This window comes from Lepus europaeus, chromosome 19, assembly GCF_033115175.1.
Source record: "Lepus europaeus isolate LE1 chromosome 19, mLepTim1.pri, whole genome shotgun sequence".
Lineage (NCBI taxonomy): Eukaryota > Metazoa > Chordata > Mammalia > Lagomorpha > Leporidae > Lepus > Lepus europaeus.
In genome coordinates, this window is record NC_084845.1 from 36647016 (window position 1) to 36718237 (window position 71222).

Genomic DNA, 71222 nt, shown 5'->3' on the forward strand with positions numbered 1-71222 from the left:
GCACTTTTCCCTATTGTGTGCTCTGGTCTGGGCCGGACTTGTTAGCACATGGGTCCTGCCCCAAAGCCAAGGGTCAGCTTCCATAAGGCTTTCCCACATCCCTTCTGGCTCTGGAATTCTCAAAATTATCACCCACGGCTCTAACCCCGACGGCCTCCCCGTGCCCAGGGCAGAAGACGCCCTGAAACCGACTTGCAGAAGCCGGCCTCCTCCAGCCTCGCTCCCAGCAGCCTTTGCGGCTGAGCACACGGGGTGCACTCTGAGCCTCCCGCCTCCCACCTCCCAGTTGCTAATTTAGCTTCGCTGGCAACTTCGCAGAGACGAAAGGGAGGCATCAAGGAAGGGGGGGAAGCTGCTGGAGACCTTCCCGGGACTCGCGGCTAATAAAGCTGGATGAGACTGACAAGTCGCTCCGGCTTCCTTACTGACAGCTGCGGCCTCATTGTGATTTATCACCACCACACCTACCTGAGTCAGGCATGGTGATTAGCCCAAATTAAAGCTCGGGTGACTCAGGAGAGCGGAGACGTGACAGCAGGACGGGGGGCGGGGCTGAGGCAGCTGCTGTCCCCTGATTGGGGCGGGGGGAGAAGAGACCAGGCCAGGCACAGCATGGGCTCCCTTCTCTCCGCCGAGGGAGGAGTGAGGGGCTCACGGTTGGCCTTCAGGCCAGGGAAGCATGTCCCTCAATTCGGCTTGTGGGTGTCGCGTGTGGCTCTGCCAGTCTCAGGGGTAATAAATCGTAACCCAGCTCCAGCTCCACAGACTCATGGGAACATGAGCAAAATTCGCTCCTGGTTGAGATTCTCCTGCCTTTGCTACCGCCCTCTTTCAGACACAGATGGGGCTATTACCCAACAGGTGCGGGCTGGCCGGAAGCGGCTGTGGCTACTACTACATGCAAAGCCCCCAAGGGCAGTCTGGGTACTGTTCACAGACCCTCATAGCACTCAAAGGCTTGTGGCCGAGGACAGTCCTAAGAGTGATCACTTAGCTGCACATTTTGTCAATTCGACCCTCTGCCTCCTGTTTCCCCCTGAGAGTCCCACTTCTGGAGACCCTGAGGTATTTTCCAGACTTCAGAGTGAGAGGCGCATCACCAGAGGTATGTAAGTAGGGTCAGGGCAAACCCTCGGAGGAAGTTCCAGGGACAACTCTTTATAGTCCGTTCCCAATGGAGCTTCTGAACACCCAGCCTCAAAGTGAGAAGCCCCTGGAGTAAGTGTGTGGAGCACTGATGTCCTCTGGAGTGGCCATTCCCAGGTAAAGCAAGCTGTGCACGGTCCTGTTAGGTGCCAAGGGGCCAAGGTCAAGTGTCCTCTCCTCAATGACGAGTCCCACCTTGAGCCTTAAACACTTCACGTCAGCCCAGTCGTCACAGCACTGCGGCCACTCAACGGATGCTTGCTCGTAGAGATGAGCTGACCTCCGGAGTGGACTTCAGAGTGAGGGGTTAGGTGCTGGGCCAGAGGACAGAGGGTTTGGTTCCCTGCAACTGAGCTCTTGACTTCCATATCTAAAGGCGTCCCTGACGTCTCTACTTGGGTGCCAATTGAAGATCTCAAACATTGGGCAGCCATGAAAGGACTCTTGATTGCTCCCCTCTCTTCCTTATCTTGGGAGTGGGCAAGATATCCAATCAGCAGGTAGCTCAAGTGAAACTTAAGAGCCTTCTTTGACCCTTTCTGTTTCTCCGCTAGCCGGCTGGTCAGCTACCTCCATTGACTGCACCTGCCAGCTGGATCCCCGACCCTCCCACCTCTCCGTCTTTGTGCTACCACCCTGTTCCGAGTGTTCGTCTTCCCCGGCCTTGACCTTGCAGCAGTTTCTGTGGTAATTGTTCTCTCTGTGTTCATCCTTCCCTGCCCCCCACCCCACAACAAACGCATCAACCAATCAGATCTTTCCAGAACACAAACCACAGCCCTTGTGCTTTCTATCACAATGTCTTAGTATAAAAGTCTGCAAGTTCCTCCAGGGTGCTGGTCCTGACTGGTGTGTGGACTACGCCGTGCCGCTCTCCACTCACTCGTTACACTCCGGCCATCCACACCTTCTTCTTGAATCTTCCGGCCGGCCTCGCTTCCCCCTGCAGGCCTGTGTACGTGCTGTTTCCTCTGCCTGGCAGGATTTCTCCACAGATCTTCGCATGCTGGCTTCTTTTCATTTCAATCTCAGCTCAAACATGATTTTCTCCTCCACGTTCTTGTTCCCCCCAGAAATGCTATTCCAATTTCTAGCAGCCCTTTACAATTTCCCCTGTATATGAGAATTTCACTGTCTCATGTTGTCATATTTACTTGTCTGCTTGTTGGCCTCCTGCTCCCTCCTACCAAAACATGAGCTCTCCAGGGGCCAGCGTTGTGGCACAGCCAGTTAAGTTGCTACTTGTGACACCAGTATCTCATATCAATGCACCAGTTTAAGTCCTGGATGGCTGCTCCACTGCCACTCCAGCTTCCTGCTAATGTGTCTGGGAAGGCAGCAGAAGATGCCCCAAGTCCTTGATCCCCTGTCACCCATGTGGGAGACCCGGATGGAGTTCCTGGCTCTTGGCTTCTACCTGGCTCAGCCCTGGCTGTTGTAGCCTTTTGGGGGATGAGCCAGCAGATGGCAAGCTCTCTCTCTTTCTCTATCTCTCTCACTCTCTGTCTCTCTCGCCCTCTTTCTCTGTCACTTTGCCTTTCAAATAAATAAGTATTTTTTGAGACGAATGTAAATTCCTGACATGAACAGTCTGTATTTATATGCGGGGCCTAGAACAATGCCTGGTGCAGCGTAAGTGAATGTCCCCTGAGTGTGTACAGCCTGGAAGGTCGTTGCTCCGAGCGAAACACAGATATGGAGGCTTCATGGCACACTCTTGTTCCTCGATGAATGGAACCCGACCTGGGCCAGGGGAAGAGCTGGCTCTGCAGAAGCACGCCCCTCCCTGCTGCCCCCACCTCTCTGGGCATTCCCAAGCCAGCCAGCCTTCTCTGGTTTGTGGATTCTGCTTGATCCATGGGGCCCAGCCACCCCCTGGAACAGACTTCCGTTTGAGTCTCGAAACCCCACGCCTCTATTTGGAAGCTGCTTTGCCTGCCTGCGCAGCCAGACCAGGCTCGCAGGAGCCGAAATTGCAAAACCAGCTGGAACGTTGAGTTTTTGTCAGAGAAGATAAAACTTGTTGTAGTGATTGGGGCAAGGGTAGGAGGGGCCAGAGGCTCCCACTTGACGTGATTATAATCAACTCAGGTTTGGCTTCTGTTTCCTTACACCTGGGAAAAAAGCCAGATCTGACTTCACCCCACCCCCACCAGCCAACATCTAACATCTGCAGGTGCTATCTCTAGCTTCCTCCAATTTTAAATTTTTTTTTACTATTTCCTTATTAAATTTACACTGGGTGAATCTCCATTGGCCTATTGATTTGGGTATTAGACTGTGCATGAAAGATATAAAAATACAAATTGCTGTTTCAGAGAGAAACGACTGTCTTTATGTTGCTTCTGTCCTCGGGGTTCTGAAGCATGCGCGGGCCTCCCAGGCTGAGCATCCTCAGCATGAAGCCACCTTCTGGGTGCACGTGAAGGGACAGACTCGGAGCAACCTCCAGGTGCTGCTGCTCAGGGACCACGGCAGGTCAAAGACTTGGGTACGTAGTTGCTTTTTTTTTTTCTTTAACCCATATTCTTATTAGAGGGAGAAGTCCACATCAAAGCAGTGCCTGGATATGTCGACTCAGCATTTAAATCTCGCCAGGGGCCTCTATGTGGAACCCCCACCCTCGTGGTTAACGCACGACTGCAGGTCAGAGGACAGGTGTATGAAGTTGCCTTTAGTGGCTGTGAACCTAACACGTGGGCGATGGAAGAGCAAGGGGCAGAAAGAAACAGTGTGACGGAGGAGGAGGGGAGGAGGGGACGGAGGGGACAGTTAGCTGGTAGGGTTTCTGCTCCTTCCTGGACGCAGGTGGAAGTGTTCTCGGGCAGCGCTGGAGCCATGTTCAGTCCATGGGGCTTTCCGGAAGCCCTAGCCATGGTGCTTTATGCTGTTCCTTCTCTCCTTCACCCACACTCACTCTGACTGGGCTGGGTATGGTTGTCCAGACTACGGCCTGACGGGCCTGTGGGACTGCATGCAGCTGTGGCTCTGCTGACAGCTCCACCTTCCATGGCCAAACAGGTCACTTTCTCTGCACCTTTGTAAAGTACCCTACGCTAGGACGCGTCCTGTCTCTCTGATTCCTGCCAACTTTAATCCTTTCTGTCTGTGGGTTTTCCTCTCTGTAAGTTCAGTTTGAGTCTCTTACTCCTTTTTTTTAAAAGGAAAATTTTGACAGGCAGAGTGGACAGTGAGAGAGAGAGAGAGAGAGACAGAGAGAAAGGTCTTCCTTTGCCGTTGGTTCACCCTCCAATGGCCGCTGCAGCCGGCGCATCGCGCTGATCCGAAGCCAGGAGCCAGGTGCTTCTCCTGGTCTCCCATGTGGGTGCAGGGCCCAAGCACTTGGGCCATCCTCCACTGCACTCCCGGGCCACAGCAGAGAGCTGGACTGGAAAAGGGGCAACCGGGACAGGATCGGTGCCCCGACCGGGACTAGAACCCAGGGTGCCGGCACAGCAGGGGGAGGATTAGCTACGGCGCCAGCATAGTCCTGTCTGTGTTTTTTTTTTTTTTTTTAAATGTACTCCTGCTTCCTTCTATTTTCTTGACTATTTTGAGTATACTTATAACAGCTGTTCTTGGGGCTGGTGCTGTGGCATAGTAGGCTAAACCTCTGCCTGCAGCACCAGCATGTGCCTTGGTGCTTGTTTGTGTCCCAGCAGCTCCATTTCCCATCCAGCTTCCTGTTAATGGCCTGGGATAGCAGTAGGAGATGGCCCAAGTGCTTGGGCCCCTGCACCCATGTGCGGGACCTGGAAGAAGCTCTTGGTTCCTAGCTTTAGATCAGCCCAGATCCAGCCATTGCTGTGATTTGGGGAGTGAGCTAGTGGATGGAAGACCTCTCTGTCTATGACTCTGACTCTCAAATAAAACATAAATCTTTTTTTTTTTTTTTTAAAAAAAGCTGTTCTAATGACCCTATCTCTCATCTACGTCATCAGTGTTATTTCTGGATCTGTTTCTATTGGTTGATTTTTCTTTTTGTTATAGGCTGCATTTTCCTGATTCTTTGTATGTCTAGTATATTTTCAGTGAATGTCAGACATCGTGAATTTTATCATGTTATCAGGTGGATTTTTTTTTATTCCTTCAAATGCTTTTTTTTTTTGACAGGCAGAGTGGATAGTGAGAGAGAGAGAGAGACAGAGAGAAAGCTCTTCCTTTTTGCCGTTGGTTCACCCTCCAATGGCCGCTGCAGCCGGTGCATTGTGCTGATCCAAAGCCAGGAGCCAGGTGCTTCTCCTGGTCTCCCATGCTGGTGCAGGGCCCAAGGACTTGGGCCATCCTCTACTGCCTTCCTAGGCCACAGCAGAGAGCTAGCCCGGAAGAGGGGCAACCGGGATAGAATCCGGTGCCCCAACCGGGACTAGAACCCCGTGTGCCAGCGCTGCAAGGCGGAGGATTAGCCTGTTAAGCCACGGCGCCAGCCCCTTCAAATGCTTTTAAGCTTTGTGTTGAGACTTAGTTAATTGAAAAGAGTTCAGTCTTTCAAGACTTTATTTAAACTTTATTAGGCTGAAAAAGATCAAGTTTTGGGCTAACGCTATGGTGTAATGGGTTAAGCCACCACCTGCAGTGCCAGCATCCCATATGCGTGCCAGTTCAAGTCCTGGTTGCTTCACTTCCTATCCAGTTCTCTGCTATGGCCTGGGAAAGCAGTAGATATGGCACAAGCCCCTGGGCCCCTGCACCTGTGTGGGAGACCTGGAGGAAGCTCCTGGCTCCTGGCTTCAGATTGGCACAGCTCCATCCATTGCAGCCAACTGGGGAGTGAACCAGCAGATGGAAGATCTCTCTCTCTCTCTCTCCCTCCCTCCCTCTCTCTCTCTCTCTCTGCCTCTCCTCTCTCTGTGTAACTCTGACTTTCAAATAAGTCAATAATAAAAAAGAGAAAAAGATCAATTTTAGGATAGAGCTAATTTGGCCCAATTACTGATGCAGTATCTTGCGGAGTCCTCTACCTGATGGCTAGGTATTAGGAGGTTTCTCATCCTGACTGATGGCAGAGGGAACTATTGCAAGTGCTACCGGAACTCCAGGAATGCTCTGTCTGCTCATTTCCCCAGGTTCTTTCCCCAGCCTTGGAGAGTCTCTGTTCATTATTATTCTGCCAGATACAAAAGGGGACTCTCCAGAGCTTGCTTGCTCTCGCTCGCTCGCTCTCTCTCTGTCTCTCTCCATGTGTGTGTGTGAAGATCTTTCTCTCACTCCTCTGAAATTTTGCCATCTTAACCATTTTTTTTTAATTTATGTATTCTGAAAGTCACAGTTGGAGATGGGGAGAGAGAGAGAGAGAGAGAGAGAGAGAGATCTTCCATCCGCTGGTTCACTCTCCAGATGGCTGCAACAGCCAGCACTGGGCCAGCCAAAGGCAGGAGCTTCATCTGGGTTTCTCACATGTGTGGCAGAGGCTCAAACACTTGGGCCATCTTCTGCTGCTTTCCTAGGCCGTTAGCAGGGAGCTGGATTGGAAGTGACATAGCCAGGACGTGAACCAGTGCCCATATAGGATGCTGGCGTCACAGATAACCCGCTGCAGCACAGCATCAGCCCCTACCTTACCCATTTTTAAGTGTGCAGTTCAGTGGTGTTAAACAGACCCATGGTCTTGAGCCAGCACCATCGTCCTCCATCTCCATAGTGCTTTTCATCTTGTTAGCTGTGCACTCTGGGCCCCCCAGCTAACATCTCCCCACTTCCTCCTTGTACCTTCTGTCTGTGAATTCCACCACCCTACAACCTGTATGTGGAATCCTGCAGTAATTGTCTTTTTGTGACTGCCTTACTTCACGTAGCCCAGTGTTCTCAGGGTTCTCTATGCTGTCGCATGTGTCAGAATTTCCTTCCTTTCCAGGGCTCACTGATATCCCAGTGCAAGGATATTCCATGTTTTGCTTATCCGTCCTCCATTGATGGAGTTTTGGTTGCTTCTATGTCTCAGCTATTGTAAATAATGCTTTTATGAACAGGGGTGTCTAAGTTGTGCCTTCTTTTTTCTGATTTTCTCATTTAAGGTGTAGGAATAAATCTGGTATCTGCTCCTCTGTCTCACTCAGAAGTTGATGCCTGATGTCAATTTATATAATGATTCTTCTCTTGTCCAAATATATATTGCTTTTAATAATCCAAAGCACTTATGGTTGTTTTGACACAATGAGGCAGTGTTAGCAGATATTAACATCCCCACTTTAAAGGCAGAAGATCTGAGGCCAGAGAGTTCAAGGTGCCTAGCAAAGAGCACCCTACAGCTTGTGAGTGGCAGAAGCCAGAGCCCATGCCTGGGGATGCGTCCTTGCCTTGTTGGACCCCTGCTCATGCTCAGGTCTCACCATGCACCTTGCTGGAGACCCGTCCCCAACCAACCTGGTAACCATTGCATCCATCACCTTGTCGATTTGGAGAATTCTTTCCAGGGCTCAATAAATGTTGGCTGGGTAAGCAGAAAAGCTGGCAGGTTCCCAGACACAAAGCCTCTTTAATCACCTGGGGTTCCTGACAGGGTTTTCTTGGACACAAGAGCTGGTCTTCCTGCTGCCCCATTTGTGTCTAGAGTGACAGCAAACCCAAATTAAATGAGTTTAAACAGAAGAGAAGGTGGTGGCTTCTCAGGGCCGGCTGGCCTCAGGCACGGCTGGCTTCAGCCACTCAGATGCTTGCTCCCTGTGTCTCGGCTCCAAGCTGAAACTCGCCCTGTGTGGTCCCAACTTGGCTATGGGATCCATGGGCTGTATCTGCGGAGAAAGTTTCTAGACCCAATTGTTCCATCAAAATTTCAGGTGTCACCTCTCCTTGTTCAACCCATCGACACTAGCTCGTCACCTCGGGACAGATGACTGTGGCCAGGGGGCTGGCACGCGGAGTTGGGCTAGACCTGTGTTGAACAAGCACTTTGCAATGCGTGGACACGGATGTCTGTCACACTTTGGCTACAGTGGTGAGGACTGGGAAATACGTCCTTCTGAGGACACTTAAGTGGTCATTGCCGGAACACAGGGAACTGAGTTTGGGCAGGTGAGACCCACAGGTACCTTTTGAGCCATCTGTATTCTCAAACGTGCTTGAGTGAGGGGGCGCCGATAGCCATTCCTAAGACTTCCTTTGATAAAAATTGCCTTCCACATGCTTCTAGAACCAGGTGAACAAGTGGAACCTCTTTGTGGGCTCTCCTGAGGTCCAAGAAAGGGAAACCAGCTAGAAGGGTAAGCTCGAGATCCACAAGGTTTTTGTGTGCATTCCTGGGCTCCTCTCTGCCTCCCATGGCCCACAGACCAGCCTTTGTGGATCCCATCCCTAGTCAGGGGGGCTGTAACCCGGTGGTAAGTGAGACAAGAGTAGGCTTAGGCAATTTATTTATTTATCACTACCATAGGCCAAGCCCCGTGCGTGGGGAGCATAGTCATGTGCCATCATTATTGTAATTATTTTGTTGTAGTTCATAGCTCTCTGTCCTTGTCCATCTCCTTTTTATCCTTTCTTGTTACCTACAATAGGACAGGAAGAGAAAGTCCTCACTCCCAAAGGTGCCCATCCACTCTTCTTTCACCCCAACATGCTCAAATTGCCTGAACAACTCTTAACAGGCATACACAATCAAAGTATTAGAAGAGCACAGACTAATTCGTCAACTATGATCAGAGATGGAAATAGGAGGCTGCCTGCCTCAGGAGGCTGCAAAGACGTGGCTTCTTCCAGCCCGCAGGACCGAGCTGTAGCTCTAGCAGCAAGGCCAAGTTCTCGTGCAGGAATGTGGCTCATGGAGAAGGCCCTGAGATGCTCAGGCACCTCCCTTGCTCCTGCAAGATGGTCCACACTGAAGCCTGGGCAGATGGAACAGCAGACATGAGTCTGCTTCTGGTTCTCAATGCCTTTTGACCTTGGCGCTCTGAGAACGTTGTTCCCCTTACCCCTGTCTCTACTTCAAGGGCCAGCCCAAATGTCACCTCCTCCAGAAAGCCTCTTGGGAGCCCCTAATTAAGCTCTTTCCTTTTTATTCCAACATAACTCTGATTCCCCTCAGGATTTATTTCGACGTCCTTGCTGTAGTGTTGATAATAATGGCAGTAATTGACAACAGTGATAGTGATGACAATGCTGCTGCTGATGATAAAAATGCCAACACCGTTGACCAAGCACGTACCATCTGCCAGTGCTGATTCAACCCTCACGATGCCCCTGAGGGAGGTACTGGTGCTGTCTTCACTTCACTGGGGAAGACAACCAAGGCACAAATCACAGACACTGAAAGTTGCTTCATGAAGAAATGCAGCCAACGTCTACTTCTGGCTCCTGAACGCTCTTGGGTTGGGCCAAGCTGTGGTTTTGAACCCAAACATTCTGATTCCAGAGCCCTACTCTTACCCTCGCTGCACCACCCCCCGTACTGGTCCTCATTTTTCCTAACAGCACAAGTTCCTAGAGCCCAGACCCCATCTTGCGCATCTCTCCCTCATTCCCACGGTGCAAAGGATGTTCCTCGGCACCTACTAGGGACTTCACAGACTCTCCCCGACCTGAGTGTGCAGAGCAGTCACTTGTGCCCTGAGATAGAGATGGACTTGTTTACATCACATCTTCTCTGCCAGCCTCCTCTCTTCCTACGTGGAGACTAATAGCTCGTGTAAGCAGTATTAATCTTATGGAAGAACCCAGCTGGCTCAGCAGAGGGGCTGCAAGAATCTCAGCTCAGGATTGACACATAAGGGGGAGGTGGCTGTTGCATCCTGGCCCGGCGTGGCCCTTCTGCCACCACATTCCATTCGTCATCCACCAGACAGATGCCTTATCGCTGTTAGAGGCTCAGCCCTGTTTGCAGCACCAGGCTCTTGAGGAAGGAATTGGGGGGCTTTCCTCTGGGTCCAGCCGGCCAGGGCTGTGGGCAGAGGACAACACTCCAAGTTCACAGGTGCACTTCATGGAGACTTCAGCTGTGACAGAAAAAACCATCTGAAGCGGGCTCAGACCCAGGGATGTGTGGTGTCATGCCAAGATAGTGTTGTCTCCAGGGGCCCCGGGGAAGCTGCTGTCTCCTTCTGTCTCTCTACCTCTTTCTCTGGCTCTCTCATATCTTGGATTCTCTCCATATTGGCCTCAACATCCTCTCCTACCACTGGGAGACACTCACTTTGTAGTGCAGGGAGAGGGAGCTCGCCTCATCCAGCTCTAGACTTAGCATCTTCTAACTCAGCGATGTGGAAAGAAAGAGCACTTCTTCCCAAGTTCTAGGGAACAGCAGATCCACCCTGGGCTTTGAATGGCCTGGCTGTGGTCACGAGGCCGGTTCTGGGGCAGTGGTTATCGCCTGTGGGGATCAACACTGTGGTTAGCCAGAGCTGATGTGTATGTCTACTCCTTGGCCTGCCAAGTAAGGCGGGGGGCCTGGCGGCAGCTGTAGCAGAGTGTAGCATGGGGATGGAGGTAGTTCACAGAAGCGGCAGCTTGCTGTGGCGGGCTGGAAGGGGTTTGGGGCAGGCAGAAACACCTGGATCCTTGCAGCCCGGAGGGGCCAGGGAGGTCTCCCCTGGAGGAGCCAGAGTGGCTGAGGCGGAGGCTGGGTTTCTGAAGCCTGCATGGCAGGATGCTCGTTAAGTGCCAGAGGCTTCCTTCTGTCCACACTCCCACCGGCCTGCTGCCCGTTCACACAGGACCCTGCCGACCTCCAGGCAGCCCCCAGTCTGAGATGGGCTTCTGAATGTGAGTTTTGTTTTGCTTTTTAGTAAAACCATTCTTTTTTTTTTCTTTCTTTTTTTTTTAACTTTTATTTAATGAATATAAATTTCCAAAGTATAGCCCATGGGTTACAATGGCTTCCCCCCTCCCATAACTTCCCTCCCGCCCGCAACCCTCCCCCTTCCCACTCCCTTTCCCCTTCCATTCATGTAAAGATTCATTTTCAATTCTCTTTGTATACAGAAGATCAGTTTAGTATATATTAGGTAAAGATTTCAACATTTTGCCCATATAGCAACACAAAGTGAAAAAACTACCATTGGATTACTAATTATAGCATTAAATAGCAATGTACAGCACATTAAAGACAGAGATCCTACATAATTTTTTTTTCAAATTAATTAATTTTCTATGCCATTTCCATTTTAACACCAGGTTGTTTTTTTTTTTTCATTTCCAATTCTCTTTATATACAGAAGATCAATTCAGTATATAATTAGTAAAGACCTCATCAGTTTGTGCCCACACAGAAACGCAAAGTATAAAAATACTGTTTCAGTACTAGTTATAGCATCACTTCGCTTTAGACGACACATTAGGGACAGATCCCACATGGGGTGTAAGTACACAGTGATACTTGCAGCTCCACACGCATGTGTCAGAAATGATTCCTGGGCATCACTTACGCATTTTTGCCTGGGTTCCTCCGATGGTAACCATTTGCAACCCCACAGTACAATCTCACAGGCAGGACGTGTGCACGGATGTAAAAAGGCAAATTAAAGCTCTCGAAGTCTGGCCTTTTCCAAATGTCTTTTTTTTTTTTTTTTTTAAATCTCTCCATCTGGAAAGCAAGAACGCACAGGTGAGGTGACTTCACCAAGACATAAACATGTCCAAGACACTCGGCTCCAAGTGAAAGCCAGCTGAATTCTGATGCAGGCAGCTGGCGTGTGACCAGCTGAGAACAGAGTTCAAGGCCGCACTGAGAACTGGATTGGGGAGGCCCAGGGCTTGGCTCCTTCCTTTGAGTGGGCCAAGGCTTCCCGGCTTCCTTAGACTTTGTTCCAGGCTTCCTGGTGGTGGCTGGGCCACCACTTCTTTAGAGTGACTCTCTAGAGGCGGAGTTTCTCCATCATCCCCCTCCTGTAGTTCGGGCAGAGGGTCCATTCAGCAAAGGGGGCCAGTCCCACCCTTGCTAAACCCACCCTTATGTCCCAGCTCTGCAAAGGTGATCTAATGAGCTGAGTGGTGGGAGCATCATGGGACCAGAAGGAATGTTGGGGGCGGTGGTGCAGCACCAGGATACCACGCTGCTGGGTATTAACTCTTCAGTTCTGGGCTTTGTGAGGATTGGAGACTCTCAGAAGATGGCCCAAGGCAGCTGAGACTGCAGAGACTGTGGGTCCCCATATGGCAGCTATTTAAAAATGAGTATGGAGGTGCTTGTGTGGCCTGCTGTATGCCTACATCCCACATCCCACCCCCAGGTGCCTGGGTTTGAGTCCCAGCTCTGCTCCTGCTTCCTGCTTCCTGTTAACGCACACCCTGGGAGGCAGCAGGTGGTGGCTCCAGTACTGGGTCCATGCCACCCACACGGGAGACCCAGACTGTGCTCTCATCTTCTGGCTTCGGCCAAGCCCAGCCCCGGCTGTTGCAGGTATTTGAGGAGTGGTCCAGAGAATGGAAACTCTCTCTGTCTCTCTCTGCCTCTCGAATAAAGAAATAAAAAGGAGTATGGACTTAACTGATTCTCCTAATCAATGCAACTCTACCAGTGCACACTGGCTGCATGTCCACTCTGCTTCTCCCCTTGTCCCAACACTCTGGGTCACTGGCAGGGACCAGGTGTGTGGCCCCAGTTATCACTGAACATGGTGCCAGCACTGTGAAGCCATGTGCAGTAACTATTCGTTGAACTGGTGTATGCACAGGAAGTCTCCTTCTGCCTCTTCATAGCAATTTTCTTCCCTGTGCTGACTTCTTGTTTGATGTAGATAAGACAAATGCATAAACAAAGAGAATCAAAGGCTAAGATACAACAAGGTCTCAGTGCTGGGAAAATGGCCTTCCCTCCTGCCTCACTTCCTGCCTCCTTCCCTCCCATCCTCCTCCCTCCATTGCTTCCTTCCATCCTTCCTCTATTACTTCTCTTCCCTTGGCTCAACAACAAAATACCCATTGTTGTAAGCAGTGGTATGGAGCAGTAAATCAGACAGAGAAGAGAACTGTCTACAGGGAGCTCACATTCTAGAAAAACCAGAAAGTACAGGAGCTATCGTGGAAGGCTGCCTGGAGGATGGAGTATATAAAATGAGTGGGATTTGGGCACCAGGAACAAGTAATAGGAGCCAGAGAATGGGGTTAGCAATGAATGCATGCGAGGAAGATGCAGGATGCAGCTGCCTTGGCTGGAAGGGGTTTGCCTGGGAAGCAGAGAGGCACTGGAAAGAGACTGACACAGGACACAGGACACAGGACACAGGGCACAGGACACAGGACATGGGGCAGCCATGGTGCTGGATCGCCAGGGGCGCAGGCCAGGGCATGTGGGCAATCATGAGGTCATTCCACCTACACTCTTGCAGGACTAAGCATGGGAGAGGTCAAGGGCGTGGTGGGGCAGAGAAGGAGGGCCATGACCCCAGATCAAGAAGGAAGCAGCAAAGAAGTTGTTGATGCACATGAGTGACCAGATCAGTGTGGAGGACTGGAGTGTGTGTGTGTGTGTGTGATGGGGGGGCAGTCAGAGCTACTGGACAAGCTGGGAGGCTGTTAGGTGGTTTGGGTGAGAGATGGGAACATCCAGACCAGGTGCTGACTGTGGGGTGAGGAGGCAGGCAGGTTCCAGGGCCATCCCTAAGCTACAAAGGGGTGATTCCCTGTGTGTAGGAGAGGGGGAAGACAGAGGAGTTTGGGATAACAGCAGTTTCCCACTAGGTGGATGGAGTTCATCCTGATGACAGGGTTGGGGACATTGGATGCTCCAGCAGCAGCATGTAGGGGAATGGCGGAAGGATGAGGAGGGCTGCATGTCAGAGGCGGAGGCTTGGATGTGCCCTTCAGACCTCCTGGTGGGGACGTCGCCTGGACAGCTGCTCCTGGGTGCAGCACACAGCCAGGCCAGGATACTCCCCAGCCACAGCTCCAGCCCTCAAGGCACCCACGTGGAGATGTGGGCGGGGCCGTGGTGCCATCTAAGCCAGACTGGCCACCAGTGTGCCACTTTGATGAGTGACGCCATGACCTCTGCTCGGGGGGCTTTGAGCCCTTGCTCTCCGAGAACAGCTCCAGAAACACAGGCTTTTTCCCTGTTCCTTCCTGATGTCCCACCTTCTGTGCACAAAGCAATGCCTCCCTGGGCCTGGGGACTTTCCACCCAAAACGTCCCCGCTGCTGGGAACATCTGGCAGCATTTTTAATTTTATTTGGTTTCTTCTGGTTCTTTTTTTTTTTCCCCCAGAGCAACATCCTGAAGGGAGCAGATGGCAATAAGAAAGGGCAGACCAATGCCGAGGAAAGTGGCCTGGTTTGCCCTTGCGTGCTCGGGCACGTGTTCTCCGTTCTGGAGAGCGGTCGTGAGATGCCGGCTCCTCGGGAAGATTATTTGTGTGTCTCAACATCTCCAGGGACTCAGAGCTGATTGGCCTGGCTTCTTCGTGGCCATAATTTCAGACTTCCACGCAGGACCCGGCCTTGGCAGGTGCTCCAGAAATGTATGCATTTGGCTAAGAAATATATATTTGAGTGTCACCAGCATGCTAGGCGCTTTGCCTGGCCCTGGGGCTTCAGCAGTGAACAAAACAAACACAATTGTGTGCCTTCCCATAGCCCAGAGTCTAGTCATCCTATGGACTGGCTGGTTGACAGGTTGAGCGTCTGATCACGGCTCAGCTCCGGGCAGCGACCTAGGAGCTGGGGATACAGAACAGTGGTCAGCGCTTCGAGAGGCGACAGACTCCCAGCACTTCCTTGCAGTAGACCCTGTTGGATGCCTGTTGCCTAAACCATGTGTTCCCAACCCTCACCAACCTTGCTGCCGCCACACTTCAAGCTTCTCATCACAGGAGGGAAGCACAATTTGCCATCACTGGAGACTGACTGGGAAGGAGCGGGGTGGGGGGGAGGCTGAGGAACAGGCAGCAGCCGTGAGCCAATGCTCACGACCACGGGGCAGGATGGACGAAGCACAGCATTCTGGGGCCTGCATTAATTACCCTTCTCCCCAGAACATGGGAAACGAGAAAGCGAGGTATTTGCCATTAGGAATACACTCTCCATTAAAGAAAGAAGTTGGTCCTGGGGGAGAAATGGAAGAGCTGTGCCCTGTACTCTGGAAAGCAGAGTCGTGGTGGGCCAGCAGGTGCCCTTAGCCTTTGCAACCAATATCACGTGGCAGGAAGACAACTGGACCAAGGGGCTTAGGCCCCAGAAAATTTACATACGCTAAAACAGACACCAGTGTGGGTGGCTTCTATGGGTTTTAACACAATCAAGACACAGGAGAGTCCCTGACATCCCCAGAAATTCCCTCGTCTTGCATCTTTGCAGGGGAACCTTGGCTCTACCCTTATCCCTGGAAAGGGAGCTCTGGTATTTTCATAGGAATGGAATAACACAGCACAGAGTCTGCAGTTGACTGGGAGGGGCCAGTAGGGTGACTGGGGGCTCTGTGTTCCTTTCCCCTGGTGAGTGGGGCACCATCTATGGATGTTGCTTTACTCATTCACCCCCTGGAGAAAACTTAGGTGGTTTCCAGGAGAGGAAATAGAGAGGCTGAGAGGCTATGAATGTTCCCCCCAGGATATTGGTTGAAGACTTATCTTTCAGCCGTTCTAAACGGAGTATTCAGTAGCACTTGGTGGTTTTAACTTGCATGTCCCTAATCACTAATGAGCTGGACCCTCTGGTCACGTTTGCAACGGCTTTCCTGGGTGTGAGGAGGGTGCAAATAGTTTGCCTACTTCCTAATAATGGTTTTGTTTTCTTCTTGTTGGGTTTTGAGACTCCTTTATAGATTCTGGACACACGTAGTTATGTAATGTTAAGTATTTTCTCCCATTTTATTCTTTGTCTTACTTGCTTCATAGTATCTTTTACAGAGCAAAAGCTTTTAAATTTTAATGAAGTCCAAATTGTCAATTTTTTTTTTTAATCTTAGAGAGCGTCCTTTTAGTATAAAGTATGATAACTCTCTTCCTAACTCAAGGTCACAAAAGTTTTCTCCTAGGTGTACTTCTAAATGTTTTATAGTTTGTGTTCTGACTTGTGGTCCATTTTGAGCTACTTTTTTTTGTATAATGTATATATCATTGTTCTTTCTTTCTTTATCTTTTTCCCTCCCTCCTTCTCTTCTTTCTTTTCTTATTTTTTTTTTATTTATTTATTATTTTTCTTCCTTCCTTTCTTTGGCAAAAGGAACTGCTTTCTCCATTGAGTTGCCTTTGCATCTTTGTCAAAAATCAGTTTGTGGGGGGGTGTTGGTGCTGTGGCACAGCAGGTTAAAGCCCCCGTCTACAGTGCTGGCATCCCATTTGGGCACTGGTTCGAGTCCCTGCTGCTCCACTTCTGATTCAACTCTCTGCCTGTGCACCTGGGAAAGCAGTGGAAGATGGCCCAAGTCCTTGGGCCCCTGCACCCATGTTGGAGAACCGGAAGAAACTCCTGGCTCCTGGCTTTGGATTGGCTTAGCTCTGGCCGTTGTGGCTGTTTGGGATATAACCAGTGGATGGAAGACCTCTCTCTCTCTCTCTCTCTGCCTCTACCTCTCTCTGTAACTCTATATTCCAAATACATCAGTGGGCTGCATTTGCTGGATTTATCACTGCCCTCCTCGTCCTGATCCTTAGGCTGACACCATGACTTCTGGATTACTGCTGCTTTACGGGAAGTCTTGCAATCATAGAGTGGCAGGGACCCAATCACCTGAGGCATCACTGTGGCCTCGCCGTGTCTGTGTTAACAGGAAGCTGGCGTCAGGATCCAGGGTTGGGTATTGAACCCAGGCCCCTGCTTTGGAATGTGGGCATCCCAACTGACATCTCCACCACTAGGCCAAACCCTCACCCCTCTGCTGAGATGTTAACCGGGACTGGGTTAACTGTGTCAACTGGGGAGAGAGTTAGTGTCCTAGCTATGCTGAATCTCCAATCCATATGTGCAATGTCTCTCTTTAATTATCTAGGTTTTTAAATTTCTTTCATCATTGGTAGTTTTCTGTATACAGATCCTGCACATGTCTGTTAGATTTGTATCTATGTAGCTGCCTTCTTTTTTTGGAGCTGTTGTATATGATATGTCAATGGTTCAGTTTTCAATGGCTCATCTCCGGACAGACATTTGGCATAGAACAAAGACAGCACTTGGAACGCTGGCATCCCATGTCAAAGTGCTTGGTTAGAATTCCCTGCTGCTCCACTTCCGATCCAGATTCCTGCTATTGTGCACCCTGGGAGGCAGTAGATGATGGCTCAGGTCTCTGTCACCCATGTGGGAGACTCCAACTGAGTTCCAGGCTTCTGGCTTTGGCAGAACCCAACCCTGGCTGTTGCGAGCATATAGGGGAGTGAACCAGCTGATGGAAAATATCTCTGCCTGCCTTTCAAGTAAAATGAAAGTAAATAAATATGTATTTTGACAGAAACATTATTTGATATATTAACCTTAAATCTCCTACCCTTATTAAACTCAGTTAATAGTTCCAATTTTTTTAACAGATTCCTTTGGGACTTTCTATGTATACATGTTATCTGTGCATGGAGATGGTTTTACTCCTTCCTTTCCCAACTCTGTGCTTGCCCTGATCTTGGCCTTTTTACCTGGGCTAGGACCCCAGGGAGAGCTTGCATTGGAGTGATGTGGATGAGCATCGTCTCCTTGCCCCCAGTCGTAGATGAGAACAAACATGTTTCGCGGTTGCATCTGAAGTCAGCCGTGTTTGTGGGTGCCCTCTCAGGCTTAGAAATTTCCTTTGCAGTCTCGGTTGGCTGAGAGTTTTTACCGTGGCCAAAGATGAACTGTCTCTGAATGGTGGTGTTTTTTTCTGTATCAGTTGATAGAACCATGTGGTTTTTCTTCCTTACTCTGCTAACAGGAAAGATTACAGCGATGGCTATCCAAGTGTTCAACCGGCTTTGCATTCCTGGGATAAGCTGCATTTGGCTGTGATTCGCTGACCTTTCTGGATTCCCTTTGCTAATATCTAGATGGAGAGGACTCTTGTGTCTACACTCATCAGAGGTACTAGTCTGTAGTTTTCTTGTTTTTATCTGCTTTTGTGGGTATCTGGACAATGCTGCTGGCCTAGTGAAGTGATGTGGAAGTGTTTATTCCTCCTCTGTTTTCTAGTACGATTTGTGTAAAGGATCTTAAATGCTGAGAAGACTTCACAGAAAAATCATCTGCGCCTAGAGTTTCCTTATTCGGAAGGTTTTACACTGTAAATTCAATTTCTTATGTACTTATTTGAAAGGCAGAGTTACAGAGAGAGAAGGAGACACACACAGCCACTGGCTCACTCCCCAAACGGCTACAACAGCCAGGACTGTGCCAGACAGAAGCCAGAAGCCAGGAGATTCTTCCAGATCTTCCATGCGGGTTCAGGGGCCCAAGGACTTGGGCCATCTTCTACTGCTTTCCCAAGCCATAGCAGAGAGCTGGATCTGAAGTGGAGCAGCCAGGACTTGAACCAGTGCCCATATGGGATGCTGGCACTGGAGGTGATGGCTTTACCTGTTAGGCCACAATGTTGGCCCCATTATAATTTCAGTTTCTTTTTTGACATTTTATCTAGAATGGTCTTAAGCTTACAAAACAAAAATTGTGACGTAGTTAAGAGTTCCTGTGCAACCTTCACCCCATCCCCCCATTGGCGCCCACTTCACCTTCTCTGTCACCCTGAATGAACTGCACCCAGCTCCCCTACTTTTTAATTCCAGTCTCTTTGGAATAGACTACTTGGTCTATCGATTTGTTCTTGGGTGAGTTTAGGTATTTGTGGCTTTCACAGAACTGACGGCTTTTAACTTGGCTGTCTGATGTATGTGTACAGAGGAGCTTCGGCTAGAGTTTTATTAATTTCATTGATCTTTTAAAGAACCACCCTTTATGTTCATTTATTTCTCTATTTTTCTGCTTTTAATTTCACTGATTTCCACCCTTATTATCTCCTTTTCCTTCTACTTGTTTTAGGTTTACTTTGCCCTTTTTTATTCTGTAAGGGAACAACGTTAAGTTGTTCATATGAAACCTTTATTGTTTAAATACAAATGCTTAATGCTGGGAGGGGTTGTGGCACAGTGGTTAAGGCAGGGCTTGGGATGCCTGCATCCCCTGTGGGAGTGCCTGGGCTGGAGTCTCTGCTCTGACCTGAATGCACCTTCCTGCTGATGCACATGCTGGGAGGCAGCCCAAGCCCTTGGCTCCCTCTGCCACTCATGTGGGAGACTCAGGGGCAGTCTGGGCTCCTGGCTTTGGCCCAGCCCAGCCCTGCCTGTTGCAGACATTTGAGGAGTTAAGTCATGGATAGAAGCATAGAAGCACTTTTAACTCTCTCTCTCTCTCTCTCTCTCTCTCTCTCTCTGCCTTTCAAATCAAAATAAACAAATATAAAATAAAGAGATTCTGGAAATTGAATTAAAAGATCCATTCATAAAAATTTAATGTTATCCGTCTCTCTTTAAGCAGCACTTTTGCTCTGTCCCATAAATTTGATGTGTTCCACTCTATATTTGTTCCTATTTTCTAATTTTCCGGCAGATTTCCTTTTGATCCACAATCATTGAAAAGTGTGGTAATTTTCAAGTATTTGAGGAATTTTTTCCAGCTATCTCTCTCTCTCTCTCTCTCTCTCTTTTGCTAAGGTAATCTCTTTTTAAAGAAATCTTTTATTTAATGAATACAAATTTCATAGGTACAGCTTTAGGAATATAGCAATTCTTCCCCCCATACCCACCCTCCCACCCCCACTCCCATTTCACCTCTTACTCCCTCTCCCATCCCATTCTTCATCAAGATTTATTTTTAATTATCTTTATATACAGAAGATCAACTTTATACTAAGTAAAGATTTCAACAGTTTGCACTCACATAGGCACACAAAGTATAAAGTACTGTTTGAAGACTAGTTTTACTATTAATTCTCATAGTACAACGTATTAAGAACAGAGGTCCTACATGGGGAGCAAGTGCACAGTGACTCCTGTTGTTGATTTAACAATTGACACTCTTATTTATGACGTCAGTGATCACCTGGCCCAGCTATCTTTGTTATTCCTAGTTTAATTCCAAGTCGCTTGGGCTTTGAATCTCAGACCCTGAAGCTGGAAGTAGAACTTGGAGCTAGGTTTGGGAATATTTATAGGAAAAGTCTTGGAAGTGTTCAAACTTTGCAGCCTAACATCTATACTTGCTTCTTATATACCGAGGACATATTTATGAAAGCCCACGTAAATGTGCACAGTTCCCCCAAACCTGAAAAAAGTCTAAATAACACCAGGAAGTGGATGGTATTCCACAGCAGTGGACTGGCAGGCAGGCAGTAAAACTTGTCTGAGAAGCACCTGCCCCGAGGAAGACCACGGACGGCTGCGGGAAGGGGTTGATGATGCAGATTTAAGTCCTAGCTGGAATGGAGCTGCCGTGCGGTAGCAAACTCTGCCTCTCTTGTTTGTGGCCTTTTCCTCAGTACCTGGGACTTGGGCACGCCACCGCAGGTCTGGGAGGCTCACCTGCCTGCCTGCCTGCACCGTGGGGACTCATGGCATTCCTGGAGAAATTGTGCACAGGAGTAGGAGTGGCCCTCAGGAGGGGGCGTGCTCTGTAACCATCCAGGCAGCCAGTGCAGCCTCTTCCCAGCCTCCCGTGGTGGGGGAGGTGGGGAGGCACCGCCTTGGCATCAGTATGGGCTCCACCCGTTGCTGATGGGCTGGGACTGTTGGGCTGGCTTTCCCCCAATTTTTTCTTAAAAAATTTTTATTTATGTGAAAAGGAGAGAGAGAGATTCCAACAGTGGTTTACTCCCCAAAAGGCCACACCTGAAGGGGCTGGACCAGGCCAAAGCCAGGAGCCTGGACCTCCATCCAGGTCTCCCACATGGATGGCAGGACTCAAGCACTTGGCCGTCTTCTGCTGCTTCCCCAGGTGCAGGAGCCGGGAGCGTGGTCAGAAGCAGCACAGCTCTGATACAGGCTGACAGCATTCCACGTGTGCCCTAACCCGCTGTGCCACAATGCCAGCCCCAGACTGGCTTCCGTCTCGTCTTTCCCTCCTCCTCCAGTGTCTGGCGCGCATCTTAGCCAGGGTCCCTGCTGATGGGTGACCTTGCTGTTTCCACAGCCTCGCACCTGGGAGAGGGGACTCAAGTGGGACAGTTGTTGGAAGACCCTCCGCACCCCTACCTCCCCACACCAGATGGAAATCACCTGGATTTGATTACTGCACAATCCACTCCAGGATGCTTCCCAGAGTTCATGGGAAAATGGTCTGGAAAGGGAAGCTTATTTGAGTGCAGAAAAAAATTGATAACCCAGCATCATTTTTTCCCAATGTGAACATTTATGAAGTGCCCCCATGCCTGTGTCATAACATCTCACTGTACCCCATAAATATGCACAACTCTTAGATATCAATCCAAAAATTTTTAAAGATTTATTCATTTAAAAGGCAGTGCTAGAGAGAGAGGGAGAGAGAGGGATATTCCATCTGCTGGTTCCCTCCCCAGATGGCCACAATGGCTGGGCTGGGCCAGACTGAATCCGGGTGCCAAGAGTTTCATCCAGGTCTCCCATGGATGCATGTGGGTGCACATGGGTGGAGGGGCCGAAGCAGGTGCCTCAGCAGAGAACAAGACTGGAAGTGGAGCAGCCAGGACTCGAACCAACACCCATATGGGATGCTGCTGCTGCTGGTAGGCAGCTTTACCCACTGCGCCACAGCACTGGCCCCTAAAAATGCTTTTTAAAAAATCAGCCAGTGCTCATTGTGGCAGTACACATACTGAAATTGGACCGATACAGAGAAGATTAGCACGGCCACTGCGCAAGGGTCCCGTGCAAATTCGTGAAGCGGTCTATATTTAAAAAGAAATGTTCAGGTTGTTGGCCCTGCCCACCACAAGCCAAGGCTCCGTGGAAGGACACGCCAGGCACTCAGGTTGATTTCCATTCTCCTGCCTGGCCAGGAGTGTAGCCAGAGGAGGGTGTCTCTCGGTGCCCAGCACAGGGTCCAGGAACAGGGCACCCAGAGGAGGAGGGAGAGGAAGAGGAAGAGGAGGGTGTCTGGGAGCCAGTGGGGCACCTGCCCCCCATGCTGCATGGCCAACAGCTTTGCTCTCCGGGCGGAGCCAGCTTCTCTGACAGCGTTGCGGTCCCCATTCCTCCACGTCTTGGGTGTCTGGGCAAAATGTCCCGCTGTTCACTGCTGGTGTTCAAGCAGCGCGTGGTCGTCTTGTGCAGCTTCTGCTTCCTGGACAGAGGCAGGGAGGGGCTTTTAGGTCCCAGGGAACTTGACCCAGGCCACAGCCATTGCTCACGAAGCTCGCCCCGCCTCCCGCCCATGATTTTGTGTGGCAGTGACACCCCCAGGGCCTGGGGGCTGGGTCTTTTTTTTTTTTTTTTTTTTTTGGACAGGCAGAGTGGATAGTGAGAGAGAGAGAGATAGAGAGAAAGGTCTTCCTTTTTGCTGTTGGTTCACCCTCCAATGGCCACTGCAGCGGCGCATCTCGCTGATCCGAAGCCAGGAGCCAGGTGCTTCTCCTGGTCTCCCATGCGGGTGCAGGGCCCAAGGACTTGGGCCATCCTCCACTGCCCTCCCGGGCCATAGCAGAGAGCTGGCCTGGAAGAGGGGCAACCGGGACAGAATCCGGTGCCCCAACCGGGACTAGAACCCGGTGTGCCGGCGCTGCAAGGCTGAGGATTAGCCTTTTAAGCCAAGGCGTCGGCCAATGGGTCTTTTTTTATTTAAAGCTCCATCAAGCCCCTCTGGTGAGCGGACCCCTGAAATCCCATCTAAGCTGGGGGAAGGCAGAGTCGCCCTTGTGTAGACAAACACCCCCCCCCCCCCATGTGTGTACAGCTTCCCACGAGGAAGCCATGTCGTCTACAGGTATTTACTGTGTCGGACGTGGGGGGAGACGAGAAGCCCACCCCCCTGGTTTACAGCCAGGAAGAGGAGTGGGCCTCACCCCAAGGCAGGTGCATGGCTGGTAGATGCCATGATGGCACCAAAGGGATGACACGGTGCCTGTCTGAGGAATCAGGGAAGGCCTCCCTGAGGCGGTGACATGTGGGCCGAGATAAGAAGCATGCGTGAGAGTTGACTCTGGACAGGTGACAAGAGGAAGGCTGGGCTTTCGAGGCTGTGAGGCAGACATCAGCCCGATCTGTGAGTAACACTGTCGGTGGGCCGTATCCCTGGGACAGATGGAGGGTGGGTGGAAGAAGTGGGGCCTGCAGGTGTAGCCCAGCCTCCCTCCCTCCCCATGGCTCAGCTGCAGCCCAGCTTGATGGAGCAAGGGTCACCCTGCGGGATCAAAGAAGGACCTCCAACTCAGAACCTCCCCCTTCCTCGGCCCCACAGGACTCTTGCCCCTCCCCTAGGTGAGGAAGGCAATGGCCGAGAAGCCCAGGGGTTGCACTGTGGTCATCGGAGCCCCCGTCTCTGCCTCTGCCACATGGGGTCCTTCACAAGACTGGGGCTCGAGCAGACTCCCGGAGACCTGGACAAGGGCCGCACGGCCAGCACGGGCAGGAGCCAGAGCGGCCCTGGCAGGCATGCGGCCCCCAGCCCAGGGTCATCAGAGTTGCCCCCAGACCCCACCTCCATCACCAGCTTTCAAGTGCAGGTCAGAGTGGGTCACAGGGGCATGCCTCCCTGGGGGCTGGGGCACGGAGAAGTGCCAGGTCCCAGGGGAGACTGGAAGGGTCGGAGAACAGTGCTAGCGGCCCTGCGGGTCCCCTTGCCTCTGGGTTCTGCCCAAGGCCCCCAGGTGCGATCTTCCCACCACAAGGACAAAATCTAGACCCCTCGTGGTGGCTGAGGAGCTGTAGAAGCCTGGCCCTGCTTTGTGTCCTGCTCAGACCCACAGGGGCAGCAGTTCCAGCCAGGCACCTGTGCTTGGCACCCAGCCAGCCATGGCCGGGGCCCACACTTCCCTGCATGGAGCGCCCCTGCTCAAGGCGGCTGCTCATGCTTTCAGCAACCTTCCCTGGCCCTGCCCACTGCCTGTCCTCCTGGTGCCCTGTCCCCCAGGCTCTGGACCCCCAGCACCCTCCTTTCTCTCTCACCACGTTCATCTGCTTGGAACACCTGCTTTACTTAATGGTTTCTGACACCTGCTGTTTATGTCCTGTCTCTCCCCCCAGAATCTGGACTCCATGGGGGCGGGGTCTTGCTCTGTCCACCACTGGGTCCTGAGTGTCTGGAACAGGGTGTGGCACACATCAGGCGCTCAAGGAATATTTGCTGACTGTACCAAGGGACTCCCCAGGGATACTGCTGCCAGATATCCGGGGCCAGAGCATGGGGCCTACCCTCACCTTGTTTTCAAGGTGTCACCTTGTCTTCATTCAGAAGCAACCAGAACGTCTCAAACAGGTGGGGTCTCTTGGTCAGCATCCCTGCCACGCAGGGATGACACTGGCGAGCTGAAACCCAGAGAGAGGAAGGGGACTTTTTTCTAAATTTTTTTTTTTAATTTTTGACAGGCAGAGTGGACAGTGAGAGAGAGAGACAGAGAGAAAGGTCTTCCTTTTTGCCGTTGGTTCACCCTCCAGTGGCCGCCGCGGCCAGTGAGCTGCGGCCGGTGCACCGTGCTGATCCGAAGGCAGGAGCCAGGTACTTCTCCTGGTCTCCCATGGGGTGCAGGGCCCAAGGGCTTGGGCCATCCTCCACTGCACTCCCTGGCCACAGCAGAGAGCTGGCCTGGAAGAGGGGCAACCGGGACAGAATCCAGCGCCCCGACCGGGACTAGAACCCGGTGTGCCGGCACCGCTAGGCAGGGGATTAGCCTGTTGAGCCACAGCGCCGGCCGAAGGGGACTTTTTAAGAATGTATTTGTTTGATGGAGAGAGAGAGATGGATCTTCCATCCACTGGTTCACTCCCAAATGGCCACAACAGACAGGGCTGGGCTTGGCCCAAGCCAGGAGCCAAGACTTCCATCTGGGTCTCACATGTGAATGGCAGGAGCCCAAGCACTTGAGCCTGCACCTGCTGCCTCCCAGACACGTTAGCAGGGAGCTGGACTGGAAGCAGAGTAGCACTCCCATAGGGACATCCCAAGTGGGACCTTGAACCAGCTGGACCACAGTGCCTGTCCCAAGGTGGTTCTTCAAGGTGCTGGCCAGAAGAGCAAGGCAAAGGCAGAGGAAGGACCAGGAGTGCTGAGGGGTGCAGCCTCGGGTGGTGGGAAACCCAGGAGACCCAGGGGAGCTGAGCTGGCAATGGCAGAGGCCGTGTTGAGCAGACACGCATTGTTCCAATGACTGCCCCGGGAGCAGAGAATTTAAACAAAGACGAGAGACCTGCAGCAGGAGGGTGGGCATTTGGCCAGCACTGAGGCTCCCACGTCAGAGTACCCGGCTTTGATACTCAGCTCCGGCTCCTGACTCCAGCTTCCTGCCCACGTGCTCCCTGGGAGGCAGTGGGTGACCACCCACCCACCCACACCCACACACACATACACACACACACAGAGTCATCCAGGCTTGCCTCTCTGGGCTCCAGGCTTGTGGAGATTTCCTTGTTGTTTCCTAACTGGGATGAATCAGCTTTTCCCACCCTGCAGACACTGTCGCACACAACCTTAGGAACTCACACCGCTCTCCTCTTGCAGGTGGAAGACAAGCTCTTAATTAGCCCAAGCCGCCGGCGCACAGACACCTGTGCGAGCTGAGGGACTCCCGCCTCCCGGGGCGCGGGGCCCAGCGCTTTGCGCGGACAAGCCCTAAGTCTGTGAGAGGGCTGATCTGCCAGGGCCTTGATGAAGTCTCCATTGCAGCTGCTCACACCTGGTGCCTTTATCTGGTGCAGGGGCCCCGGGATGGGGGGTGGGGGGGCACACTGTTTATTCACGGCCTCGGAAGCTCCGGCTGGAAGGTGCAGAGTGCTGTGGCGTGATAAGCATTTGGGACAGGCAAGGTGCAGAAGCCAGCTGCCTCTTCCCCCGCCGCCCAGAGCAGAGCGGCTTGCTGTTCGCAGACTCAGGGAGGAGCCGCGGCTTTGCCTCTTGCACCCACGTGGAGCCCAAGTCAGACTCCGGGAGAGTAGGCTTGCCTGGATTTTTATTCCCTTATGTAGCAAGTGTGTTGTGAGTGGCTACCACGTGCCGGGCAGGTTTCTAGGGGCTGGGGAGAGACTGAAGAAGTAGCAGCAAGGCCTGTGCACCCACCCCACAGAGCTCACCCTCCCGGATGTCACCTGCTTGGAGGGGCAGTGCTAGGGTATTCTTTTCTGCCAAATGATGTTGCCTTTTCCTAACTTGACTTTGACGCGAGGCTTACAACACAGCATTGTCACTGCACGCCTCTCTCTCTCTCTCTCTCTCTCTCTCTCTCTCTCTCTCTCCTCTCTCCTTTCCTCTTTCTCTTCCTTTTTCTCTTCTATGAGGATGAGGATGGGGGTGGGGATTTCCAAGAAGCACTGCCCAGCTATCTCCCTTCTTTTCTTTCCTTCCTAATGATTTCAATAACTTTGATACAATGCACCAACGGCTCCTCTCACACAGGAACAAAAGGTGAAATGTTAATATGATTTTATTTGGGCTCAGATTGGATAAGGAAGACCTTTTGTTTCTTACCTTTCATCTTCAAGTCATCTCTCGTTAATTAAATCGAGCCTGTGGAAAGTGACCTGTGGGAGGAGGGGGACTCCTGAGAGTAGAATTTGTTTTAATCAAATATAGACAATAAATAAATAAGCGAAAAAAGGGCCATTAGGAAAAGAAATAGCCTGGGAACTTCCAGGCGGGAGTTCTTGAAGGAGAGGCAAGTTGCTTTTTTCTCCAGGTGAAAAGTACCGAGTCACGGTGTCCCTGCAACCGGGGCCACCTGGACAAGTCATCGCCACCTGAAGCCGACACCCTAGGACCGAAGAGCTTCCTGCTGGGTCTGCTTTTCCAGGACCACCCTTGATTGCAGCAAGGGGCTGCCCTGTTTCTCTGAGCCCATGCCACACCTGGCCACAAGGGGGCGGGGAAGAGTCATTTTCCTCTGCGTGGAGAGGCGGACCTGGCCGGCGGCTCACCTCCAGGCAAGGTGTGGCAGATGGGTGACAAAGACTGCTGGACTTAGGGTATCAAACCGGAACTGAAGGTCTGCCTGCTTGGGGGAGGGGGTCAATTCACCCCAAATTTGAAAACTGCCTGGAGCGAGGCAGACTCTCCCTGTACAGGGAGGAAAAGGAATGCAAGCTCTGTGGTGGGTGACAGTGCGGGCTCTGAGCCCTCCCGAGTTCACCTGCTGTGTGAGACTAAGTAGGCTATGCAGCCTTTCTGAGCCTCAGTCTCCTCATCTATAAAATGGGGATAAGAGCCTCATCTTACAGAGCTGTTGTCGGGAGCCATTAAATTATAAAAGTATTATAAATCTGAATGCACTTCAAACACACACGGGGAACGAGAAGGAAAAGATAAGCTTCTTTGGGAGCAAAAACGTTTTGAAATCCATCGTGGTTTTTTCATAATATGCATTTCCGGTGAACTTTTTGAAGACCCCTTATCTTCATGGGTGGTGAAATTTTTGACACCAAAATAAACGTGTCTTCATTCCATTGTTTTGTGAACTCTTTGAGGTCCCCTAATATGTTGAGCTGGAGTGACAGTGATTGGTGGCTGTTATAATGACCTTCCCTCCCCCACCAATGCAGCCTACTCCCAAAATGTGCTGCCTGCGGGGGAGTCCAGGCACACCCCACTGCCTCTTTTCCTTTTCCTTTGTATTTTTACGGAAAGTTATCACTACATATACAGGGCGAGTAGTGGACTTTTTTTTTTTTTTTTGACAGGCAGAGTTAATGAGAGAGAGAGAGAGAGAGAAAGGTCTTCCTTTGCCGTTGGTTCACCCCCCAAGTGGCCGCTACGGCCAGAGCTATGCTGATCTGAAGCCGAGAGCCAGGTGCTTCCTCCTGGTCTCCCATGCGGGTGCAGGGCCCAAGGACTTGGGCCATCCTCCACTGCCCTCCCAGACCACAGCAGAGAGTTGGCCTGGAAGAGGAGCAACCGGGACAGAATCCGGCGCCCCAACCGGGACTAGAACCCGGGGTACTGGCGCCGCGGGTGGAGGATTAGCCTAGTGAGCCGCAGTGCTGGCCAAGGACATTGTTTTTTAATACTTCTGTATGAGAGTACTTTGAAAAGGTTGTAGAAAAATAAAATTACAAAGTAAATTTATTTTGATGCAAAAAATGTTGAAATCCTGAGTACAGGAAGTCTTTTACAGGTTCATGGAAAATGGGTACTATGAAAAACCGCATGCATTTTGAATTTTTTTCCAACAAACCAAAGTTAGATTTTAATGTCATTTTCCATGAACTTTTGGAAGTATGTGTGTGTGTGCGCACATGTGTGTGCATGCATGTTTTCATTTGACTCGTGTAGCTCTTGGGGGTCTGCAGTGTGCTGTGTGTTCTGGAGGTACAGAAAGCGAGCTGAGCACCTGCCCTCCTGGGGTTTCCACTCTGGACCAGTGCTGTCCATTAGAGCATCCGTGGCCCCACCTCTGCTGCCCGGTGTGGTAGCCACTAGCCACCATGGCTCTTGAGCACTTGAAGTGCAGCTGGTAACAGGAAATTTATTTTGAATTGGAGTGGATCCTAATTCACTCACACTTGACGGTGCAGGGACAGAAGGTTCATGTGAAAATGCTGAGCACAGGCCCTGGTATACAGTTAACACTCAATACGTGCACCTTTCCTTTCCCTCTGCCCCACTATGTGGCACCTTGTGCATAACTCCTCTACTGCTATTCCACCTCATGGAGGATGAGTGGGTTCTAGAAAGGCAGGTGCCTTTCTAGACTTTCCCAGACAGCTAGTGGTCTTTCATGCCTCTTGGATTAAAGGGACTAGCAAAGGAGCAGCCTTTGGAGGGAAGCAGACAGGAATTGAAGTCTTGGCTCTGCCCCTGCCAGGCTCCAGGACCTGAGCCAGTGGCTCAGCCTGAGCGTGGCCTTCCTCTTCTGTTCACTGGGTGGCGCTGTCACTTCCTGGGGGTCTGAGCCCGGCAGAGGTCCAGACACAAGGAGAAATCAGTCCTAACCAGAGGGGGACCCTTCTCTGGACGCCCCAGCCTCCCAGATGTGGCCCTTGCACTCCTGCCCACTGCGCATGCCCACTGTCCTGGCTTGTTCCCTGGCTGGGGGTTGAGCCCCTGGGTCCAGGTAAGCCAATCATGTTGCCTACCTGGAACTCTCTCATGATAAACTGGGATGTGAGGGGCACGGCTCAGCAGAGAGAAGCAGACCGGAAAAGGCTCTTAATCCCAAGCCCCCAGCGCTGTCCCCAGCTGGAGGGAGCTGGTCTGCAGCAGGAACACATAAAGGCAAAGACTGAGATGCACAGTGGGGAGGGAGAGAGGCAGAGGAGGGGGAAGAGAGAGAAGGAGGAAGCGCAGACAGGGGAACAAATGGCCTCTTGGCCCCGACCCATAGCCGAGACCCTCCTGCGTAGCCCCTCCAGCCTCCCCACACGTTCTCCCTTCTGCCTGGGTGGTTTGAGCTGGGTTTCCCTCACGTACTGTGAAACGAGTTCTAAACAAAACGTCCACCCCTCAGGCCCTTCCTCCTTTTTTGGTCACCTGCATCCCACTGATCCCTTTGGAACCTGGCCTGGATCTCTGGCCCACTACCTGTCGCCACACCTGCCGGGGCGGGGTGGGGGCGGGGAGACCTCGGGCCTGGAGCAGCCTCAGGGGGCTGGGAGGCCACCAAGTCCCTGGGAGTTCATCAGTGCAGTGGGCGTCGTCTTCCGCCCTGTGTCTGTGACGCGGCTTCAGGACCACAGGGTCACAAAAGAGCTGGCGCTGCCCTCTGAGAGGCAGCCGGATGCGAGCAGCAGAGAGCGCTCACCAACAGGAACCGGATCTCTCCAGTCCTAGCCTGGACCTCAGCTTCTTTAAAAGGGGTGATGAGAGATGTCCTGTATGTCTTGCCGTCTTGCCATAGGGGGTTGCGTCTGGACTAGCGGATCCGGCATTCAGCGCTCTCCCGGGGGGCGCTACAGGGCACGCAGGCCACTTGGAGCTTGGTGCGCTCTCTGGTCTTCCATCACCCCCCACACCTGTGAGGAACAACCGGAAGGCAGGTCGGGGGCAGCTGCGTGTTCCCCACCTGCCCTTGCTGGAGAGGACTCCCAGCAGTCTCCTAAGTTCTGCGGAGACATGGCAGCATGGCCCTGGGACCGGCGGGCTCCCACGAAGGCCACGGACACATCCTCCGGAGAGACGATCACCCCACCTGGGGAGCTGCCCCTCCGCGCCCCGTGGAGCCTCGCCAGAGGCCTCCTTCCTCCTCCTCCGAGCTTGCCTCTCACTGGGTCCCCGGGTTTCTGGCTTCTGCCCGCTGGCTGCCAACTGGCCAATGCCAGGGGCACTGCGGTGTTCTGACCTCACAAAGCCCTAGTTCGGAGGCGGTTCTTTGTGCCGCCCTGGTCACAGCTGGCTTTCCCCGGGTGCAGGCAAGACCACCCGAACAGAGGATGGGCCCTGGCCCCAGCGTGCCCTCAGACCCCGAGGTGTGGGATCTCACACTTCTGTTCCTCTATGGTCCTTCATCTGGAACTCACGGCCAAAAACACCTGCCCTTGCGACCTCACAGATGGATTACACGGGAGATGTGAGACGCCGCGTAGCACCGTGTGACTGTACCGGCCGGTATTACTTTTTAATATAACCGTAGAAAACCTTATTACCGACATGATATATGCTCACTGGAGAAACACAAAAGATGCAGATAAGGAAATGATGAAAATAAAGACAGTTCATAATCCCACCACCCACCGATAACGGCTATAAATGATGTAATGGATATCAATCGGCGATGTGAGTCTATTTGTGTGAAATAGGATCGCACTCCTTGTGCTATTTCGCTGCTTGATTTTTTTTTCCTATAATAACAAGTGATCAGTAGAGGGATGTCCTCCTGCCAGAGATGAAATTTATGAGATTTTCTCGCTCCATTCACAGCCGGAAAAATCACCCAGAATTTGAAGGTCAGCTCCTCCTCTATCCTCCAGAGAGTAGGCGTGTGTGCCTGGGGCTCCCCTGGGCCTGGGGCTCCCCTGGGCATGGGCCTCCCTCGGGAGGAAGGGCTGTGGCACAGCCAGACCCTCAGCGCCTTGGGTGTCTGTCGGGAGCCAGATCTGCCTGTCTCCGAGAGGGTGGTCGCTGGCAGGCAGGGGCTGGGGGCTCCGGTTCTGAGAGGTGGTGAGAAACGGCTCCGGGGATGATCCAGGGTCGCTGGAGCTGCCTGGGTCCCTGAAGGTGAGGGGTGGAGCAGAGCGTGTGGGGGGATGAGCTGCCCTCCCACCTTCCCAATTCCCAAACCTGGCACCTCAATCCTTCCGCCGAGAAGACAAGAGCGTCTACCAGGACGGAGACGGGGATAGATTCTCTTAGCAGGCAGCCAGTTGCCCGGCATGGGCTGCCCTAGGTGTTTGGGGTGCGGTCCATGGCCTGGTGGTTTGATCCCTGCCTGGAGTCTTCTGCATGTGGAGAGCTGGGGAACTCTGCACTGCATTCTGTCATTCTGTCCCCAGGACTCCTGGACAGTGCGTGTGTGACTGAGGAGACCCGGCGACACTAACTGACCTACTGCTTACGAAGGTGGAAGGTGGAGCGACTAGTGAGAGAAGCGGGAGAGACGTCACGGCTTGTGGTGGGCTGCATGGTGGCCCCCAACAGATGTGCTCACCGAGAAGCTGTGAACGTGACCTCGTTTGGAACAAGGGGTCTTTGCAAATGCAATTAAGTGAAGGTGTTCTAAACAACAGCATCCTGGGTATGGGGCAGGTGTCCTTACAACAGAAAGGCAGAGGGGGTATTTGAAACATCCTGCAGAGAGGGGAGACTCTCTCTCTGGCCACCTCTGCCATCGGAACTCAGCAGGAGAGGGTTAGCTTGGCAAGTGCCCGTGCCAGCAGCACTGGGGTGAGTGGGTCAGTGTAGTTTGGAACTGAGACTCAGCAGGTGTGATGTCTGGAGCGAGAGCCTCACTCTGCCCATGTCCAGGCCCAGGGAGGAGCCCTTCTGTGCTTCCCAAAGAAGCTTTACGTTAGGGCAGTCAGAGCTGCTTGAAGCCAAACAACTTAACAGATGATCGCTATTGTCATCTTCCTACAACTCTGTGAAGGAAGTAGACAAGGAGTCTGACACCCATTTTATGGATGAGAAAGTCGAGGCTTGAAGAGGTCCATGATAGTGCTGTGGCTGGAGGCCAGGTCTCCTGACTCTAGGGCCTTTCTGTCTCACCCTGCTTCCCCTCTGGTCTGCTAGGAAGTGCACAGGGAAGGCCTTGAACTTGTCTGGGGTGGGCGATGCACTCCACTTGCGCAGGAAACCTGTGGTGCTACCTGCCCTGGCATCTGTTTAAGCCAGTTGTCAGTGTGCCCATGATCCTGATGGAAGAGAAGGGAGCCCAACAGCTCTGAGTTGTTGAAGAGGTGGCAATTGAATCACAGACAAGAGGCCTTTAAATTTCTTCCCAGAATGACTTTGAGATGAGTCTGCAATCAGGGGACACTGCTTTCCTTCCAAACTCGCTCTCCTGCGCTTCGCCAGTAATCTCTCAAGTGTCGTAAATAGCCCTGGGAAAGTTTGTTTCCCAGGAGGGCTCTTTCCCTGGTTTCTGGGAAAGGTAAGGGTTTTCAGTGCCTGAAATGAATCTCTCGGAGCATTCATGAAACTTGGCCATAAAGACCCATTGTAGGCTTCAACTCTCTGAAATGGAATAAAACTTCTTCGCAGTTTAGAAAAAAAAAAAATCACCGAGACACTGTCCTATTGATTTTCTTCCCCTCGTCTCAAACCACTGGGTGAATAAATTATTCTTGGAGGTTTTGTACAAATGACTCAATAAAGTCGCAGCGCGGTGTCTGCGGCATGGGGTCTGCTCCGATTCCAAGTCTGCCGGGCAGCAGTTGCCAAGTTGGGAGAGACCTCGTGAGCCCTGGGCTCCCTTGCCTCTTGGGTCAGAGCAAAAGGAAGCAGGGAGACAGGGAAAGGACATGGGGATCTCGGAACAAGTTGGTAGCAGAGCCGGGACTGGGACTTGGAACACCGGACCGGACTGTGCGGTCTCCACGTTTGAGGGTGTGTGAGAGAGGGGTCTCGGTAGGTCCCAGGGAAGGTCCATTTTATGGGTCCACCTGAGTGGGGGTGGCAGGGTGGGGGACCCAGATATTTGGCCAGACATGAGCATGGGTGCATCTGGGTGAGGAGGGCATTGGAATTAGTAACTGAGCCCAACACCCTCCCCACTCTAGGGGGCCTCAGCAGTCAAAGACCTGAACCTGAACCTGAACAGAACAAGGATGCTGAGTCAGGGGGCGGTGCTGTGGCCGCAGCAGGTTAAAGCCTCAGCCTGTAGCACCAGCATCCCATATGGGCACCAGTTCGAGTCCCGGCTGCTCCACTTCTGATCCAGCTCTCTGCTATGGCCTGAGAAAGCAGTAGGAAATGGTCCCAGTCCTTGGGCCCCTGCATCTGAATGGGAGACCCGGAAGAAGCTCCTGGCTCCTGGCTTCAGATCAGCTCAGCTCTGGCTATTGCAGCCATTTGGGGAGTGAACCAGTGGATGACAGACCTTTCTCTGGCTCTACCTCTCTCTGTAACTCTGTCTTTCAAATAAATAAAATAAATCTTTTTTACAAATGCTGAGTCAGAACAAGAATGCTGAGTCAGAGGGCGCGGCCACCTGACTGCCTCGAGCTGTGACTTGGCTCTTTCCCTGTCTAGGACTCAGGCGGGCTCAGACATGGTTCCGGAGCCTGTTGGCTCTCAGGTTTGTCCTCAGCTCTCCTGAGTCCAGCTTGCTTGGGACTGCTCAGGCTGCACTGTTGCAGGACCCAATTCCTTATTAGACACCTATGTCTTCCTTTTACTGAATTCCTCATTTGTTTATTTACCCCACTTCTTTATACACATAATGCACACAGTATACACATACATATCGATTGATTGGAATATTTGGTTATTCCAATGCTTTCCCGTGTTTGCCGTCTGATCTTATTTTTGGCTGGACGCTTGGCAGTCTGTTGCTGGCGGATTGCTTCGGCCTCCTTCATGCTCTTGGCCAAAAGTTGAGCCCCTTCTGCAGCCTCTCCCTTATTCTCCCAGGTATGCTGCAGGCTCAGAGCCCCGCGCTGGCATTGGAGTGGCAGAATGTGTGGTGTAGGAAGACACTGGATCTCAGGTGTGTTCACCCACAGTTTCTCACCCTCATTCCTTAGGGGCTCTCTGAGGACACACAGCAGACATCACCTTCCTTGGAGAGATGGACACGTTTGCAGATTCTGCTGGCTCTTGCAGATCCCTGGGATCAGCCAGTCCAGGAGTAATTTTCTCCCCTCTTCTTTGCAATAACCAAGTCGAAAACACTCAAACCAGCATGCACAAGGCAACCCCGAGCAGATGGGCACTGTCCGCCTCTGATTCTCCTTGACCTGTAACAGAAATGCCCCTCACTCAGCAGGAGGCGGGCACAGTTCTGGACTACCACACCTTGGTGCACTGGGAAATCTTGCTCCTCCTGTGACCTCAACCCTCCCTTCCCACCCCGACCCGGTGCAGCAGCAGCAACTTCTGTTGGCCGAATGCTTCCTGTGGAACCTACAGACCCTGCGCTCACCGTCCACTTGAGTGAGTGCCTAGCAGCCAGTGGCCAGGCAGGAGATTCTCAGCCACATCTTGAAGCAGCTGATTGCCTCCGAGGTGCCTGGAGAAAGGGCCCAGTCCCTTCCCTGCACACGCGGTGTATCTCCTGCTGGTTCCGTTCCTAAAACAGCCCTCATGAATCAGAGTAAAACAATAAAACGATGATTTGCCCAAAAGCTTGACTCCTGAAGGTGCTAAAAGAAATAGTCAGCAATCCTACCTGAAGACACCACAGAGTCAAGACCTACCCCCCACCCCAGGGAGCCTGGGTTTCCATTGTTTGTTTCCATGCACAGCTATTTTGGCCAGGGGAGGTGCTATGGCGTTTCTTTGACTGCACATGTGAGTGTGGGGTAGAGCAGGGGTTACAGAGGGCTCACTCTGGGCTGTTACTCGCAAGGTGCTTTCTGTTTGGTATGCATCGTGGGACTCCCCCCCCCATATTGTATTTGTTGCATTTATTTGTTTCATACTGTGTCTTCTGCATGGTCACATTGGGATTTTAAAAGCTGGGAGATGACACATAAAAATCCCATCTTCTGGGGCTGGCGTTGTAGCCTAGGGGCTAAAGCTGCTGCCTACAACCCCATATGGACTCCAGTTTGAGTTCCGGGTGCTCCACTTCCAATCCAGCTCCCTGCTGATGTGCCTGGGAAAGCAGTGGAGGATGGCCCAAGTCCTTGGGCCCCTGTACCCATGTGGGAGACCCGGAAGAAGCTCCTGGATCCTGGCTTCTGACCGGCCCCATTCTGGCTGCTGCAGCCATTTGGGGAGTGACCAGCGAATAGAAGATCTCTCTCTCTCTCCCTCTCTCTCTCTCCCTCCATCTCTCTCCCTCTCCATCTCTCCTTCTCTCTCTGTAAACTTTGCTTTCAAATAAATAAATATATATATTTTAAAAAATTTCATCCTCTTGATTTAAAAATAAACAACAGGATCTGATAAGACTTGGCTCCTGAATTGCCAAGTAGCAGCTACGCTGTCAGTCAGTGTAGTTGTCACCAGTTCTCCCTAGTCCCCACCACTCCCTCATGTTCCCTTCATGCTGAAAAGGAAGGCCAGGCCAATCAGGATCATGCTTGTGCTGGCAAGACTGAGTATCAAATAATTCAGAATGCCTTGGGAATACAGTCATTGATTCAATCTATTAACTTTTCTAACTCGGTTCCTAGAACGATGGGGGAGCTGGCAATACAGACATTTTACACAGTTTTTGTAGACAGCAAAACGCAGTCAGGATGGAATAGCTCCTGTGTGCATGTCTCAGTCCACACGTTTCGTAGGCTTGCTGGGTACTGTTGCTGGCTTGGCTAGTGCACGTGTGTGCTGGAGAGAGCCGGGGGTGGGGTAGCGAGACAGGGCTGCGTGGATACCTGCTCTACAGACAGCACGGTTTTGTGAACCGGCTTCTAAGCAGGACTGTGGCATGATGACGACAGGGAATAGCTGTCCACAGCCACCGCCCCTCCTCCCCGGCTCTCAGCTGGACTCTACTTCCCAGCATGCTCTGCAGTTACATAAGACCCCAAGACAGAGTTCCAGCCAATGGGATGCCAGCGACATGATACCCACTTCCCAAGCTGGTGCCACAGCCTCGCCATGAGGGAGCTCCCATCTTCCTCCCTCCTCATTTCAACGACTGAATACCTGAGATTCTGGGGCTGTGGCCCATCTCTGCCTGGAGGGGGTGCTTGCCATGGACCAGGGCATGAGCAAGGAACAAGCGTTGACCTTCTTAGACCATTGAGATCCTGGGGTTCCCTTATCACAATAGATATTAATTCCCTTAACTAAGAAACAACAAGAATTGATGAAGTGTTTGCTCTGCAGAAGCCCCGTTCTTAGTGCTCCATACGCGTCATCACAGTAAAGCATCACCAGTTTGTGTGTTTTTTTTTTTTTTTTTTTGACAGGCAGAGTGGACAGTGAGAGAGAGGCAGAGAGAAAGGTCTTCCTTTTGCCATTGGTTCACCCTCCAATGGCCACCGCGGCTGGCGCGCTGCGGCCGGCGCACCGCGCTGATCCGATGGCAGGAGCCAGGTGTTTCTCCTGGTCTCCCATGGGGTGCAGGGCCCAAGCACTTGGGCCATCCTCCACTGCACTCCCTGGCCACAGCAGAGAGCTGGCCTAGAAAGAGGGGCAACCGGGACAAGAACCCGGTGCCCCGACCGGGACTAGAACCCGGTGTGCCAGCGCCACAAGGCGGAGGATTAGCCTAGTGAGCCGCGGCGCCGGCCGAACATCACCAGTTTCTGAGAGGGGCGTATTTCCCTTTAACAGTGAGGAAGCTGAGGCACAGAGAGATTAAGTCACTTGCCCGGCGGCACACAGCTACCAGGTAGCATCGACGCGACATTGCAAGGTGAGGCGGAGGCAGAGGAGAGACACCAAGGGAGAAGTAAGGGCAGGAAACTGTCTCAGAACAAAGTAACGAGACTTGGAATTCCATGCGGTCCTCCCAGGCCGGAGTCTGAGCCAGCAGTGAGGAGGAACTCAGCGCGTGGGGCCAGCATCGCGGGTCCCTGAGCCACCCACACAATGCTGGGCAGGACAGGGCTGTGTCATGTGGGCAGCACCCTTGGGAGCCCAAGGACCGAGTTGTGTCTGCAGGCTCGAGGGCTCCTCCCCATCTCCAAAGATCCCTCATTCCCCTTCTGCTCCCTGTGCTGTGCGTGAGTTGGATAGAAGATTCCGAACGTCCCTTTGAAGAGGCCGTGTCCCCGGGGCCAGGAGAATGTGCCCAATTGGGAGCATCAGAGGGCTGGAAGAAGCCTGCTCAGCCAAAAAGCCCGGGGGGGGGGGGGAGGGGGCGGGGTTGGGCTCAGGCAGTGCCCTTGACCCTCAGCAGGTTCCTTTCCTTGCTCCAACTCCAGGTGCCCTGCAGGAGTCGCTGTGCAGAACCGGGACTCCGTGACTGGGGAGTTCCTCATTCTCACCCCACCGGTCTCGCTGCCCGCAGGCTTTGTGCACCCTGGACAGACAGAAAAGGCCACAGAGTGCGGAGCAGGCACTGTCCTTGCCCTCGGGCCCCTCCTCCAGCCAGACCCGGGGCTCTCCCCGGGGAGCTCGTGCTGGACCAGGGACTGGGCACATAGTCTCCCAGCCCTGCCTGCCTGCCTCCGTGCCTCTGTGCCTCTGTGTTACAGACAGGCGGCTCTCAAGGGTTAATCAAGTGACAATATCGCACCTGGTGTCCAGCCAACAGGTTGATCTCATTGCACTGTGCAGGAGCAGCCGGGAAGGAAGGAGGGAGGGAGGGAGGGAGGGAGACCAGCAAGCACCTTGGGCTCTGAGGATCACAGTGGCCTGGGAGGAGGGGCAGGGAAGAGGCATCTCTGCGGGCCTGGCCTGTGGGGTAGGAACTCCACGCTGAGCAGCTCCGGGAAGACGGGGCCAGGGGCAGCCAGGACAAAGGCCGGGAGGAAGCAGCTAGGAGGGAGCTTCAGGGACCCAGCAACAGCAGGAGGCCAATAAGGGCTGTGGGGCAGGGAACCTAGGGAGGCTGGGGGTGAGCCAGGGCAGCAGGGGTCAGGCCATGAAGAACCTGGGAAGGTCACAGGGAGAATGGGCCCCGGGCCTCTCCTCTGTAGCGTCTGGGCCCCTAGGGGAGGAGATGCCCAGGGCCCATTGCCCTGCTGGCTTTGGAGAGTTTGGAGGGTACCTGGGACCATTCCCAGTCCAGTAAGCTCAGAAAACCTTGGAGTCAGGCGATCTTGCCCTAATCCCCAAGTTCAAATCCCTGAGTGTGGTTGTGAGTATTTTACACACCTGGGGTTCCATTGCTTTTTTTTTTCTCATCCATAGAAGTGAAATAATAGTACCTGCACCCTTGAGGTTGTTGCCAACAGTTCTAAACTAAGTATGATGTAACACTCCAGCAACATTAACTTAATGGATTTAATGGAAGGCAGCAGCTCCTGAGCGGGGCCGGTTCTGGCTTGCCGCAGCCCTTTGGTAGGAGAGAAAACAGCCGAGTCCAGGCTCTGTGCTTGCGCATTCCATCTCATCCCCAGGATCCCAGGAGCCAAGGTCTCTTCTCCGATGAAGACAGTGATGCCCGGAGAAGCCAGCTCTCCCTCTCCCAGCGCCAGGGCTGATGCTTGGCAAGGCTGGCACTGAAGACCCAGGTGTGTCTGCCTCCGGGGTCCCAGGTGACAGCCACGTGGCTAAGTGGCCCAGGAAAGGAAGAATTCTCCCCTGCCTTTGAACTCTTTCACTGCGTGCACGCGGCACTCCCCAAGGCTCTGAGATGCCACTCGGACATTTGCCCTTCCTGTTTGACTCCTTAAAGACACACAGCTACTCCCTGTGGCTCAATGTCCTGTACTGCCATGGCCTCACCGAACCATCGCTGTCACCATCCCCATCCCCAGATGCCCTGAGAGGCCCTGCCCAGTCTGGTGGCAAGGCTGGAAGCTGTGACTTCAGTCCCGCCCGTCGGTGCATCCCTGGAGCAAGCTCTAGAGCAGACACACCCAAAACCATGGTTGCATGTGGTTGAACTGAATGCTGCCATGGCAGTAGGGGTCAGGCCTGGGCGCAGAGGGCTGGGGCATCCTCGGACGCTTAGTCCCAGCGCTGTCCATATCTGCAGGCTTCAATTCGTCTGTTAACGGCCTTGATGTCAAGACCAAGGGCTGGGCGAGCCTGGCCTCCAGGAGTCCCCGTGCTCCACTGATAACAGCCATTACGGCATTTCTTGCCCGCCTGCCAAGCTTCCCTCCCCACCCCACCCGCACCTCAAACCCCAGCAGGAGTGCTCACTCCCCTCCCGGCCCCCACCCTGCCGCCATCTGCCAGGCCATGCACTGGCCTAGCCGTGCCCGGGAGCGGGCACGGCGCCACGGCAGCACACTGGCCTGCGTGCCAGGCGGCCAGGTGAGCATGTGTGAGCCCTGCGTGTGCTGGGAGCCTGCTGCACAGCCGGGCTCCTTGCGTGGGGGTAGGGGGTGGCCATGTGGCGTGATTGGCAGACAGGGTGGGGGCGGAGGCCCTACCAGGGCACGCAGGCAGGGTGCACACTTCTGCATCTGCCCTAGGCCTCCCAACCTGAGTGGGGACTGGAGGGGGGCGGGGGAGGGCAGGTTGCCGGGGGCGGTGACAGCAAGGCGGCCTCCGGTGCTGCTGCTGAGTCAGCTCTGGGTCACCGTGGAGGGGGCCGGAACCCTCTGCCTCCTTGAAAGGACCTTGCTTTAGTAGCCAAAGAATGACTGCTACTGGAGTAGCCAAAGAATGAGTGCTTCCTGTACGTGGGGTTCTGCACCAAGCACCCTCCTCACCCACACCCCAACACCACTACCGTCCCCAGCCTGTGATGACGGCTGTGAAATGCACGGAGGGAAGTGGTTCCCAAGTGACCCTCTGGGGAGCTGGTTAGTGATCTATCTACTCACACAGATCTCTCCTCTGTGAGCCCACGGCACACACGCCCACAGCAGCCAGGGCTGGGCCAGGCTGAAGCCAGGAAGGAGCTAGAAACGCCTCCCAGGAGTCCCACGTGGCTACCACCTGCCGCCTCCCAGAGCGTGCCTCTGCAGGAAGCAGGAATTCGGAGCAGAGCTGGGACTTGAACCCAGCCACTGTGACACGGGAGGTGGGCATCTCAACCACAAGTGCCTGCCCCTTTGAAGCCGGTGCGAGTGGGGCCTCAAGCGCAGGTCTCCTCGCCTGCTGACGGTGGGCGCCAAGGCCGACTGCGCTCCTCCATGCTCGGCCGGCTCCGGCTGCCTTCCACTGCCCTGTGTTTGCTCCGGTGTCCTTTGTGGGACACGTGGTGTGAGCTTGACCATGCTGGCTGTTAGGGAGGGGAGGAGTTAACAGAGGAGGCGTTCTGGTCATTTGTTATCCCATAGGGGCAGGGGGCTAGGGACCGCCAAACCACAAGACTGGAACCCCGCACCTGATTGACAGTTGGAACATCGAGTGACCCAGGGACCCACCCTGGGTTTTTGAGTCTCTAGGAGAAGGTGCTGGGTTCTGGGTGATTCCAGGAACCAATCAGCATTGAGAACTTCTCGGGGCGGGGTGCGGGCGGTTTCTGGTGCTAAAGCTTAGAGGAAGAAATCATAATGGAGGTTGGTGTAGTCAGGGAAGTCTTCCTGGAAGAGGAGAAGCTCAGGCATGAGGGTGTGTGCACTGGGGATGGTTACCAGCAGGTGCTGCAATGCAGGACAGAGCAAGGCTCACAGGCACGAGGGTGCGGGGCTGGGCATGGGTAGCACCTGTGAGGATGGAGAAGAGGTCCATTCTGCAGGAAGTAGACAGGCACGCAGGAAAGAGGGAGGCAGCTTTCCCCAAGGGCTCTGACACCAGCTTGACATCCTCCATTTATTCAGTCAACAAACAATCCCGGGGCGCCTCTTGTGTGCTGGGCACTGATTCCGGCCCTGGTGACTCCCAGGGCACGCTGGGCAGGTGGGCGAGGACACCTGCAGCTGTAGATGCATTCATGACAGTGCTGACTGTCCCTGGAGGTGGGTGTGGCCGGGCCTGGGGGAGCCAGCTGGGGGGGTGAACACTGTAGGGGTGGGACTGCAATGAGATGTGGTGAGTGAGGGTGGGGGGTTGGGAGTGCGGTGCTGGCAGGCAGACATCCCCAAGTTCTGGGGGCCAGAGCGGGAGAAGCACACAGGACCAGACTCTGGGGGGCCTGGCAGGCTGCAGCATGGCGTCTGGATGGCGCTTTGCACCCTGTGTAGGGTCGGGCCCTGCCTGGAGGGGGCTGACCATTCTGGGCCCTGAGGTCTGTAACCTTCCTCACTCCTGCCAAGCAAATCCTGCAGGTGGTTCCCCTTCCTCGCTTTTGGGGCCCTCCTGTGCTCCGGGTCAGTGTCAGCCCTGCCAGCCCCCTCCCTGGAGGAGCCCGCTCCACCCACCCGGCAAGACCCACCTCGCTCCTCGTGATGAGTGCTGTGAGGCCGCGTGGGGGTCACTGTGTCCCACTCAGAGCCCCCAGCTTCCCATCCCAGCCTCGCTCAGCCTCGCCCGCCACCTGCCATGCCCAGGACGTTCCCCCGACTGCGGAATCATCCTGCAGGAAGCCGAGTGGAAAGGATTCGTCTCCTTCACACTCACAATTTGCTCCACAATTGGCCTGATGCTGCGGCGTATAGAAACTGAATGCTTTTAAGTAAAAGTTAATTGATTGAAATTAGGCAGATGGCAACAGCTGGGCGATGGCAGTAAAAGGAGTTCTGATTAAACTGATGAAGCTCAAGCGAAGCCGGTTCTGGCGGGGCGAATCCCTGAGGCTGACGTGCGGTGCGAGAGCGTGTGTGTGCCCGGTGTGGGCCTCGCGTCTACAGTGCGTGTTTGTGCAGTGTGGGCATGGGGGCCGTGTGTTGTGGGTGGGTGTGCAGCACATGGAGTATGGCAGGTCTGTGATGTGGATGGAATGTTTCTTGTGTGGTGTGAGAGGTGTGTGCAGTATGTTGAGTGTGGTGTGTGATCTTTGCGTAGAGTGTGTGGGGTAGGTGGGATGTGTGTGTGTGTGGTAAGTATGTGTTGTATGTTGTGTGTGTGTGTGCAGCAGAAGTGGGGTTCCTGATCTCTTAGCTCTCTGAACCTGGAGGTTCATCCGGTACTACTGCCCTTGGCCTGGTAGCAACCCCCCCCCCCCATTCTTCAACCCAGCGATCCCTAGAACAGCCTCCCTAGCTGACTATTTATTATAAAAAATTCCTTCCGAGACATCCAAGTCTTCCCCAGAAAAGCAGCAAGCCCAAGGAAGGGACCCAGGACTGCAGGGTGCGGGACCCTGGCCAGCAGCCCCCTGGGGAAGTGGCATTTGGCCGCCCTGTGCACGGTGTCTGTTTGGGTGCCCCTCCCAGGAGCCGAGACAGACCCTGGCAGCCGCAGGCGCGGTGGCTCTGGGTGCATGGCCGACACCTCCACCAGCACACGTGGGGGCCAGCTCAGGACAGAGACGCAGGCCGCCCTGTGGGTCTGTGCCTGGAGATACTGGGGACGACAGCCTGTCCTTGCAGCAGGAATAGACTCCTTGGGCCCGGTGGTAGCGACGCCCAAGGCTGAGTCAGCGCTGCCAGCTCGTGCCTTCCTTCCTTTGTCCCTGCGTATTCAAAGAAACCATACAAGGTATTTACATAGTGAGTCCCTTTTCAAATATTTTCCTTCAATCAACCCAAGGCCAGTTCGGTGGATATTGAATGAATCACATGTGGGTCCCTCGTACACTCAGGCATTCGCAGCCTGTTGCCTGCATTTTCTTTCTCTCTCCCGGCGGATTCCTGTTTCCTCGCCCAGCCTCTGCTTTGGCCTCGCCGGCCTGGCTTCTGATGGTAGATCTCCCAGCACACCCTGGGACCGGGTCCTCCTGTCCTGTCCAGATTTTGCAGTATTTGGTTTTACCTGATCATTCCTTTTTTTTCCCAATCAGCTGTTTTTCTTTTAAAAAAATTATTTATTTTCATTTTATTTGAAAGGCAGAGAGACAGAGACACACGACAGAGAGGGAGGTCTTCCATCCACTGGTCCTCTCCCCAAGTCTCTCCCCACGTGGCCACAACAGCCAGGGCTGGGCCAGGCTGAAGCTGGGAGCCTGCAACACCACCTGAGTCTCCCATAGGGGTGGCAAGGACCCAGGTACTTGAGCGGCCACCTGCTGCCTCCCTCGGTGCGAATCAGCAGAGGAAGCCGTGTGGGAAGGGCAGCAGCCGGGACTCAAAGCAGGCACTCGGGAGTGACACGTGGGCATCCCAAGCAGCAGCCTCCGCGCTGCATCAAGTGCCCACCCCCTTAGCTGATCATTCTAATCTCAGCCCAGTTGTCACCTCCTACAGGGCTTTCGATGCATCTGGCATGGTCCCATTCCTGGGGTCCCATGTCTGTCCCCACTCCAGAATAGCGGTCAGCGCACCATCGTTCTGTGCAGCCCACGAGGTAAGAATGACATTGACATTTTCAAATGTTGAAAAAAGAAACAAAGTCTCTTTGGGTGACATGTGAAAATTACATGGAATTCACATCTCAGAGTTCCAGAGGTGAAGTCTTGTCGGAGCACCGCGGCTCTCATTCATGTCTGTGTCGTCTGCGGCTGCCTCCCCGCGACACCTGTCGACATGAGTGGTTCTAACGGAAACTCTGCGGCTTGCAGAGCCCGAGGTGTTTACCATGCGACCCTTTAGCGTGAGGATTTGCTCCCCCGTCCTAGAAGGAGCGGTGGGAGAAGCCCAAGCTTGTCTGTGTCGCTTTTCATTCTTACCCAAGGCTTCGCTCCTGAACGTATTCTGGAAAAGAATTGGCTTTGCCTTGGTTCACTGTCCCCTTGTCACCCACCGCTCAGCTCCAGAGTCTCTACTTCCAGGTGCCTTCCCTGGCCTTGGTCCTGGCCTCAGTCCCCCGAGAATGGGATGAGTCTTTCTCTTTGGGATCCCCCAAGATTTTAGACCATGGCTGGCATAGCATGTGATAGCCACTGTTGTTGAGCCTCTGCTATGTCACTTCCTTGCCTTGTGTTGTCTTTATCCTCACTGTATCCCAGTGGGCTAGTTGCTACTGGAATGCCCATTTTACAGGTGGGGGAGCTGAGGCACAAAGTTGACCGGCCCAAGGTCGCACAGCTTTGAGATAACAAACAGAAAAGGGAGCTTGCTCTCTCGTGATGGCCGCAGGTGCATTCTGGCCCTTTTGCCCCCTTGTCTGTCTGTGCAGTCAGGGATGAGCTCCTGCGACAGGTGGGTGGGCAGCGTGGCTATGTTTTATGTTTACTTCCATGTCCCAAGACCGGACTGAGTGATTAGGGACTCAGAAATGATTGTTGAGTGGATCTATTTCTGCTGTCAGAGAGAGTTTTGGGCTTAATTCGTCATGTACCTCTGCATTCTTCTCTGCTCCCATCAGTGTAGGCTTCATCCATTCATTTCTTCCCTGTGAGGGTGGTCGGGCCAAGCCCCCCCAGCCTCATTGGACACTTGGGGAAATTGGGCTCAGAAGAATGAAGGGAAGTGTTCAAGTGCAGCAGGTGGCTGGGTCCAGATCAGAACGCAGGAGTGCACTGTGGATAGAGAACCCATCTTGCGACAGGCAGACCAAGGGCTGTGTCATCTCCCGAGGCTCTTTGTTATCCAGGACTGCAACACAACCAGCATCCCCACCGCGGGCCAATTTGCCTGGGACGCCCTTGATGGTGATTTTGCCTGACAGGTACCACTTCGCCGCACGTTGTGATCCTGCAATAAAGCGCAGGCCGGCCTCCCGGCCCGCCCCTCCCTCCCCCCCTCTTTCCGCACTCTCGCTCCAGCCTCCAAGGGCACCGGCTTCCTGACCAGCCAGCCGTGCTCTAAAGCACAAACAGGGTAGGAAATGAAAACCCCGGGAAGAGCAGCTGACGCGGGCGGGAGGTGCAGGTACCTCCACTCCACGCGATCTGCTCGGCTCCCCAGGCTGGCAAGAGAAACTTAAACATTATTTACTCAACCATGTGTGTGTTAAAACCAATATCTCTCCACCATCTGTTCAGGCGAGTGACCCCTCGGAACTCCACGGCACCCCCGTGCCATCAGCATCAGTCCTTCTCATCCATCTCAGGCCCCCCACCACCGCCTCTGCCCACCCCCGCCCCCGGCCAGGATGGGGAGGGGCGGGAAGGGCAATGGGGGCGGGGAGAGCCCTACAGAGCTCACTGCAGACACGCAGCCCCCGTGGAAGTTACTGCGAAGCTCCTGCACTTGGTATTCAGGGCTACTTCTGTCTTAGGTGTATTCTCTCAGCACCAGTGGGTGCCCCAGACCCCGCCACGTCCTCACCCAGTGGCCCTGGCTCTGTGGCTGCCTTGGACAAGTGGCTTTTCAACTCCACATCGAGTGCACAGGGCATGGACCAGAGATGCAAGGTTCCTCCCCAGCCTCTCCTCCTTGGGTGGCAGGCCCACCCTACTTCTGAGGCGGGACCCCCGTACCAGACCTTGCCAAGTCCTCCTCCTCCAGGGAGGCTCCCTTCCCTGCAGTGCCCATGTATCCGGATCTGCCAACGAAGCCTCCCTGCCATGATGCCTTCCTGTTACCTGGCAACCACCATGGCCACACAGGGCTCTGGGAGCCTGCAGGTCCCGCCTTCCCCCATGCACACACACACACATACGCACACTCAGGATGGTGGGGAAGAGACCTCACGCATAGAGGAGCATCGGGAAGGAATGCACGGTAGGGCCATGCCACAGAGAGCGCGGGCCTGAGCATAGGGAGAGCCGAGTGCCAGCCTGCACGCTGTGTGTCCTTGTGTGATTTCTCCCTTTCTCTGGGCTGCAGCTGCCCCATGGGTGCAGTGAGGGGATGGAGCCAGCGGTTTCTCCCCATCCTCTGCACAGAACAAGATAGCACCTTGGGAAATCCTGGGAACAGAGCCTAGTTCTTCAGCCCGGGTCCTGTCGTGGTTCTCTGTGTGCAAGCAAGAATTAAGACAGTGACTGAGGCCAATTAGATGGCAGGCTATGACTCCTGCATCGGGATGTGCCGGAGAGAGGGAGGTGCCGAGAGCTGATTGGACCGCACACGTCTCCTCCTGACTCCACATTCCGCGATGTTGGAAGCAGGGTCACTATTTACTCCGAGGACATTGTCAGCACTGCACATCAGCACTCTGTCATTCTTGAGGGCTGCCTGTTCCACACTTAGCGGCACGCGGACTGCCTCCAGTCCCTTCCAACAGCCCGCTGGAAGATTTCCCACCTGTGCCTGCTCTGCAGCCACACCCCTCTGTCCTGGGAAGGCATTCCCACCAGGTGGGCTTCTAGGAATGCAGATTCAAAATGAAGAGTGAGAACAGCCAAGCGGACAGTGGCTTCGAAGAACCGCCTGTCTGTGGCAGTCAGCGACAAATTACACAAAGGCTACACCATGTAATACAGTTTGGAAGACTTGCCAATACCAGTGTGCCAAGATATGTAAATAGCGGGAACACACACACACGCGCACACACGCACCACGTCGTAGTTACTGTTGGGCATGATCAAGTTGGTGGCTCTCAATGACATTTTACAACAGTTCAGCTATGTCAGCCCACATTTAGCAACCACCACTCCTCCCCACCCCACGCCATGGATGAAGAAGCAGGACAGCTTGGGTGGGGGCCTCCAGGCCACGCAATGCCTCTGCGTCCCAGGTGCCTCCACTGTCGGAGATTTTGTGCACACGATGGACGTACACGCCTACTCCCTGGCAGGTTCCCACCGTTCTTTAATCCTGCTTCTGCTGGAGGCAGATTTATACACGGGCTAATGAGAGCTGACATTTCTCGTGCTGCTTGCTACACTTGCTGCATTGATTTAACGCCGTGCAGGTGTCAACCAACCACCCAGCCAGTTTCCTCGAACCCCTCTTTTAAAAGCGGCTTCACTGTGGTGGCTGGAGACCCTGCCCGCGTGCTCTGGGAAGCACAGTGACGCTGAGGTTGTCGGGCCAGGACCCCAGGACTGAATTCCACCTGCTCTTTGGGCTCCATGCCCAGCTCCAGGACACTCCGATGTGATGGCCACTCAGCTTCCTTTGAAGGCTCGGTGGCACCAGCGATCTCACATAGGGGGCTTGCGAACCTGTTGCAGTTCACAGACATGCTTTGTTTGACCAGCAAAGTGTCAAAAAAAAATCTATTTGCCAATTTAAAAAAACTAGTACATTTCACATAAAGTTCCAATTCCTGGTTTCTCTAAAAAAAATACAAAGTCTCTGGCGATGGTTTCCTGGGAGACAGACACCAGTGGGAGGGGGTAGGAGTGCGGGTAGCAGACAGGGCTGGATTACAGCTCTTAGCTTCAGGTGGTCTGGGTTCAAATCTAAGCTCTACAGCTCAGTGGGTGATTTACTTCACTCCCCATGCTCCAACCTCTTCATCTACAAAAAGAGGGACAATCTCCACTTCAAACTGGCACCAAGTGCTGCCTCAGTTGTATTTATTATGCTTGACAGTCACTGCCTTTACATGGGATGTGTATTCCTCCTGTGTTGGGCCCTGGAACCTCCTCTGGTTAAGACAGGACCAGGGACTGCATTGTAGGGGGTCTGAGGACGCTATCAGCCTGCAGCAGGATTGCGCGGGAGGGGCTGGGGACAGCAGGTGCATGGTGTCCTTCTGCGTAGCCCGAGCAGGAAGTGGGCGGGGAAAGGAGCATCCTACCAGTGCATTTTTGCCATCAGTTGTTTATATCAGTCAAGGTCCAGCGTCTTCCCCTGAACGACAGGTTCACAGAGGGAATGCATCCGCACTGGAGATTATTAAAGATCCGTGTCGCTGACATGGAGAAGGGAACAGAGAGGTGAATGGAAACAATTTCCATTAAAATGGAGTTGGGAGACAAAAGGCACACAGAGAACTATTTTGAGCCCAAGGCAGGTGACATGGGACTCAAAATTTAATGAGCCTTAAATGCCATTGGAAGAATATAGCTAGAGATGCAGGGTGACATCAGAAAGGGCCCGCGCGTGGCCGCATGCTTTCCCATGATATCCATGTTTTTTTAAAGGCTCCTTAGAACTAACAAGCTAAGCTCAGGCCGATGAGAGTCAGAGCCCTCGGCAGCTAGGTGCTGTTTCCCCTGCCCAGAGACGGGCAGCCCTGGCCTGCCTGGTTTGGCTCATTTCCACAAGGCTGGGAACAGGAAACACAAAGGCCCTCCTGCCTGGGAAGTGCCTGTGAATTCCAAAGCCAAGCCCCCTAAACAAGCAGGAGTTCCTGGGGCCGTGGGCAACTTTCCACGAGTACTGAACCCAAGCCTTGTTAAATAGACATCAGGAGGTCGGTTTTTCCTGGTTCAAGGGTAGCGACAGAGTACAGAATCCTTAGGGCAGGCTAGCATCGTCTACTCCCTCCACATCCTCTCACTCACAGGCACCGCCCTCCTCGACTTGCGTCTGCCCGCTCTGCCCCCCTGACTCTGCAGATCACTGCTGTATCCACCTCATCAGGAAGATACTGACCCCCGAGCATCAGCCATTCTCACACCAGTACCTCGGCGTCAGCCATGCCCCTCCCGCCAGTATTTACTTGGCCTGATGCATGCTAGCCTCGGGCCATGAGTCAGCTTTGTTTGTCCCTACTGTACACTAAACTCACCCATAGCTGTTCATGTGGATGCTCTCTTCATTTGTAACACGGTCCCTGGAAACTTCCACAAGGAAGGTATGAGCCTCCTGGGACCCTGACTTAGACCAAGATGGGGAGAATTTGTTATTTAGCAAAACCAGAGTGGGGGCTGCTGGTGGTAGCTGGCTAAGGATTTGTGACTGAGGAGGATTTGAATTCAGAACCAGAGCATGAATGAAGCAATCTCTCTAGTTGTGGCTAGGGGAGACACGCCCCCACCTCACCCCCAAATGATGTGGCTGGCCTTTCAAGTCACAGATAGCAAGCCCCAGGGACTGAGAAATCCAGACAGGAAAACAGGAGCCTGGAGAAGAGGTGAGGCAGGGAGGCTGGGGGTGGGTGCGTTGGGTTTTACACAGCAACCCTCAGAGGGCAGGTGCTTGGCCAGGGGTTAAGACGCCATGTGGGCTGCCCAGCAGGGTGCTTGAGTTTGAGTCCTGGCTCTGGCTCCCAATTCTAGCTGCCCGGCTAATGTGTATTCTGACATACTTCTGCAGGTGATGGCTCAAGTCCTTGGGTCCCTGCTGATGGAACATGGATGTAAGTCTCAACCACGTTAGATTCTTGCCTGAAAGTAGGTAAAATGCAGTTTTACCGCTTTCCTCACCTTCTTCCAAGTGATCGGTTCAATCTTACATCCTGTATTGTCCTCTACACCTCACCACTTGCATCCTTCTCCAAGTTTGAAAACTCGCAGAAAACTTGAGGGACATTTATGGAGAAGCTCACCTCTGCCTAGTGCCTCCCCTACCCTGCCCCCAGTCCACCTAAGATCTAAAAACGCCCAGCCTTCCTGGGGTCTGGGCCTTCTGCCACAGGTTCCATCCGTGTGCACACTGGCAGTTGGTCAGCTCCCTCTGCAGATCGATTTTTTTGGAATGAATTTGGTCTGGCTGTGAGTTCATTACCTGATGATCTGCACCTGCTACCCATGTGGGAGACCCACATTGACTCCCCAGATCCAGGCTTTGGCTTCAGCTGCTGTGGGGATTTGAGGGGTGAACCTGTAGATAGGAGAGCGCTCTCTCTCTCTCTCTCTCTCTTTCTCTCTCTCTCTCAAACACCAAGGCAAAACAAAACTAGGAGCATCAACGACTTTCTCCTTAGAACCCAGGCTCACAGATACAGGGCCCAAGGCTCTCTTTGTCTGCCTGACCACTGTAACAAAATGTGTGTTATGAAAAGCTATGCAAAAATTTCAAAAGCGGTTGCACTAACATACACTTATCTTTTATTCTATTTTCCATGCCTTTTGGTAGTACCTTTGCGTAAGGCTTCTGAATACTGGGAGAGGGGTAAAACTGCCTTTTATCTACTTTCAGGCAAGGAGCCCCAAAAGCTTTATTTTTCACTATATCCTCTGTACCCAGCACATTGTCAGAATGAGCAAAGACTCTTCTAAGTAAGTGTTTGTTGATTGAATGAGTGAGTGAATGCCCCAGAGGCAGTCAGGAAGCCCCTGTTGCCAGGACCTTCTGCACTGTATTATTATTTTTAAAAAGATTTATTTATTGAAAAGGTACAGTTAGAGAGAGAGAGAGAGATCTTCTGTCTATTGGTTCACTTCCCAGATGGCTGCAACAGCAGCTGGAACTCCACCTGGTGCCCATAAGTAATGCTGACACTGCAGGTGGTGGCTTCCACTGCTTCACCACAACACAGGCCCCTGTGTCCGCAGAGATGAGTGGTAGGTTCTTGTCTTCATGCAAGAAAGAATTCAGTGGTGAGACAGAGAACAGTGGTCAGCAAGGCAGCAAGGTTTATCAGGGTAGGGCATCCCTCAGAACGAATGGGACAGAATCTGAGGGAGTGCTCACTCACTCAGACTGGGGAAAACAAGGTTGCGGGTTAAATGCAGAGAATACACTAGCAGGCCTAGGGGGCTCCGCAGGGAGCTGGGAACTGAGCTGTATTCAGCCTGGGGCTTGTAAGGGAAAGGGGTCCAGTTCCTCCTGTGTTCCCCCCCACCCCACCCCGCTCCACCCTTCCCCCAGAACAAAGGGTTGCTGAATGTGACTCAGGCTAAACTGCTCCCCAGGGTTCACTACTGAGTGCTACCAGACTGGGGCGCCCACCGGGCAAAGGCAGAGGAGCCTCCCCTAGGGCACCTGCCTTGGGGGCAGGCTGTGAAGGTTTCAGTGCTCCCTGTTACCAGGCCAGGTAGCAATTCAGTGCTGAGGAGAGGGGATTCTCCTGGAGGGCTTTCCTTGGGGGGGGGGGGGAGGCTGAGACCACCTGGAAACGACTGGGTATGGGCGGGACTTTGCAGTGTGAAACACTGGGCTGCTTCTGAGGCTGTTGGGTTCTTCTCGTGCACACAGGCTAATTTCTAACTTCCTACCTAACACCGGCACCATGTGACCCACACAAACATGTATCTCATGGAAAACTAGGGCCATCACAGGACTCCCTTCCATGACGAGAGAGAGGAGCTCAAATTCAGTGGGCAGTGGGGACCCGGGAGCTCCTGGGCCAGGCTCCCAGAGGGAACACTAATCCACACCAGCATTGCTGTGGGTCCCTGGGGAAACCAGAAGAGCAAGACAGAGCCCTGGGCCTCCAGGAAGTCATCAGCGGGCAGGGGAAACAGACACGTGCAGACACATGTTTTTGTTTTATCTACCACAGGCAGGATGACCTAAAACCATAAACTAAGGATAAAACTCTCAAGGCTCTGTCACACACGAGCACGTTGGCTGTCACCAAAATGGTGGCCCATGTCCCCCATCAGCTAACCGCAGTAGGAGGACAGCCATCATATTGCTTAATTACACTGGAGCACACCAAGATTTTTCATTTTTTTAACATTAATTCCCCCCTGGGTTCCTGATATTTGCCTTACATTATTGCCAAGCACTGGAGAGGAGCGACAAACACAAGAAGGGGCTTAATATTTGGAATTCTCAGCCCTGCTGTGTGTTATTTGCCTTTCCACTTGGAACTCCACGACGTGAGCCCTTCAACTGTGAGCCCTTCATCTGTTCACAGCGACCCGGGAACAGAGCTCTGGGAACCTGGGGAGGGCTGGGACCTTGTGGCAAGCATCAGAGAAGGCTCTAGACTTTGCGAGATGCTGAAAGTGGTCTCCCTTGACCTGCTCAATCAACAGTCACATGTAGGCTGCCCTAAATGTTCTGTACCCAGGGAAACCGAGGCACAGGTGGGAGCTGTGATTCATTTGCCTGTGCATGAATCTTATCAGAGCAAGAGATGAGACTGCAACGCACAGCTCCAAACTCCAAACCTGATGTTTTTTGCCAGGATATTTATAGCCATGCCAAATCACCAACAATACACTGGCTAACTTCTTCTTTACAAATATTAGTATTATTTTTTTTTCCTATTGGCAGCCTCAGGTTAGCATATGTGTTTAATTAACATTTCTAATTAAAATCATCAAGTGTAAAAGTCAAATATTTTCATAATATGTTCCTCCACATCTGTAAATGGTGCCAATTTGCACGTGCTAGGTAAATTATTCTAATTTTCTTAGTGAGATCCTGTGATCAAATTTTGTGACTTTTTGACATTAGTGGGAGTGGGCTGAAAACTCTCCACATGCTCTCCAAGGCTGGGAGCATGAAGCAGCAGCTGGGTTAGGGAGCTGGCAAGGGAACACACATTCTCTGGGTGTGACTGGCTGAATTTTGTATTCCTCCCAATCTACAGATGGTGAACTCTAACCCCAGTGTGAAGGTGGCAGGAGGAGGGCTCGTGGGAGGTGACCCAGTCCTGAGGACGGAGCCTTCATGAATGCAATGAGTGCCTTTATACAGTTAGGCCAGAGAGCTCTTTCAGTCTCTTTCCACGTTTTCAGGGTACAATGAAAGATTGGTCCTCCTTGAAAGAGGACCCCTCACCAGAGCCCGATCATGCTGGTGTTCCGATCCTGCACTTGTAGCCTCCAGAACTGGTTCTGTTGTGTGTAAGCCACCCAGTCCCTGGTGCTTTGTGGGAGTAGCCCAAATGGACCAAGACCCTGGGCAATGCACATCTCCTACATAAGAAATCTGTGGGGGCCGGCACTGTGGTGTAGCAAGTAAAGCTGCCGCTTGCAGTGCCAGCATCCCATATGGGGGCCGGTTCAAGTCCTGGCTGCTCCACTTCTGATCCAGCTCTCTGCTATGGCCTAGGAAAGCAGTAGAAGATGGCCCAAGTCCTTGGGCCCCTGTACCCGTGTGGGAGACCTGGAAGAAGCTCCTGGCTCCTGGTTTCGGATCGGCACAGCTCCGGCCGTTGTGACCCTCTGGGGAGTGAACCAGCTGGTGGAAAACCTCTCTCTCTCTCTCTCTCTCTCTCTCTCTCTCTGTCTGTCTGCCTCTGCCTCTCTGTAACTCTGCCTTTCAAGCAAATAAATAAATATAAAAAAAAAAAAAGAAAAGAAATGTGTTTGGGGAAGACAAGTGGAAGGCTGGTGTGGAATAGTGCTACCACTTAGCAAAGAAGGAAAGAAATCAATCAAGAGCTGGCTGTAGCATGGAGAGCATTGTAAATGAGAAGTACATCAGTTTTTATTCTATTTGTCCAAGGGCCAAAGAGGATTAAAACTGGGTTAAGACACTTATCAACACAATACTGGGTGGCTTTTGCCTGCAGTGGGATTTCCCAAACTTAATCATTGCACAACTTTAGCTGTATCTTAAAACCACTTGTTCACCTAGTATTTTTGCTTTAAATGGATTCATTCTACTTCAGTGCATTTATTTGCAAAGCAACCAGCGTAAATAATATGTGTGGATATACTGTTGCCACACCCAACACACAGTTTCATTTTTATGCTTTCAGGTAGCCATGGTCTGAAAACATTGAATAAAACATCACAGAAATAAACAATTCACAAGTGTTCAATTACATGGCATTTTTTAAAAGATTCATTTATTTATTTGAAAGTCAGAGTTACATAGGGAGAGGAAAGGCAGAGAGAGAGAGAGAGAGAGGTCTTCCATCCACTGGTTCGCACCCCAGATGTCTTTTTTTTTTTTAAAGATTTTGTTTATTTATTTGAGAGGTAGAGTTACAGACAGTGAGAGGGAGAGAAAGGTCTTCCATCCATTGGTTCACTCCCCAACTGGCTGCAACGGCCAGAGCTGAGGTGATCTGAAGCCAAGAGCCAGGAGCTTCTTCTGGGTCTCCCACACAGGTGCAGGGGCCCAAGGAGTCGTACCATCTTCTACTGCTTTCCCAGGCCATAGCAGAGAGCTGGATTGGAAGTGGAGCAGCCGGGACTTGAACCGGAGCCCATGTGGGATGCAGGCACTGCAGGCGGCTGCTTTACCCACTATGCCACAGCGCTGGCCCCAGTTACATGCCATTCTGAGGAGTGCGACGTAATTGCGCAGTGTCCTGCTCTGTGATGGGGCCAAGACCACGCAGTTAGTGGCAAAATCAGAGTCGGGGCTCCTGACCTGGGCACTCCTTTGCCTCTGTGCTCACGTACCTTGAGGCTCACTGGGTTCAGGGATCAGATGAAGCACCCTCCGTACTGCAATTAACTGCAAATATCAGCGTTATTGTTTTCCCAAGGAGAACCGAAATTATTCTCCTGCTTGCAGATCAGGATAGAGGAGGAGCGGAGGTGAGACACTCAGTTTCCACTGGGCCCAGTGGCACCTGTCTCAGCAGTCGGTGCTGGAACTCAGAGACAGTAGATTGGAAATGCTATTAGCCATTTGCTAATATTAGCCATATTAGCTAATAGCCATTTGCTATTTGGAAGAGAACGTGTGACAAAACAGTACTAACAACAGCAGTAACAGGAAAGGAGGTTAGTGCCTCTCTTGCAGTGGCGGGGGGTGCACCGTGGAGTCACCCTTTCTGGACGGTGTGGTGAACTCTACTGCACTTTGAATCTTGGGGAACCTGTGAGCCAGCATGGCCGCTTCTAGAAAGTCCTCCCCAGAGAGAGCCTTGTCCAGGTATTCAAAGGGACATGAGCCAGAAAGTTTGTCTGTGGAGCACACGTTAGAGATGAGGAGAATGGCTGAGTGTATGTAGCACATGTACACTGAAGGGCCATGCGGTGTTCTGAAGCCAGGGCTGGATTGCTGTGTGGACCCTGAGAACGCCCCAAAGGCACGATGAAGAGGAAGGGTGACAGTGCGCAGTCTATGACATAGGATGGCCCATGCTGGATGTGGACTCTTTAGAAAGTGTGGAAGAAACTTTTTCCGAGTGTGCACGCACCTGTGTGTATTAGCTTCCCATATGGGAAATACCTAGTGCAAACTATTTAAGAAGGAAGAGGGGCTGGCGCCATGGCTCAATAGGCTAATCCTCCATCTAGCGGCACCGGCACCCCGGGTTCTAGTCCCGGTCAGGGCACCGGATTCTGTCCCGGTTGCCCCTCTTCCAGGCCAGCTCTCTGCTATAGCCCGGGAGTGCAGTGGAGGATGGCCCAAGTGCTTGGGCCCTGCACCCCATGGGAGACCAGGAGAAGCACCTGGCTCCTGCCTTCGGATCAGCACGGTGCGCTGGCTGCAACGCGCCGGCCGCGGTGGCCATTAGAGGGTGAACCAACGGCAAAGGAAGACCTTTCTCTCTGTCTCTCTCTCTCTCTCTCACTGTCCACTCTGCCTGTCAAAAATAAAAATAAATAAAAAAAAAAAGAAGGAAGATGGTTGATTCCAGTTCACAGTCCAAGGTCAGGTAGCCTTACTGGTTGGGCGTCCGATGCTAAAGTTCCTGCTGGCAGAGTCTGGAGGCGGCGCAGAGCATCCATGGCAAGAGGGAGCCCATGTGTGAGACTTCGTCTGCTCACAAAGCCTCCACGGTCCGATCATGGGGACTCCACCCAGTGACACAATCATTCCCCAAAGCCCCTGGCCCTAAGCCAGGCTGGATTCAGTCTCCAGCCTCTTAGCACCACTAACGTAAGACGTTGGGGGCCCCGTCTTTAACATGTGGGCCTTTTGGGACCACCCGAACTCATACACAAGCCACAATAGCCTCTGTAAAGCAACAGAAAACAGTCTGGAAAGATATAAACCAAAGGATTGGACACATTAAATTGATCAACTGATAGCCAGAAAATGGAGGGAGACCTGTTTTCTTTGTACTGATTAATTTGTTCCTACAGTGCAGATATTAACATTATTTATGAAACTAAAAAATAAAAATTAATACTGTTTATTTAGATGATTGTTAGAAATTCAGTGTGCAGATAGTCTGTAAGGAAGGAAACATAAATTAAATCAGGAGGCAATCACCACTGACATTAGCATGTTTTGGAAATCTTTTATCTTACTTACATGTGCATTGGTACACTTTTTTTTACATAATTAAGAACTGATGCATCTATAATTGTGCATGCTGATTTTGTTAAATTAGTATTTCCTTTGTCTCTGCACAGGAAAATAATTTTCCTTTAAATTTACTTTTAAACTGTTATACACTTGCTTTTTAAAAAAACTGTAATGAGGACCGGCACTGTGGTACAGCAGGTAAAGCAGCTGCCTGTGGCGCTGGCATCCCATATGGGCTCCAGTTTGAGTCCCAGCTGCTCCATCTCCAGTCCAGCCCCTGCTAATGTGCCAGGGAAAGCAGTAGAAGATGGCCCACGTGGTTGGGTCCCTGCACCCATGTGGGAGACCTGGAAGAAGCTCTTGGTTCCTGGCTTCGGATCTGCCCTACTCTGGCCGTTACAGTCATTTGGGGAGCACACCAGCAGACAGAAGATCTCTCTCTAAGATCTGAAGTCTCTCTTTCTCTATCTCTCTGTAACTCTGCCTTTCAAATAGAGAAATAAACCTTTAAAATTTTTTTGATAAAATAAAATTTGCAAAACATGAAATTACCAGTTTAATTATTTTACAGTGGGTAACTCAGTATTTTTAAATGTATTTTATAAACATCCCCTGAAACAGAAACTCTGTATCCATTAAACAATCAATCATTCTCCATTCCTTCCTCTTGTAACACACCACTGATACACTTTCTACTTCTAAGTACATGTTTATGCTGGGTGTTTCCTATAAACAGAGCATACAACATGTGTTCTTTTGTGGCTGGCTTCTCTGAGTATATTTTTGAGGTTCACCCAATTGTAGCATGTATCAGTAACTCAATTTCTTTTATTGCCAAATAATAATTTCATCATATGAGTACACCAGATTTTATTGAAGCACTCCTTGGCTAATGAGCATTTAAGCTAAATCCATTTTCTGGCTATTATGAATAATGAAGCTATGAGCATCTATGTACAGGCTTTTGTGTGGACATATGTTTTCAGCTCTCTGGGGTGTATACCTGGGAGTGGAATTGCTGAGTCATATGGTAACCCTGTGTCTACTTTTTTGAGAAGCTGCCAAATTATCTTCCAAGGCAGCTGCACCATCTTACATTCCCACTAGCAGGGGATGGAGGCTCCAGACTCCCCACGGGCTTGCCAACACTTGCGTTCCATTTATGTGATTATGGTCATCCTGGTGAGAATGCTAGGTACCAATGTACCTCACTATAGTTTCAGTTGGCATTTCCCTGTTATCTAGTGATGTTAAGCATCTTCTCAGGTAGTTGTTGCCCACTGGTGTATCTTCTTTGAAGAAATGGCTACTCAAGTCCTTTGCCTATTTTTCAATCGAGTTATTTGTCCTTTTGTTGAATTATAAGAGTTCATCATATATTTTGAATATTGAATTCTTATCAGATAAATAGTTCACAAATATTTTCTTCCATTCTGTAAATTGCCTTTTCACTGTTTCGATTGTGTCCATTGATGCACAGGAGTTTTAATTTTGAGGAAGTCTGAATTTATTTTTTTTCCCATGGCTGATACTTTTGATGTCATACTTAAGAAATGTTCGCGTGGGGCTGGCGCTGTGGTGCTGGCGCTGTGGTGCAGCAGGTTAACGCCTTGGCCTGAAGCACCAGCATCCCATATGGGCACTGGTTCGAGACCCAGCTGCTCCACTTCCAATCCAGCTCTCTGCTATGGCCTGAGAAAGCAGTAAAAGATGACCCAAGTGCTTGGGCCCCTGCACCCGCGTGGGAGACCCAGAAGAAGCTCCCAGCTCCTGGCTCCGAAAGCTGCCCGTTGCGGCCAATTGGGGAGTGAACCATCAGATGGAAGACCTCTTTCTCTCTCGCTCTCTCTCTCTCTCTCTTTGCGTTTCCTCTCTCTGTGTAACTCTGACTTTCAAATAAATAAATAAATCTTAAAGAAAAGAAATACTTGCTTAATCCAGAGTCACAGAGACTTATATCCATGCCCTTCTAAAGAATTTTATATTTTTGATTCTTACGTTTAGGTCTTTCATCCATTTTGAATTGATTGTGTGTGTGGCGTGAGGTGGGGCCCACGTTTATTCTTTTGCCAGTGGGTGGCCAGTTTCCCAGCACCATTTGTGGGAAGACCGTCTGTTCCGTGTTGAATCCTCTTGGCAATCTTGCAGAAACCAATCGAGCACAGATGCACGAATTTGTTGCTGGGCTTTCAGTCTATTCCTTCTGTGAGGAGTCGCATGGTTAACAGGCAGTCAGGGTGGTCCCAGAAGAATTGGTGGTATAAAATATTTTCTTTCCCCAAATGATTATTTTTAGCAAGAACACACAAGCTGCCTTCCTTCCTTTGGAATCTCCAAATTTCTCAGGAGAGTAGCAAGGGAGTGGTGATCACAGATTATTGTAAAACAAGTTAGCTATCCCACCCTTCTGGCTGGTTTTTGGTTTGTCGTGAGAAGCCAGCTAGGCTGGTGGAAGCCACAGGACAACAGTCCAGAAGAAAGGAGAACTCTCAGTGGAATGTGTGCACAGACTGGGAACCTGCCGAGGGAAGCCTGGCTCATTCTGAGCCTTTATGCAATGTATTACTGGGGACGGACAAGTGTTGGCTAATAGTAAACATTATTTGAAGTTGGAGGGTGTTGGTCACTCACACTGGAATTTGGACAGAATACTTCTGTTATTTCGTCGGTTGTGACTCAAACATCGGCTGGTTTGTGAACCTTCTGTCTGCTTAATCAGCAGCAAACATTTTTCCTTGGAGATCCCTTGTCAAAAGACACTTATTTTGCATTGTATCTCTTTTTGGTTTGTTTTTTTGTATCGCTTTTTTGTTTGCTTTTTTCCTCCCATATTTTACTTCAGTTGAAAGGAGGTTTAAATATGCTGTTTAACATGTTTCAGGGTGCTAAGTAATTCATGTATGTTACCTCATTTAACCCTCACAACCATCATATGTAGAAGCTGGCACCATTAAAAAAAAAAGAATTGTAAATCAGGTCTTTTGATGGGTTTTGTCCCCACCTGGTTACTGAATGCCTATCTGATTGTCGAGTTTTTCCCCTAGAATTGTACTTAAAAACCCCAGTGCCACAGAGCCCTTTGGGATTTTCCTCTCTTGGAAGCCCCCTTCTCTGTTGCTCTGGCTGGAGGTCTTTGACTCTAATAAATCTGTTTAAATCTTTCTGCTTGTCCACTTGGAAATTCTTCCATGTGAGACAAAGAACTGAGGTGATAATAATTTCCCTGCCACTGTTTTCCCATTACACATTCATATGTGAAGGTATGGAAACATGGAATTAAAAGATGTTTATTTTGGTGAAAAAACTTTAGAAATCTGTACACTTGAGATATCTCCCCAAAATTTTATGGAGAATGTGTGTTATGGGAAAATGATGCATGAGTTCCAAAAATTTTTGTACCAAAATAAACTTAAGCTTTTAGTTTCATGCCTCTAGAACTTTTTGGGGGACCCTCATTTGTCCCCCTTATGTCAGCACCACACTCTCTTGCCTACTGTCACTTTGCAGCAAATTTCAAAACCAGGAACCATGAATCCTCCATCTTTGTTCTTTTGCAAGATTGTTTTATTGGTTATTCTGGGTCTTTTGCATTTCCATATGAATTTTAGAATCAGCTTGTCCATTTCTTCAAAAAATGACAGTTGGAAATTTAGGCAGAGATGGCGTTGGATCTATAAGTCAATTTAGAGAATATAGCCATTCTAGCAATATTAAAGTTTCTAAAACATGCATGTCTTTCTGCTTATTTGGGTCATCTTTAACCTCTTTCAATGATATTTTGTGGATTTTCAGTGTACAAAACTTATACTTCTTAGACAAAATTAATTTACAAATTATTCTTTTTTATACTATGATAAATAGAATTATTCTCTTAATTTCTCTTTCAGATTGCTCAGGTGTCAGAATATAAATGATTTTCGTAGTTTATTCTTGTAGCCTACAACATTGCTGAAGCCAGTGATTAGCCCTAATAATTTTGTTGTGGCTTCTTTAGAATTATAGGGAGAGGCTTTAGGATTATATTACATTTCATCTGTGAGTAGAGATAGCTATACTTCTTCCTTCCCAATTTGGATGCTTTGTACTTCTTTTTCTTGCCTAATTGTTCCGGCTGGACTGTTCAGCACAATCTGGATGTATGTGGTAAGGTCAGACGTCCTCGTCTTATTCCTGGTCTCACGGGAAAGTCTTCAGTCTTACTCCATTAAGTATAATGCTAGCTGTGGGGTCTACACGGAGGCCTCTATCAGGTTGGAAAACTCTCTTCTGTGCCTACTTCGTTGAGCAGATTCACCCTGGAAGAGCGTCAAGTGCTGTCGGATGCCTTTTCTGCATCAGTTGAGATGATCATCTCTCTCCCCACCTCCATTCTCTCCATGCCAGGTACTACACTGATTGATGTTCTTATTTGAACCACCTTTGCACCCCTGGGGTAAATTCAGCATGGTCCTGATGAATAAGCCTTCTAACGTGCTGCTGGATTCAGATTGCTAATAGGGTTTTTCTGGGTATGAATGTAGGAAGGCGAGTGGTCTGTAGCTTTTCTTGCTTATGACGACTTTGGCTTTGGCGTCCGTGCCATGTGGATCTCACAGAAGGGGTTAGACAGGACTCCTTCCTCTTCTAGTTTTTGAAAAGAATTGAGGAGTCGTGTTGCTTCTGCTTTAACTACTTGGTCCTGTGCCTTTGTGTGTTGGGAGCTGTCGGAATCTAATCATCCCATGCCTTGTTATAGATCTACCTAGATTTTCTATTCTTTGTTGAGTCTGCTTTGATCATTTGTGTTTTCAGGAATTTGATCATCTCAGCTGTTACCTAATTTCTTGGCATGTGATTATTCATTGTATTTTCTAATAATTAATAATCCTTTCTTATTCCTGTAACAATGTCCCAATTTTCATTCCTATTTTTAGTGACCTGACTTCTCTCCCTCTCTCCATCTTGATCAGTCTAGCTAAAGAAGTGTCAATTGTATTGATGTTTTTCTTTTAGCAGTCCACATTTATAGTCTGATCCCCACACCCCCCCATGAAGTAAATACCCTCATTGCCTCTCAGAAGTGACTTCAAGTGATGATCCCAAGGCCACCAATCTGGTATCCAATGGCATCAGAACTGGGACACAGCTCTGTCTGCCAGCAGCTGTTAGCACGGCTCCAGACCTCCACCACCATTTCATAAGGAAAATGTAGGGAGAGGGTTCTGGTCCCTGGATCTCCAGCCACTCAGTCCTTGACTAACGAGCTCTGTGTCTAAGGGTTGTGACCCTGAGTCAGAAACCATCCCATTCATTCTTTCGTCTCTGGCACCTGGTCCAGCAGTGAGGTCACCAGGGCTCCACACCTGAGGGCTATCTCTATAGCCCAGGCAGAAATGGGCCTCCTGGTGTTCCTGCACTTGGGTTGGTACAAAGGCCCTGCCGCAGATCTGCGAGACTCCTGGGCTCCTCTGCTGACTCCTGTGTGCCTGCTGTGGACAGACTTCTGCTAACCAAGTCAAGTTTGGCCTCACTCCCTCACGCACAGGGCCCCCTTTCTCCTGGAGAGGATTCCCTAAGCCCCCAGGTCAGCACAGGCCTTCTTGCAGAGTCAACACACTAGTTGTCAGTCTACCTGCCCTTGAGATTTCTTCTTGGGCCCACTGGTCATTTTACAATGTGTTAACTGGGGCTGGTGTTGTGGTGTAGTAGATAAAGCCACTGCCTGCAAGGCTGGCATCCCATATATACACCAGTTCTTCTCCCAGCTGCTCCACTTCCAACCCAGCTCCCTGTTAAAGGCTTGGGGAAAGCAGTAGAAGATGGCCCAAGTGCCTGGGCCCCCGTAGTCATGTGCGAGACCAGATAAAGCTCCTGGATCCTGGCTTCAGCCAGGTTGCAGCCATCTGGGGAATGAACCAGTAGATGGAAGGTCTTTCTTTCTCTCTCCCTCTCTCTCCGGAACTCTGACTTTCAAATAAATAAGTCTTTAAAAAAATAAAAAGTGTGAATTTTTCAATTTACTTTCTTTTATTAATTCTCAATTAATTCCCATTGTGGCTGGAGCAGCCATTTTGCTCGACTTCAGCCTTTTTCAATTTATTGAGACTTGTTCTGCGGTGCGACAGTCAGCTGTGTGTGTGAGAAAGCCTTTATTCTGCTGGGGTTGGTAGAATGTCCTATAAATGTTTGGGGTCTCCAGAAAGGCCCCAACTTGTGATGGTTTGACAGTTTTTTTACTTAAATGATGATGTAAAAACAATATGTATGCAACAGGAATTGTGCTCCAGATTTTGATCTTTCCCTGGGCTAGCATTGCAGAATAACATTCTGCTTTTCACTTTTAGCACAGTGTGTAATAACTTACACAAGATCCTCAATACTTCAACATGAAATAACCTTTGTAGGAAATGCTTTTGCCTGACTATAGGCTAATGTCACTGTTCTGACATGCTTGGATCAGGCAAAGCTAAGTTGTAATGTTAAGTAAGTCAGGTATAGCAAATAAATTTTTGACTTATTGTTTTTTCAATTTATGATAGGTTATCGGGATCAAATCCAGGGGCATCTGTAGTTGGTTTATTTTGTTGGTCAAATCTCTAATTTACTTGATGATATGCTATCTCCTGGTTCTATCCCTTTGAAGGTGAACCAGCAATGTCTTCAACTGTTAAAATTAGGCCATCTCTCCCTTCAAGTCTGTCTTTTTCTTCTTTGTGTATTTTTGGATCTGCTGTTAGGTGTACATATATTTACAATTTCTGTGTCTTCCTGTTAGATGGATCCTTTGGAAGACGATATAATGACTTTCTTTGTCTCTCATAGCACTTTTGTCTTAACATCTACTTTGAAATTAGTATACACATTCCATCTTTCATTTTCTGTTTGCATGATACATCTTCCAGTCTTTTACTTTTTTCATTTTATTTCATTTTTCTTAAAAATAGAGATATTAAAATCACTAAGAGAGGGATTTATGATCTTATGGTGGGAAAAGAGGGTATATTGTCATTGATATGCATTAATGTGTCATTGATAGGGCATTAATGTGTCATTGATGTGACATTGATTTGTCCTTGATGTTAAATGATATGATTCCATGAAGCATTATCTATAACTGCATACTAAATGATATGACATCCACACATTTTTTTTTTACTTTCAACCTATTTGTATCTGAGATTTGTCTCTAAGATATTTTACAGTTGGATAATTTTTTAAAAAATTAAAATTAAAAAATTCCATTCTTCCAGTGTCTGCCTTTTGATTAGAGTTAAGTCCAATGTCTGAGCTTTATCAGGGACAATTTCTACCAGCTTCCTTTTTTTTTTCTGTATGGATCATCCTTACTCCTGGCTTTGGTCTGGCCCAGCGCTGGCCACTGCAGCCACCTGGGGAGTGAACCAGAGCGTGAAGGATTCCAACCCCCCCACTTCCATCTGACTTTCAAAATAAATAAATCAATCTAAAAAGAAACAATGTATTAGAAGTAAAGTCTGTGCTCCTTGTAATGGGTAACCACCAAGATCTCTGAGCCATAAACTTCGTGGCCAGGTAATGACTGGAGACGTAGTTCAATGTTTGGAGCCAAAGTCCCTCAGTTTTCCACGATGGACTATTTGTGTGCTGACAAATAGTGAAGAGTTCCAAGACCAGCCACAGGTACAAGAGCAGGGCTCTTTCGGATCTTTCCTGTGTGTGCGGACAGCCCTGGGAATATACATGACCTTTTAAACGTCCAGCAATAGGCTGCAGCTTCTCAAAGCCTCTCATGCTCCGGCCTTTTCTCCCAAGCTTTTGGATTCGTCTATTGCTTGTCCCAGCTGTTCTCTGTTGCCGCAGGCATCAGCAGCTGACGTGTTCACCTGTGAGCGTCTTTGACAAATGCCCCACGCAGGGGCTTTAGCACTGAGTACAACGCGAGGTGAGGCAAAGGCAAGGTTTTCGGGCTGGTCTTTCAGGGAACCCCCAGCTTGGATCTAATAATTACAGTTCTGGGGGCTTGTTTTGCTCCTACTATGCTGGTACTGGGAATATGGGATGTTGTTTTCAAGGCTACCACTGAGCTGGGGTCTGGGGAATGGGCCAGGGTCCATCAAAACATGAGAGAGCTCACTGTTCTGCTGGAAACCCAGGCCCTGCTGGAGAAAGCGTTCCTCTAGTGGCCGCAGCCTTGTTTTTCGGTTTGGCTGTCGGGAGCGTATTGTGGCCATTTTTGCCAGGCATCTGTTTTTTTATGGAGTGGTGGATTCTGTGGATTCCCTACTTCCCTCTTCACTGACATCTCCCCACTAGACTTCCGGAACACTGGACTGAGGCTGCAGAATGTTGATTGTGACTTCCTTAGCTGTTATACTGATGGGCAGTTTCCAGTCATTTTTATGAAATCGTAGGTAGTTCTACAACACTTACACACTCACATTTTCTCACATCTCCAATTATTTTCTTAGGCTATATTCTTAAAATTGAGCAGATGGGTGGAAGGATATACATTTTCAAGGCTCGTGATAGATGATATGTAAATACTTTCCAAAATGATCATTTTCAAACACATTTCGCCAGCTGGGTTTGAAAGTGCTGTTTTGCCACAGCCTTCTCCCCTGTGGTATTCTTACTTAAATGCTGACAAGCAGGTAGACAAAAAATGGTACCTCCTTGTTCTATTTTGCATGTCTGATTATCAGCGAGGCTAAAATATTTTATGATGCATACTTGGTGTTGCCATTTCTTCTGGGATTTTCTTTTTGTTAAATTTTTAAAATTTATTTATTTGAGAGGTAGAGCTAGAGAGAAAGAGAGAGAGAGAGAGAGAGAGAGAGAGTTACCATCCAAAGGCTCACTCCCCAAATGACCACAATGGCCAGGGCTGGGCCAAGTCGAAGCCAGGAGCTTCATCCAGGTCTCCTACATGCATGCAGGAAGCCAGGGACTTGGGCAGTCCTCCATTACTTTCCCAACTGGGTTAGCAGAGAGCTGGGTCGGAAGTGGCACATATGGGATGCCAGCACTATAGGCTGCGGCTTAGCCCACTGTACCGCAGGGCTGGCCCCCCGTGAATTTCTTATAAATGCTCCATGTTACGGGGCACCTGCCTTTGTGACTATTTATAAGAGCTATTTACATAGTGAGAGTTATAACCCTCCATGGTCATATTTGGAAATACAGGACTCTGAAAATGCCTCTAATTTCACATACTTAACAAGTTCTCCTTGGTAGCTATTGGTGACTACATTAGTGTCCTTACTGGCACTAGAACAAATTGCAAACTCAGTGGCTTGAAACAATACAAATTTATTTTCTTACAGTTCTGGTAGCCAGGCTGTTCCCACTCCAGGCTGTGAAGGGAGAATCTGGCTCCTTCCCTGAGTGCCTAAAGGCTTCCTGTCTTCCGTGGGTGGTGGCCCCAGTTTCCACGTTCCAGTCTCTGCGCCAGTCGTCACCTCCTCCTCCTGATTCTGCCTCCACACGCCTTTGACAAGGAGTCTTGGGATTACCCTGGGCCCACCTAGATAATCCAGGATAACCCCCAGCTCGAGAAACTTAATCACATCTGCAAAGTCCGCTTTACGTATCAGCCAGGGCTCTCCAGAGAAGCGGAACCAGTGAAATAGCAGCTGGACTGATAGACAGAGATGCACAGGTCAAAGATGAGAGGCGGTGCTCTGGGCAGCGGGTTAAGCAGTGCTGGCAGCCCACAAGGGCACTGGTTCAAGCCCTGGCTGCTCCCCTTCCAATCCAGCTCTCTGCTAATGCACCTGGAAAAGCAATGAAGGATGGCCCAAGTGCTTGGGTCCCGTATCCATGTGGGAGACCTGGATGAAGCTCCTGGCTTTGGCCTGGCCCACCCTTGGCCATTACAGCCATTTGGGGAGTTCACCAGGGGATGGAAGATCTCTTTCTCTGTGTCTCTTCCTCTCTCTTTCTGTAACTCTGACTTTCAAATAAATAAATAAATAATTTTTTTTTAAAAGAAAGATGATAGACAAAAGACTTCAAAAGTTTCGCATCATTTTTAGCCCTCATCTATACTCCTGTGGAACTATGGTCTTCCTGCTTTTTACTTATATATTATGATCGGTGGCAAATTAAGCCTGTGAGTAGAGTGGATTAAAATTAAGTATTTGTGAAAACTGAAGAAGAGAGGGGAGGGAGGGAGGGTATCGGGGGGAGCAGGGGAGTGAGTGAAGTGTGGTTGTCTTCTTGGATCTGTACCTATGGAATGCATGCAATCTGTTCTCTTTATATTTATAAAAAATTTTTAAAGTTTGTGGAAATGGTATTGAAAGGTATGCTTATTCTGGTGCAAAGTTTTCTTTTAATCAACATCCATAGTTTTTTTTTTTTTATCGTTTTCCATGAGCTGTTTGAAGACCCCTCATAGACAGGATTTTCTTTCAAGACATCACCTCACATGACTGCAGGAAGGCTGATGAGTCCAAGATTGTCACAGACTGGCAGGGTAGAGACCCAGGACAGAGCTCGTGTTAGGACGGGCATGTGGTACAGTTGTTTAAGCCACTGCTTGGGTTGCCTGCATCCCATGTCAGAGTGCCTGGGTTGGGGTCTCGCCTCCACTTCCCATCCAGCTTCCTGCTGGTGTGCACCCTGGGAGCCAGCAGGTGATGGCTCAGGTGCTTGGGTTCTTCCCATCCATGTGGGAGACCTGGATGGTGTTCCTGGCTCCTGGCTTTGACCAGGCCCTGGCTAACACAAGGCATTTGGGGAGTGAACCAGCAGATGGATAATTTCTCTCTATTTCTTTCAAATATAAATAAATAAATGAACAAATAAATCACTTAAGACAAAAGTGCTGATGCTGTCTGTTGAGTCTGAAGACAACCTGGGGGCAGAACTCTTTCCCTCCCAGTGACTGGCAGACCTTTAAGGCCTCCCTCTGATCAGGTGCAGCCCATCCACATTGCAGAGGGGAAATTCTTTTATTTTTATTTTTATTTATTTGACAGGTAGAGTTAGACAGTGAGAGAGCCAGAGAGAAAGGTCTTCCTTCCGTTGGTTCACCCCCCCAAAAGGCCACAACAGCCGGTGCCTCACTGATCCGAAGCCAGGAGCCATGAGCTTCTTCCAGGTCTCCCATGCAGGTGCAGGGCCCAAGCACTTTGGTCATCCTCCACTGCCCTCCCAGGTCACAGCCGAGAGCTGGACTGGAAGAGGAGCAACCAGGACTAGAACCCGGCTCCCACATGGAATGCCGGCACTGCAGGCGGAGGATTAACCTAGTGAGCCACAGCGTCGGCCCCACAGAGGGGAAATTCTAACAGATGGTATCGTCGTCTGGTTACTGAAAATCCACTGATTTAAATGTTGATCTCATCGAAAAATGGCCTTCACTGCAATGTTTGACTAAGCCACGGGGTCCTGGAGTCTGGCCAGCTGCACACCTAAAATTATCCATCATACCACATAAAGTAATGTGTACAGGTTCCAAAGATCAGGGTCTCTGGACGTATGCAGCCAACAGTCACCAGCGGCCATTTCTCTGAAGAAAAAAGAAAGTCAATATTACCCCAGAACAGCAAACGACAATATTCCTGAACACATCCGTCCCCTCAGACTTGCGCACTCCCAGCACTGAATTTGCCTGTGAGTCATTTCACGTTCATTATGTGCAGTTGGAGGAGAATTTCATATCACGTTATCCTCAGAATAAATAGAAAGATCTGCTTCTCTGATTAAAAGCCGTTTTTCCACACTTTTGAAGAAAATCTCCCCTGTCCCTCCGTCTTTCTCTTGGATTGCTCTTCTTGGCAGGAAATTTTTATCAGCTCCAGCTCCTAATTGGATAGGAACGTGGCTATTGTGGTGGTGTTCTGTGGCAGACAGGAGACCGTTAGGTTCGGGAGATGTGAGGCACCTTTGAGCAGGACTCTGCTCCCGCTTGGTCTCACCCAACAGCTGAAAATGACTGCGCAGTGGGAGGAAGGCCAGGCTCCCAGAGGATGGCTCCCAGTTGTCAGAACTTCATTTCTGAGCTGACTGCTTCCTCCAAAGACAAAAGAAACCACGATTGAAGAAGAGCCAATCCAAAGAAATCTGACTTCCGTTAGAACCATAAAACAACCCTACTGCTATTAACTGCACGGTGAATTCGGCTTCTGACTTTTTGTTCCTGTGAATCTTTGTGCTTCTTTCCCATTGGAATGTCAATGGCGAAGGAAATCTTTGCCCTGGTTGGACGTGGCATTTCTGCAAGCCTTGGTCTACAGGAGACTCAGTTAGCCACCTGCTTGGCTAGCACGGAGTCTGGCCTGTCATCCCTTCTTCTGGGGACCCAGATGGCGTGATCTCTGAATGGAGTGGACAGTTCCCCGCATGGCCACACATGCAGAATAATCAAAATGGCAACTGACATCTCTAAGGACTGGCCTCTTCTCAATTCACATGATGGATATTTTATAGACATCATCAGCTCTTTAAAAGATTTATTTATCTATTTTTATTTGAAAGGTAGAGTGACAGAGAGAGAGAGAGAGAGAGAAAGAGAGAGAGAAAGATCTTCCATCTTCTGGTTCACTCCCTAAATAGCAGCAAGAGTTGGGGCTGGACCAAGCTGGAGCCAGTAACCAGGGACTCCATCCAGGTCTCCCACATGGGTGGCAGGAGCCCAAGTACTTGGGCTATTATCCGCTGCATTCCCAGGCACGTTAGCAGGGAGTTGGATCAGAAGTGGCACGGCCAGGACTTGAACTGGAATTCTTAAGGGATGCTGGCATCACAAGCAGCAGCTTACCCCCACTGTGCCACAAATCCAATCCATGCAGACATTGTTTCAACTCTCCCTGAAGCTGTCCTTCCCAGGTAGGGCATGTTGTTATCCACAGCTCACAGGGGAGGAGAGGGTAGCTCATCTAGGTAACACCCGCCACGCAGGAGTTCAGATCTGTGTGACAGCACCACCAAGTGCAGCCGTGATATTTGGTCGAACCGCATCTCCTCCCCAAATTCATATGCTCCAGGGCTAACCTCCAGTCCCTAGTACATACAGTCCCACACTAGTTGAAACTCTACATTTTCTGTTGTCCCTGCAAGTCAGTTGCTTGGCTGGTGTCTTGCCTCCAACGTGACTCATCCCTCGAAGTCTGCTCGGGGACAAGCCCCTGAAATCATGACCTAGTTTCTGTGCCATGCAGATCTCTGCCCTGCCCTCCTTCCATTTCTGCGTGGCTCCGGGTGCGCCAGAGCAGGGCCAGGTCGGGAAGCACTCTGAAACCTGGTTCTGTCTCTGCAGTGTTCCCTCTCGGAGGGAGAGCCTGCGCTCACCCAAACCACGCGACAAGCCCATCACACCCGTGCCTCCCTGACCTGTGCTGGCAGAGGCGGGGTCTAAGTCAGCTCTGATGAACCGCTTCTACCAGGGGCAGCGACATCCCGGGGAAGCGGAAGAGGATGAGCCAGGCTTGCAGAAGTGGAGGGAGAGGTTGGAGGGTAGCCCCTTATCCCAGGTCCTTGGTTGAAGGTGTGAGTAGGGGAGTCCATGGGCACCAAGGCAAGCTCACCTGCTTCTATTTGGCCTGAGCGGCTCCTGGCATGGGGTTAATTGCCTACTTTCCCAACAAGGTACCTGGAAACAGTCCCAGACTGCACATCTGTCAGGGCTGGGCAGCGCCCCCTGTAGAGGAGAAATGCAAGGTAGGGCAGGAAGTGGACAAGTGCACTGTTCTTCACCCACACTTCTCTGCTGCTGCAGCCAACACCTGGGCCGCCCGCCCCAGCCTCCAGCTCTGGAGCCATCTGGCCCAAGACCATCTGCTGGGGGCGGGGGGGGTGCTTGAGAACCGCTCCACAGCCCCTTGTCAGGTCGCAGATTTGATTCTGCACTTAGTGCAGCATATGGGTGCCTAGAGACCGAGGTCTTCCCCATCGAGGTGGGTGGGGCTGGTGTGCGTTTCCCAGGGTGCAGAATTTGGGAAGAGATCAAGATCTTTCAAGCTCTACTTTCCACAGCGAATTGGGTGATTTTACACGCATGCTATCTCACGTGACTCACAAAATTGTCCCACAGGAAAATGTCAGTGTTCCCATTTCATGGATGAGAATGTCAAGGCTCTGGAAGTCACTCTGACATGGTAAGCTTGGTGGCTCTTCTCTTGATGCCCCTGGGAAGCACTGGGTGTTGGGGGGGGGGGCGCATTCCAGTGGGAAACAGCCGCCCTCCCTGGCTGACACAAGGCCCCGCCCTCTGAAGTTAGATAAGTGCCAGCTCCCGGGCAGGGGTGTCCCTAGAAGTGACAGCTGTATCCTGAAGGTGGTGTTACCGAAGCAGGGTGAGCACGGGTAGCGCCAGTCTGTCACTGTTTCACAATGACAGCTGTCAAGTGGAGGTTTTACCCTGTTGATTTCTACCCAACTTGCGTAACTTAATTTAGGGCGGTAGTGGGTTTTCTTTTTAAATCTAGAACACTGTCTTCAACATCTTCAGCCACCAAAACAGAAGTGGCCTCACTGGGATTCTGCACGTCAGCATGGGGCATGGGCAGGTGGGAGCTGTTCCCCAGCACCGCCCTCAATGCTGTCCTCCGCTCCTGCCTCTTGCACGCACCCAGGGAGCTCACACCGAGGTCATCAGGTTATCTGGGCCTAGGAGGCACTGAGGAAATGGTGGGGTGCAGCGCCTGGAGCCCCCTGAGCGGGGAAAGAAGCCACGTTCCCCAGGGAGCAGCTGTGCGGTGGGCACTGTCCTCGGAGCCTCATATACACATTACCTCGTTCGTTCCATCCATAGCGCTCTCATGTTCGAGCTTTGCGACCCACTGGGCAGCTGAGGAAAGAGGCTTGAGGAGCCTTTATTAAAAGATTCATGGGGCAGGGTCTGGCCCAGGGTTAAGAAGCCCGTGTCCCGGCCGGCGCCGTGGCTCAACAGGCTAATCCTCCGCCTTGCGGCGCCGGCACACCGGGTTCTAGTCCCGGTCGGGGCGCCGATCCTGTCCCGGTTGCCCCTCTTCCAGGCCAGCTCTCTGCTGTGGCCAGGGAGTGCAGTGGAGGATGGCCCAAGTGCTTGGGCCCTGCACCCCATGGGAGACCAGGAGAAGCACCTGGCTCCTGGCTTCGGATCAGCGCGGTGCGCTGGCTGCAGCACGCTGCCCGCAGCGGCCATTGGAGGGTGAACCAACGGCAAAAGGAAGACCTTTCTCTCTGTCTCTCTCTCACTGTCCACTCTGCCTGTCAAAAAAAAAAAAAAAAGAAGCCCGTGTCCCATTCCTGGGTTCCGTACCTGCTCCA

The 71222-nt window shown here is 51.3% G+C and overlaps 1 non-coding gene across 1 annotated transcript; it reads left to right on the forward strand.

Moving 5' to 3' along the window:
- The first annotated feature begins 21783 nt into the window (after positions 1–21783).
- On the forward strand, positions 21784–21890 carry LOC133748947 (U6 spliceosomal RNA). The gene has a single exon (XR_009864544.1). It is a non-coding gene; the product is annotated as a U6 spliceosomal RNA (small nuclear RNA).
- The last annotated feature ends 49332 nt before the right edge of the window (positions 21891–71222 follow it).